This window comes from Saimiri boliviensis, chromosome 17 (assembly GCF_048565385.1).
Source record: "Saimiri boliviensis isolate mSaiBol1 chromosome 17, mSaiBol1.pri, whole genome shotgun sequence".
Lineage (NCBI taxonomy): Eukaryota > Metazoa > Chordata > Mammalia > Primates > Cebidae > Saimiri > Saimiri boliviensis.
Window position 1 is genome coordinate 19,115,339 of NC_133465.1, and position 56,959 is coordinate 19,172,297.

Below are 56,959 nucleotides of genomic sequence, written 5' to 3' on the forward strand. Positions count from 1 at the left end.
AATGCACATGATTTTTTTTTTTTTTTTTTTTGAGAGGTGGATTCTCACTCTGTTGCCCAGGCTGGAGTGCAGTGGTGCGATCTTGGCTCACTGTAACCTCTGCCTCCCGGGTTCAAGCAATTCTCCTGCCTCAGCCTCCTGAGGAGCTGGGAGTACAGCTGTGTGCCACTACACCTAGTTAATTTTTGAATTTTTAGTAGAGATGGGGTTTCACCAGTTGGTCAGGGTAGTCTCAAACTCCTGATCTTGTGATCTGCCTGCCTCAGCTTCCCAATGTGCTGGGATTACAGGCGAGAGCCACTGTGCCCAACCTATAGTTTAAACTTTAAAACAAAGATGATAACAGTCCTTTCCCAAAACAAACCTTTTTTTGTTTTTGCCTGGGGACTAGACTGCCTTTGTAAGACTAAAAAATTAGTCACAAGTCTAGAAGTTGTGGTTTAGGAGTCATTTAGCTGGAGGCTACAAGACTCTGACCCTCCCCAAATTGCTCCATGGAATTACATCACTTTTGTAAAGCATGAGACCAGTGCTTGAGAGATTTTACCCATCCTGCACTTGATGGATCAACTGGCACCACCCAGATTGATAAACTGGCTCATCTGATTTTGTGGCTCCTACCCAGGAACTGACTCAGCTCAACAAAACAGCTTCGACTCCCTATGATTTAGTCTCTGACCCAAGCAATCAGCACTCCTGACTCACTGGCCTCTCCCATCACTCACCAAATTATCCTTCCAAACTCTGATCCCCAAACACTGATGGACTATGCAAATGGAGATTGATTCAATTAATAATTCTGGTTTCTCATACAGCTGGCTCTGTGTGAATTACTCTTTCTCTATTGCAATTCCCCTGTCTCGGTAAATTGGCTCTGTCTAGGCAGCAGGCAAGGTGAACCTGTTTGGCAGTTACAGGGGCACCCCTACTTTCCTGGGGTGTTCACCACAGAGTGTGAGAGGCAGGTGTGTGGGCCTCTCTGGCAGCTGCCTGTGGTTTGGCCAAGCCCTGCCTCCCCACTTCCCCCTGGGCTCTATCCTGTCTCAATTTGCATTTAGGGGTGGCTGCTGCTCTGGAAACATTAGAATCCAGAAGAGAAGTGAAGCCGCATTCGTTTTTTTCAGGCATCATTCTAAATGTTTGTATCCAAGTTAATCCCCCTTATTCACTGTGGCATTGCCTTTCTAAGTAATTACCTCTGTGCCTGCTGCTAAAGAACTTCTCATCCAAGGGGGGCAGCGGCCCTGGGCACTGCCCTGGGCATTAAGTCCTGTGTTTGATGTGCTCTTGTGATTTTACTTTTTTAGAACAAAGTATTTACATGATGGGTTTGGGAATCTCTCTTCTTTTAGCTCCCTATCCAGTATGAAATTCAGGAAACCAGTTTGTGACAAACTGCATCTGACTGCTAAGGGACCCCCTGGGTGACCCCCAACACATTCACACCAGTGTATTAAAAATCGCCTGCATTTCTGAGATGCTGGCTGTTGTTTCAGTGCTTCACAGGAAGATAAATGGGCTTTCTGTCTTCAGATGCCTGAAGGGAGTGCTTCAGCTTAGTGGTATGCGACCTCCCTCCATTCCCAGGGCCCTCTGTGAGTCTGGGCTCCCTGGCAGGCACTGGAACCTCCCTGGATGTTCCCTCCTGCGCCAGCACCACTGCAACATACAGACCCAAGTGTAATTTATTCTGGCTTGGTGTGTACGCTTTTCATTGTGTAAAATTGCTGTTCTTTTGACAATTCAAGAGACTGTTTTGTTTACTATAACTTTGAAAACAAAAATTGTAACAAAAACGTTCCAATGATTGTGCTGTAGTTGGAGATTTTATTTCCAACATATTTACACCTTCCTTTTCCCTCTGATTTTCAGGAGCTGTTTGACTCCTCCTCCTCTCCTGATAACTTGCAGTCTTTCCTATGTCATAACAAAGCTACATTTTCTTCTGAAAACCAGTAGGTTCTCCCTTCCTAACACAGTCAGGGGAAGAGAGGGTGGTAGGAGGGAGAAGAGCAGCCAGGGCAGACCAGCCTGCATGGGGGCATCCCTGGTCCGAGTCAGTGGCCAGAGCTGCAGCCGGGCTTTGTGCCCAAGGTCTTGCCTGGGTGTCAGGAAGGCCACACACTCACCTCTCATCCTTTTCCGTGACTGGCTCGCTATTCATTGACCCTCATTCCTTCTTTTTTGAGCAGGAAGGTGTCATCTAGGACTCTGTCCTTGTGTGTGTGTGAAAGTCACCTGAGGCCCTTGACATGAAGGAATCCTTGCCAGGCTTGGATTGCAAGACCCAGGCTGTGGTATAGCGATGTGCGTTTGGTAGCAAGCTCTCTATGTGACTGGAGAGTCACAAATGGAAAGACATACTATAATCAGTGGAGAGAAAATATGCACAGCTATTCTAGTGCACCGTTCTGTGACAGATCACAAGGCCGGGGCGGACCTCTGTGATGTCCTCTCCCAGTGGCCTCCATACTTCCCCTGCCCTCAGCAGGTCACAGTTCTCCTGCTTGGCCTCATCTTTGACTCTGAAGCCTCTGAGTTCTGAATAGTTCTGCCCCCTCTTTTTTTAGATCGCTCTGTGGCAAACCTTGTGGCAAGTTATTTGACTTATTTACATGGAAACACCAAGAACACCAGAGAGTGCCCCAGGTTTCAGACTTAGTCCAGTCTCTTCACATTAAATAGAACCATTGCTGTGTTCCGCTGGGGGAAGCTTCACTCTGCCTGGGTCCTAAGACCTTCCAACCAGCAAAGCTCCCTTTCTCCAGGACAGGAACAGAAAACATTTTGTGACAGAGATGAGGTGCAATACTGAACACTGTCCGCTTTCACACCTTGACTCTCAGACCTGTACCTTCTGGCTGTGAGGGAGTCAGCACCATCTACTGGTTTCCAATGGAAAGGATAAAATTCAGCATAACTGAGTGATTGTAAGCCCAGTGGCTTCCAGGCGGTGGGTGACGTAGTGAGAACTGTTAGTTCCTTGGTCTGGGGTTACTGCTGCATGTTCCTCGCTGTGAATGAAGTGACCTGGTCAAAAGCAACACCATGTGGGCTGCTGTCATGGTGAGAGGAAGGACAGGCAAGGCAAGTCTATATCCAGGTAGGGCTCCCTGCAGTGAAGGCCGGTCTCAGCCCCCTCCACAGTGTGGCATCCTACCCACAGGCGGCCAGCTGGTCCTCCTGGGAAATAGTGCCAGCCCAGGGATCGATAGCAAGTCTCTCATCAGCAGATGGGGCGCTTGGCAGTGGTGTTGGCCTGGTCAGCCTTGGTCAGGCCACGTGCCGCATGCTGAGCCTCTCATGTCCCAAGCCTGCCTGATGGCCACTCGTCCCCAACCTAATGTGGTGGCCAGGGAAAGGAGCTGACTCCATCCACCTGGCATGCCATTTTGCCCAGCTTTGATCAAGAGCGTCCTCTGTAGGGAATCTCTTTGGTGGGAACAATGGAAATGTGGATGAAACCACCTTCCCAGTCCGAGCCGCTGAGGCACCCCCACCCTCTGGGAAGCCTGGCTGGAAGGCCCTTGGCAGTGGTACCTCCTGTAGCTGTGGCAGTGGCTAGGCTTCAGGAGGGAAATGTTGTAGTAGGCAGGGCCTCGATGCTTCCAAGTGGCATGTTGGCATAGCAGACCAGGGTGCTGACTCCAGGGTACTGACTGGAGGCTCCAGGGTACTGACTGCCCGCACTGCCGTGATGAAGTCAGGAAGAGGCAGCAGTGTTCACAGCTGTTGACTCCTGTGCCATCCACCCATATCATCACTGCACAGCTCAGCGTCTCTGGTCTGGCTTGCAAAGGATCTGTGATGTGAATCCTCGCAGCACCCAGGGCTCGCAGCACCCTGATCCCCTGCGTGGTCACCTGGGGACCAGTTGTGCCCCTCTCCACCTAGGACTTGGGTTGAAGCCAGGTCCCTCTTGGCCTGAAACTTGGGCCCTGGGGGAGAGACTCTGACCCACAGGCGGGGTCAGAGGTCCCAGGGCATGCTGCTGCTGACTGGGGCTGCGGGAACCCCATGCTCAGCCTTCCCTCCAGAGGCCTTGATGGGGCCAAGTTCCCTATGGAGTCGTATTTCCCAAGTCCTAGAAGCCAAAAACATAAAATAAAAATAAAAGGGCAGTAGAAAACAAGGTCCAGCAGCCATCTGGATCTTTGAGGCAGCTGGGTGGAGGGCCCCTGGGCTCCTTCCACGCCATGTTGTTCTTCTACCGAGGGGAGTCGCATGCAGGGGAAACCTTGTTGCTGGGGTTTCGCTTGAAGTGCCTCCCCTCTGTCATAAGCCCAGGCAGGACCTGGTGTCAGGGTCCCACTGGGCGTGCTGGGCAGGGTCTGTCTTGTAGTTCCAGGGCTGTTCATGGAAGATGTAGAAGTAACAGAGTCCCAGGAGCCGTGTTGGAAATGGTAGCGTAGGAAACACGGGTCCCCAGCAGGCAGGTCTGTGTGGAGACCTGCCCTTCTCTGCGGCATGGAGCTCCCAGATGAGTGTTTCCGTGGAATGCAAAGCCTGACCTCAAGGGGGGACAGGCAGCCCTCATCTTGAGCCTCTGGGCCCTTCAGTGGCCCAGAGTCCAGTGGGTGGCCCCAGGTCCAGGAGAAGCCTCTACAGAGCCCCCGGAGCAGTGTTGGAAATGGTAGCGCAGAAAACAAGGGTCCATGAACGGTGGTTCTGGGTGGAGCAGTGGCATGGAACTCCTGGACAGGTGTTTCCATGGAATGCAAAGCCTGACCTCGCCGGGGGACAGGCTACCCTCTTCTTGAGCCTCTGGGTCCCCCCAGAGTGTAGCCTGTGGCTCTGGGTTCTTGGGAAGCCCCCTTGTGCTGATGGGCCTCAACCCATCCTTCTGCAGAAAGCTCCTTTTTGCCATGTTTCTGAAGCGAGGGAGGGTCAGCAGAGCCCAGCGCACCTGTGGTGTCTGCGTCACCATCTGTGCCTGGATGTGCATCTGACCAGAACCCCCACTCCCAACCCAGGCTCCACGTTCCCTCCAGCTGGAGTCCTGGGTTCCTGACATGGCCTGGCCTGTTTGTCCTGCTCTGGCTGAGCGTGGGAGGGCCTTACCCTATATTTCCCTGGATTCTCAGCCTTGACATTGCTCATGGGCGTGGGCCCAGCCCTGCACTGCCAAAGGAATGCCTTTGTACACTCTTTGAGACAGCTACAGACAGAAGAACACTCTAGTGAGACAGGACACTGGGCGGCCCCAGCGAGGAAAGCTGGCGAACAGGCCTGCTGTCTATGGTGAGGATGGGTGCCACTCACCCACTGAGAGGCAGGTGGTGCCAGGTCACAGCCATGGGTGCCTGTCTCCTGGCTCTGCAGAGAGCAGTCACGGGGGCCACTCCCTCCCCATGGCACCTTCTTGCTGTTCCTGTATTTTGGTCAGTCTCTGAGCATCTTCAGCCACTTCTTAGTTTGTGTTATTTCCTGACATCTTTGCTGTGAAATGGGCCATGATGGAATTAGCGGAGCTGTCAGGCTTCTGGTAGCGGCCCGTGGATGCTGGGTCCTGGGCTTCAGGGCCCAGAAGGGACCCAACCAGAAGACCCTGATAGGAGCCAGAAAAGGGCAGTCCCCAGGGGCGGAGACCCTCTGAACTAACTGGAGTTGGCAGTCTGGACCGCTGATGCCAGGACACACCAACTTCAGGCCACAGAAGCCCTGAGTTATGGTCAGTTCCAGGCTTCAGCTCGGGACTTGGTGCAAACAGACAGTGACCTCTGGACCAGCAGTTCTTCGGTTTTGGTGAAATCCTCAGGGGACAGAGTCCAGCAGGAATGGCTGCCCCTTCCAGTGACAGCTGTGGCCCATTCACCACCTGGGCCCATGGGCCACCCCCGATGGCTCACCCACCCGATTCCCTGTCCCTGGACCAGCCTCCCACACAGCAGGCCCAGGCTCTTACTTTCACCTCCGGAACACTGACGGAGGCAGCTCTGTCTCACTGTAAGGCAACCCAGGCAGAGCTGAGAGCCTGCCCAGGCCAGGAGCCATCCCCCTCCCATAGAGGACCCCAGGGAAGGACAGCCCATCCCTATCCACCCTAAGTCTCAGCCTGGAAGAAGGCACAGGGAAGGAAGGCAATGGCTTCCTTGTGGAGCTGACTGCCCGCAAGGCACTGGGACCCTAAAGAAGAGGGCGCTCGAGGCTGACCTTGGGGGGGCACTTGGTGCCTGTGGGGTGCCTCAGGCTGCACAATGGGGCTGCCCCTCCTGGGCTGGAGGCAACACCCTCTGTGGGAGCTGAGCAAGTCCAGTCCTGAGACGGGGTGGGTGCTGCCCAGGGTGGTGGCTGAGCCCTGACTGATAGCAGTGCCTTGGGAGTGACCACATCACCCACCAGAGTCCAGGGAGCCTGGCCTGAGAGCTACTCAGGGCCCTGAGGACGCACCTGGAGCCCGTCCCACCTGACAGTCTCCATGGGCCTTGCAGGGTCTAACTTCCCAGCGTTCACCTGCCTCCCCCTGCACCCTGGCCACTGACCCTGCCTGTTCCCTGTCTTCCCCCATCCTGCCTGGCCCAGAGACTGTGAGACTGTGACCCTCTCCAGCCACCCTGGCCCTTCTGTGACCCTCTTCCTGTCAGAGCCTAAGAATGAGACCCCTAGGTCTCTCGCTGGGCTGCCCAGCTCTGCTAGGGAGTAGCCTGGGGTGACAAGGTGATCACAGGCCCTGCAGGCATGGGGCTGGCCCCACCATCTGCATCCAGCCTCAGCTAGCTCTCAGGGCAGTTGGCCTTCAGCCCTCAGCCTCCTTCCAGCGACAACAGCAGCAGCCAGGATATGGGGTGCCTGGCAGTCCTCCTGCTACTGTCAGGCGTGCTCCAACCTGGCCCCTCCATCCATCCTCTGCAGTGCTGACTGAGTCTCTGGAGGGCCACACAGAGCCTTGGGGACTGACTGATTCCCCCAGTGACAGGTCCCAGGTGACTCACCAGACACAACCTAGGAAGTAACTAAGGGACCAGATACAACCTAGGAAGTAACAAAGTTTGGCAGAGACAAAGAAATTAAGAAACAAGAGTAAGAGTGCATCGAGGTGGGCTCCCAGGGGGCCAAAGCGAGCAGGAGGATGTGAAGGCTCCGAGCACTGGAGACCCACACTATTTATTGAGTGTTTAAACAAAGAAGCATGTACTCAGGGATGGGGTGGGGTGAAAAGAAGGGAAGCATCAAGCATATGTTCTATAGCTGTGGTGGTCTGGCATTTCCTCTGAAGGTATAGAGCAGGGGTCCCCAAACTTTTTACATAGGGGGCCAGTTCACTGTCCCTCAGACCTTTGGAGGGCCGGACTATGCAAGGTGTGGCACCCTTCACAGCGCTGCTGCCTCCACTATCCTAGACAGCGGTATACAGTGTCACAAGCCCAGCACCGCCTCCAGTGCTGTCTACAGGGATGGCGGTGATCAGCCTGTGACACTGTGTATACAGCGTCCTGGACATCTGCAGCCGCGGTGGGCCTCTTCTGTGGGAAGCCCACTGCTGCATGTTTCCCCTATTATAAGACACCTTCTAAAAATAAGACAGCACCCGTCTTTTGGGGGTAAAATTAATATAAGACAGGGTCTTATAATAGAGGAAACACGGTGTGTAGTAATGTGGGGGAGACTTTTGGGCAAAGGGAGGTTATAGGGGCCATTATGTTGTTGTACATTTGGAGGAGTATGGGGGCCATTGTACTGTGTAGTAATGGTTATGGTGCTTTGCCTTTCTTCCTACTTCTGCTGTTATTTCACACTGCTTCCGGTGATGTGGGGCGCCGCAGCCGCAGACGGGATGTGCGTCATATGACGCGCTTCCGGAGCCCTGACGCATGTGTCCCGCGTCACCGGAAGAAGTACTGTAACTGAGCGATGTGCTTTGTGACACCACCACATACAGTACTCCAGGAGCACGGGATGTTCATGCATCCCACTGACCACCAATGAAAGAGGTGCCCCTTCCTGAAGTGCGGCGGGGGCTGGATAAATGGCCTCAGGGGGCCTCATGCGGCCCGTGGGCCGTAGTTTGGGGATCCCTGGTACAGAGCATGCTCTACTCTAGATACAGTTGGTAAACAGGTGGGAGAAGGCTGCGGCTAGAGCCAGCAAGTCTGACCACGTTCTGGTGCTTCAGAGAGGCCTTTCTTGCTTTGAGCAGGGAGCATGGTGTTTGGTTAACTCCCATCCTGTGCCAGAGAAGCAGGTCATGCGTCAGCCCTTTTCCCAGCAACTGTTCCCTGCCCACCCATCTGTTGTCCTCCCCAGACTGTCAGCTCCACCCTGGGCCAGCTTGGTTCAGGTGCGTCCCAGAAGTGGCAGGTCTCAGGGTTCACCCCGCCCCCTCTCCCCAGGCTCCTCCTCTCTCCATCCTGTGAGTCCTGAGGGGTTGGCTCCAGGCTGGGCTCCCCTTCCCAGACCCACTCCTGAGCCTTCAGCTGCACGCTCTGTTGCCGCCCCCCGGCCTCACCAGAGATGCCCAGGCCGAGCCCTGCCCTTCTGCTCCCCCAGCCTCCCAGGGTCACAGCCCTTGATGTCCCCATGCCCCTCCCTATAGGATGACACAGCGGGGCTTCCTGAGCCTTCGGAGACCTGCTATACAACTGTCCACAGGCCTGGCCAGGTGACCCCTAGCCCTGTGGCCACCATCCTCAGATCTCACCAGGGCAGAACCTAAGGGGACAGGGCCAGACCCTCAGGCTGCCCCCTCCTCTCCTGTTCATGTGGAGCCCTTAGTGCTGAGAGCTCAGGGGCCTGACCCAGCCCGCTCTGTCCCACCCACTCTCCCGAGCTCCCTAAATGGGTCTCGAGGCTCTGCCCTAACCCTGACCATGGCCTGGACCTGCAGGAGAGGCAGTGAGGAGCTCTGACCCTGAAGAAAATGTTGATGTGAGCCGGGGACACATGTCCCATCTCAGAGAGGCCTTTCTAAAAACAAAACCCCTCCGTGAGGTGAGACTGGTGGGTGGGGTGACAGAGGACTCACGCCGCAATCCAGAGGTGATCGATGAATTTCCAGATGTCAACACACTCATGCTTCATGTCGATGGCTCCACATCCCTGTGACCTAGAGGGGGCCAGGGAGGGGGCGCAAGGTAGGGGCTTGGGGGCACGAGGGCATGGATGGCCTGTCCAGGCCCTGTGATCTTAGGGAGCCCTGGACCCTCTGACCAGGGCACAGTGGGTGAGGTGAGGCCCCACCTCCCTCAAGGAAACAGCCTGACCTGTACCTGCTCCTACTTGTCAAAAATGTCCCTTCGCCCACACACATGCAGGGTTTCCATGACCTCATCCATCACTATCCCGCGAGACAGTCATCCAATGGTTCTGCTGTACCTGAGTGCTCCAGAAAATACCCAAACCAGTCCTGCTGTACCCCCAGACGCCCTCTGGCCTGATGAGCCCCATTCTGCCACCTCTTCCAGGTGACATGGGGCCAGACCCAGTGACCCCACTCCTGTCCCAGTCTCTGGAGTCCTTGCCTCCAACCTAAGGTGGGCTCCTTCCTGAGGACTTGAGCACAGGGCAACCTGGAAAGAGAGGCCTATTGTCCTCAAATGCTCCAAGATGGACATACACCCACACTGGCAGGGCAACTGGCCCCCACCTGGTGAGGGTGAAGGGCTCATGATGGGCTGTTCCAGGAACCTGTAGGCAGATGGGGTCAGGGACCGGACGTCTCTATAGGATCAATCTCCATGAAGATACCTAGTTTTCTGTAAGAAGCAAGACATCTGGTGTCTGCTCTGTTCGATTTCAGTTCTCTCTCATTCTGGCAAGGGAAGCCGCTTTAGGAATAATGCCAGCCAAGCCAGGAGGATGTTTGGTTTGGGAAAATATCATCTATTGAATCCAGAGCAACCTCTGTGCTCATGGAGACCCCGTCTCAGGTGGAGGGACAGCAGACTCCACAATTCCCAGCTGTCAATACAGGAGAGGGCTTCGCTTTCCCAGGTCACCAAGGAACAACAAGAGAACTCTGGGGCCTTGGTCCCAGAGAACACCCAGGGGGGCATCCCTCCCAGGAATACTTGGGGCAAAAGAAGGGCAAGGCCTCCAGAGGATCAGACAGAGAAAGGGCTGCTCGGGGAAGGTCCCTGTCCCCAAGCCCCTTTGACCATGAGGGACCGTCATCACCCTCCAGGCAGCCCTCCAGAGCTTCTTCATTTTCCACAACTGACTGAGGGCAAAGGGCTCCCTACCCCACTCCTAGCCGAAGGACCCCATGTGTCCAGTGAGTCCCACAGCAACCGTCAGTGACTGCACCTGAAGTCTGAGTTGGTGAGACCTCCTTCCAGCTTAAGGCACAAAATTGGACTGAGAACCCCACCTCCCCACCACCCGTAGGGGCTCTATTTTAGTGGCTCTTCCAGGGCCAAGATCTGCCCCACTGAAGTCCAGAACTCCAGGAAGATTTGAAATCCAGGACAGGGGGGCCGCAGAGCTCAGGGCTTGAGCCCAGCACAGCACATGGCAGGCCTGAGAGCACATCCCAGGGTCACATCTAGGTCCTCGGGCCAGTATCTGCTTCTCTGACTCTAGACAGCTCATCTGTCAAATGGGTACATTTGTGGACAGCACCCACCCCACAAAGCTGCTGTGAGGATGAAGGGAACACTATCCACCAGGTCAGTGCAGAACGGGCACCCGGTGAGTGCTCAGGGATGACCCTCCTCCGCTCCTGCCTGGAGGCCAGCACTGCCCACCCGGTGGCGACTGTCCCAGGTCGGCAGGGAGGGAACAGAGCAGGTCACGCTCATCTGAGTCTGCTGATCCAGCTGTGCCTCTCACTTAGGAAAGCCTCCTCTGTGCAGAACCACACACTGCTGTGTGTCTTGTCTCAAAGAGCTCCAGACACAGAGAGGGCAGGCGGGCAGGCGGGTGGGTACCCAGCACCAGGGACACTGTGGGGTCATGGCACCCATTACAGTGGGCCCCTGCCTGGGTCAGCAGGGCCCAGAGTCAGCGCCCTCCAGCCCCTGAAGTGTCAACATGCGTGTGTGCGGTGTGTTTGTGCAGGTGAGTGTGTGCATGTATGTGAGTGCCCTGATGCATACATGCATGTGTCACTGCTCTGGCCAGGCCTGGGCATGTGTACCCAGGTCCTTGTCACTGTCGCCACCCCTGGGACCCATAGCCAGCATCAGAACATCTATGTGTGCTCCCCACTCTCAGACCTCCCCATCTGGGCCAGTCCTGGGGATGCAGACGGGGAGGTGAGCGGCTGACAGTTGAAGGCTGGGGTTTAGGGAAGAGGGCCGCGGTGCCCCTTCCTTAGCAGGGACTCAGCTAGGGTGTAACAGGTAGGTCTGTGTGGCAGAGCTGGATCCCACACACCTCCTCACTCCTCCTCCCAGTAACCCTCTTCCTCCCCTGCTGTGGACGGAGGAAAGGAGGCTCCAAGGACAAACCCCTGCCTAAGGTCACCTAGTGGCCAGCTGGCCAGGCCCCTCTAGCCAGGCCTGCACTGACCAGGTTTGCTGTGTCTGAGCCCCAGAGTTCAACTCTTTGCAGACCAGACCCCCACCAATCAGACCCCTGAGGCGCGGCGCTCAAAGTGCCCTACCAATGGCCCCCTCAGTCCACAGACCCGTCCCTCCCTCATCAGGACCCACAGGCATTTGAGAGTCTTCTCGGGAATGGACCCCCACTCCAGGACACGGGGAGAGGCAGTTGGCCCCAGGCTCTGGTGGCTAGCTTCACACTAACCCCACAAGGTCCTCTGGGCCCATCACAAAGCGGGCAGTGATGTAGCCTGGCACACCTGGACACACTGCCTGGGCCTGTTCCTGAGCCACACAGCCAGAGGAACAGGAGGAGGTTTGTCAGGCCAGGCACCCCGCTCTGCTGGGTCTCCCAGGGTCCTTCCCACGGAGGCTGGATCTAGAGACAGAGCACAGAGGCCCCAGGGTGACCGGCCCAGAACTCTCAAGACTGGGTGGGGGACCACACGAGGGCTGTCCATAGACAGCCCGAAGACCCTCTGCTAGTTTCTTGGTTCCTCATTTCTCACCAGCCACCCTCCCCCACCAGGAATCCCCTTCGTTCGGATCCAATGAGAAGAGGAAGATGGTCACAGGATCCGTGGAGAGAAAGAAAAACAAAGATGGGTGGGGGAAGAGTTGGGAGGGCAGTGTTGTAAGGTTCCTACACTATGCGTGTTGAGAGTTGGCTGTGATCAATTGAAGGTGTATCTTGTAGACAACCCACACACACTACACACACACATACACACACACACACGTGTGCACACAGAGAAAGAGACAGGGTCTTACTCTGTCACCTGGGCTGAAGTGCAGTGGCCTAATCACAGCTCACTGCAGCCCTGACTTCTCAGGCTCAAGCGATTCTCCCACTTCAGCCTCCTGAGTAGCTGGGACTACATGTGTGGGCCCCCATGCCTGGTTGCTTTTGAAATGGTTTCTTGTAGAGAAGGGATGTTGCTAGGCCAGGAGGTCCAGGCTGGTCTGGACCTCCGGGCCCCAAGCAATCCTCCAGCCTCGGCCTCTTAGTGTTAGGATTACAGGCATGAGCCACTGCACTCAGCTTACGCGTGTTTTTAAGAGGCATAAATACTAAGGCCAGTGTTGCCATGAAGTCAGGCAGGGGATGGGAACCTGTGGCCCACAATCCAGCGGCAGCCCCCTCCTTGCGGTGAATAAAGGTTTATTGGAGCCGCAGTTCCTCCCGTGTTCATTTCTCGTCTGTGGCTGCCTTGGGGCTGCGGCGGCAGAGCTGAGGAGTTGTTGAGTAAGTGCAACAAAGACCACCGGGTCTGCCAAGCCCAAGGTGCTTACTACCAGATCCTTTGCAGAAAAATCTTGCTGAGCCCTGGGAGGCGGCCAGGGGGCAGCGGGGAGGCCAGTGGGGAGGCTGGTACAGTAATCCAGGTGAGAAATGGGAACTCAGATTAAAGAGGGTATGACAAGTGGCTGGAATCAGGATATATTTTGAGGCTAGGGCCAATGGTACATGGATAAAGTGGACAGTATTTAGAGTTTCAAATTTTCTTTCTACCAAAGATCCCTCTCTAGAAAAAAAAAGTACAAAAGATCAATTAAAAAAACTGACAAAGAAACACCACGAGATTATTTGTGCGGTTGAAGCTGGGGTTGAGCCTGGGCACCCTGTGTTTTCAGCACCCCTAACACACCGGCTATTCCAGAGGTACCCTACAGAGCCCCTTTGGTTCAGACAAGCAGATATTGAAACCACAGATCGGAAGGAATATAAATCTGTACCTTACCCACAAGCTGTAACATTCTAAGCCACATCTTTGCTGCACACTGACGTAGGGCTGCTTCACCCACAGCCAGCAAGCGTCTGCACCAGTGCCAGGGTTCATGTCTGCCTTGTTACAAAAAGGCAGCTGTGTGCATGAGGCATGGCGGTGAGAAAATGCCACCTGGTCTCATCATTGGCTGTGTGGACTGGCGGGACCAGGGACCCGATGCATGTCTTGGACAGACACTCTTTAGATGCCAGCTTGCCTGTAGAAAACAATGACTCAGAGGTGGCCTTGGGGAAGGCCTGTGTGATGGGTTGAGTTTGTCCCCCAAAATTCCCATGTTGATGTCCTAAGCCCCAGTGCTTGAGAATGTGATCTTGAAATAAATTAACAATGAAAAACAAGGTCAGTAGGGGGTGCCCAATTCAATATGACTGGTGTCCTTATGAAAAGGGGAAATTTAGACAGAGTGAAGAGACACAGGAAGGCCACCTACATGCCCAGAGAGAGGCCTGAAACAGAGCCTTCCCGCACTGCCCTGGAAAGGGACCTCTCCTGCCAACACCTTGATCTTGAACTTACAGCCTCCAGGACTGTGAGACAGTGAGTTTCTGTTGCTGAAGCTGCCCAGTCTGTGGTACTTTAAGGCAGCCCTAGCGGTCCAACACAGCCTGGTAGCCCACGGATGGTGGAAAGACAGGATGAGCGATGGAGCCCCTGGCTTCCTGTTTATACCTCCTGAAGTGCGGTGTGGGATTGTTTGGTAGGTATAGGTATGCAAGGTAATTTTGGGGGGTGCAGGGTGCATAATTTCAGTGTACATTATTATGGATTTATCTTACTGTGAAAATGCTTCTAAGAATAGTGAAAGAACTTACGGCTTACATGCTACTCAAGATACCGCTGTAAATGCTAATAAAAAGTGGATGCAAATGAAAACATTCTCTTGCTGTGGTCCAGGGAATTTCAATCTTTTTTGCAGCTTTGAGCTAGAGCTGCCCTCCCTTTCCATCCACTGCACACCCCCATAACACACACACATGTACCTACACACGTGCACAGACACACACATGCACACACACACACAAATGCATACACACACATACAAATGCATGCACACACATGTACGTACACACACGCTGTGCTTCACGCCTTCACTACGGAGGCACTGAAGGGAATGTGTGTCTGTGAGGAGATGAAGACAGCTGAAGCCTCTGGTTCCCTGGTGTTTGCACAGGCGCCCGCCCCGCAGACCATTCTTTGGTCTCCTTCTCCGTCTTAGAGAAAGAGAGAAGCAGAGCCCCAGTGGGAACCCGGCTGCTTAGGGCCCAACCCAAGGTCACAAGCTTCCTCGGGAGCCTGGTGAGATGGGGACACCACAGGTCCTCCCGGACCCAGCGGGCAGTGTTTGGTGGAGACCTGAGCCCAGGAAGGGGATAGGCGGGACGTCTCCGTTCATTAGACACAACCAAAACCCAGGGAGGAAGGGCAGCTGTCACAGGTTTTATTCTCCAGGAGGAGGGGCTCTTGGGGGCTGTGAGCAGCAGGCACCAGGACTTTATCACATGTGGTCAGGTGATGGCGACCTACAGCTGCACTGGAAACTGGGACCCAGAGCGCCCGACCTCCTGCTGTCTCTCTCTCCCTCTCTGCCTCTCTCCCTCTCTGTCTCTCTGTCTCTCTCTTTGCCTCCTCTGCGTCTCTCCGTATCTCTCTCCCTAGCTCTCTCCCCTCTCCTCACCTCTCTTTCTCTCTCTCCCTCTCTCCATCTGTCTCCCTCATCCTTTCCCTTTAAGCCCCCCATTTATGCACATGGGCCCCCCTCCTGGGCAGGCACACACACGATGCCAAGACGGCCGTCTGGGATACGCGGGCAGGCCTGCAGAACTGTGGTCCTGGCGTGGCATACCCACCCTCCAGTGCAAGTGGGGTCGGGGCCCTCAGGTGTGACCGTGCTCTCCTGGGTGGGCACCCTGCACTCGGGGAAGCAGAAGTTGCAAGTCTCCACTGGCTCGGGGGATGTGCCCACGTGGCTGCTGGCTTCCATTGCGTGATCTGCAGAGGCGAGAGTGGAGGGTGTGGGCCAGGTCTGGCCCTGCACTGGGGTAGGGGTGACAGTGTGGGCAGCTGCACTCTCCCTGGCCCAGGAACTGAGGGCAATCACCCACCAGCCTAGGATGCCCCCAGGCCAGTGTCTGTGTCCCCCAGTTGCTGACCAGAACCTGTGCTGGGGCAGGGGTGGGCAGGCAAATCTTGGCTCTCACTTCTACCCAGCCCCAAGCCTGCCATGCCACCAAGGGGATGCTCCTCCCTTGCTTAGCTCTGACGGCCCTACATCCTGAGGACCCTAGGCCCAGGCAAGCCTGAAGGCTGGCACCCCCCACCCACCCTTCCTGGGTGCCACTCTCCCAGGTATCTGCCTTCCACGATGTCTTAACCTGATCTTATCAAGCTACAGCAGGTAACAGGGATGAGCCCCAGGCCTCTCTGCCTAGAAGCAGGGGCAGTGATAGGACTGAAGGGTGGCCCGAGGCTCATCACCCAAGCAGTGAGAAGGGCGAGGACCCCAGTTCCATCCACTCACCCTGGGAAGACTTGGCCGGACTTTGACAGGGCCTTGTGTGGGGCTGGCAGCAGCAGGGATCCCCCTTCTTCTTGAAGAAGCAGGCCACCGCCACCAGGAAGCAGCAGACGACGGCACACAGGCAGAGCCCCAGCGTGCTGTAGACCAGGGCCAGCTGATCCGCACTCAGCTTCTGCCCTGGGAGAGCTGCAAGACAGCGGGAGACCCCTCTGCAGTGCCTTCTCCTCTTCCCCTCATTAGGCTCCCGCAATCCACATGCATCTGACCCACCCTGCTGCTGGCCTGTCTGGCTCCCAGAGAGGCTGGGCTCCTCTCCCGACCCTGAGGCTGCTGGGATGCTCTCTGGATCCTGGAGGAAGTTGATCCACTCCTCCATCCTGGTAGCAGCTTCCCAAGACCTCGAAGCTGGAAACATGATCTGGGCCTTCTTGTCTCCACTTGCTAAGGCTGTAACTGGGACAGCACCGGAGATGGGCTGATGGGTGAACAGATGAATGGATGGCGCTGCAGGGAGCATGTCCCGGTGCATCCTGACCTGGACCCTTCCTCCAGGGAGAAGCCTTCCTGGGTGAGGGTTTAGAGCTGTCCCTTGGTATAGTATCCATGGGGTTTGGTTCCAGGATCCCGCACAGATACCAGAATCCACAGATGCCCGAGTGCCTGATATACGATGGCCTCTTATTTGCATATAACCTATACGCATCCTCTTGTACAATTAGATTCATCTCTAGATTACTTACAATACCAAATACAATATAGATGCCATGTAAATGGGTGCTATATTGTGTTGTTTAGGGAATAAGGACAAGAAAAAATGGCTGCAGAGTCAGTATAGATGCAACTATCCATTTTCTTTCCTGAGTATTTTCCAGCCACTGTTGGTGGACTGCTGATGAGACAGGGCTTCTGTTTGGTAATAAAAATGGTCTTGGGCTGGGCGCGGTGGCTCACACCTATAATCCTAGCACTTTGGGAGGCCGAGGCGGGCAGATCACAAGGTCAGGAGATCAAGACCATCCTGGCTAACACAGTAAAACCCTGTCTCTACTAAAAATACAAAAGATTAGCCGGGCATGGTGGCAGGCACCTGTAGTCCCAGCTACTCAGGAGACTGGGGTAGGAGAATCTCTTGAACCCAGGAGGCGGAGGTTACAGTGAGCCAAGATCACACCACTGCACTCTAGCCTGGGCAACAGAGTGAGACTCTGTCTCAAAAAAAAAAAAAATAAAAAAAAAAGATCTCAGATAGTGGCTGTGGCTGCATAACCTTATGATGTGCTAAAAACCACTGGGTGTACACATCACAATGGCAAATTTGATGGTATACAAATTCGGCCTTGATCTTTTAAATGGGGTGAATTGTCCTTCAAGAGAGCAGGAGGATTAAGGGGGATGCTGTGGCGAAAGTGTCCAACACAAAGTGGGACTCATTCTTCTAGACACGTTGTCTTAAACCTGGCTCATCTGTCCTTCCACCCAGAGCCTGGAGGATGCCTAACTCCAGGGACAGGGAAAAGCTTGGTATAAGGAGAACTTCCAAGGGGGGGGCTTTTGCCTGGACTGAGTCTGTCTCTGGCATCCAAACCTGGTGGCATAAGTCCTGAGTCACAGGGCATCCAGGTGCCCTGCTGCCCAAGGCCCTCCTGGTTGGCACCTGCTGTCCTGGTCTCAGTGTAACATCACCTGTTCTACTCTCAAACCATAGTGGCCCCTCTGTGTCCATGACACTGCTGTGAACATTCACATCCACGTGTTTGAGTGGATGGATGTTTTCCGTTTTCTTGGGTGGATAGCTAGGAGAAAGAATGGCTGAGTCACATGATTGATGAGAACAAAACTTGATGTGTGTGATGAATTACTTTGTTTACCGAGAAACGATGGTAAGGAGCACCGAGCTGTCCCCAGGTGGAAAACTGCTCAGGGCCTTCTATAATAAGTAAACAATGTAAAGATGTCATGCAATAGTTAAACTAATTTTTTTTTTTTTTATAGGATCACTCCTGTATAGGGTGTCTGACAACCCATGTTGGAGGGTCTCATCCAGTTGGGTGGCAGAGGGAACAGGACTCGTTTAATGAACTTTGACTATCTCTTAGTGGAGTGGGTGTGCTTCGCTAGGGGGAAATCCACTTGTTTGGGCTGCCTGGATTCTTCAGAACTACCAGGAGGAAAGGCTAAGTGTGCTGGTCTACAGAAACTGTGGCCACTGTCCCCCTAGGGGCTCTGGCCCAGGGAGATCAGGTTCTGTCCCTGAGCCTCTGACTGTAGTTGTTGGATTTCCTTTTTCTTTTATTTTTAGAAAGAAAAAAGAATAATAAGAAAAAGAATAAAGAAGAGGAAGAAAGAGAAAGAGGAAGAGGGAGAGAGAATGGGGGTATTGCTTTGTTGCCTGGGCTAGAATGCAGTCTAAATATGGGTATGCCTATAATTGTCCTTAATAATGGAGACATGAAAGAAAATGAGGGAAGAGAATAACAAACAAGGAGGCAACCAACATTTCGTTTAAACTTCTAAGTTGATATGATGTGGTACTGATAAGAGTGTATATTTTGTGTAAAGTGGAGAGTTCTATAAATGTTAATTACGTTTACTTGTTCCAGATCTGAGTTCAAGTCCTGGATATTGTTGTTAATTTTCTGTTGCATTGATCTGTCTGATATTAATGTTGAAGTCTCCCACTATTATTATGTGGGAGTCTAAGTCTCTTTATAAGTCTTGTATGTCTGTGTATTTCTGTATTGGGTGCGTATATATTTAGGATCTTTAACTCTTCTTGTTGTTGCGTTGATCCTTTTATCATTATATAATGTCCTTCTTTGCTTCTTTTGGTCTTTGTTTCTTTAAAGACTATTTTATCAGGGGCAAAAATTGTAACTTCTGCTTTTTATTTATTTATTTTTGCTCTCAGTTTGGTTGGTAAATCTTTCTCCATCCCTTGTTTTGAGTCTTTGTGTATCCTTGAACGTGAGATGGGTCTGGATGCAGCATGCCGATGGGTTTTAGTTTTTTGTCCAAATTGCCTGTCTGTCTTTGAATTGGGGAATTTAGTCAATTTAAATTTAGAATTAATAATGATATATGTGAGTTTAATACTGCCATTTAATACTAGCTGGCTATTTTGCCCATTAGTTGATGTAAATTCTTCATTATATTGATGTTCTTTACTTTTTGGTATTTTTTAGAAAGGCTGATACTGTTTGTTCCTTTCTATGTGTAGTGGTTCTTTCAGAAACTCTTGTAAAGCAGGCCTGGTGGTGATGAATTCTCTGAGTGCTTGCTTGTTCACAAAAAACTTTATTTTTCCTTCACTTATGAAGCTTAGTTTGGCTGGATGTGAAATTCTGGGTTGAAAGTTCTTTTCTTTAAGGATGTTGAATATTGGTCCCCACTCTCTTCTGGCTTGTAGGGTTTCTGCTGAGAGATCTGCTGTAAGTCTGAGAGGCTTCCCTTTGTGGGTAACCTGACCTTTCTCTCTGGCTGCCCTTAGTATTTTTCTCCTTCATTTCAACCCTGGTGAATCTGACGATTATGTGCCTTGGAGTTGCTCTTCTTGAGGAATATCTCTGTGGTGTTCTCTGTATTAACTGGAGTTGAATATTATCCTGCCTTACTAAGTTGGGAAAATTTTCCTGAATAATATCCTGAAGTGTATTTTCCAGCTTGGATTCATTCTCTTCGTCACATTCAGGTACACCTATCAAGCGTAGATTAGGTCTTTTCACATAGTCCCATATTTCTTGGAGACTTTGCTTGTTCCTTTTTATCCTTTTTTCTCTAAACTTGTCTTCTTGTTTTATTTCATTGAGTTGGTCTTCGACCTCTGATATCCTTTCTTCTGCTTGATCAATTCGACTGTTAAAACTTGTGCATACTTCACGTAGTATTGTGTCTTTCAGCTCCATCAATTCACTTATTTTCCTCTTTAAATTTTGTATTCTTGTTGACATTTCGTCAAACCTTTTTTCAAAGTTATTAGTTTCTTTAGATTGTGTTAGAACAAGTTCTTTTAATTCACAGAAGTTTCTTATTATCCACATTTTGAAGCCTGCTACTGTAATTGGAACACACTCGTTCTCCATCAAGCCTTGTTTCGTTGCTGATGAGGAACTGGGATCCCCTGCTGAGGGAGAGGCGTTCTGATCTCGGGTATTCTCAGCCTTTTTTGACTGTTTCCTTCCCTTCGTTGTAGATTTATCCATCTGTGGTCTTTATAATTACCGTCTTTGTAATTGGGTTTCTGAGTGGACGTCCAACTTATTGATTCTCAGCGCCAAAATCTGAGCAACCCACTGCGCCGACCAAATCAGCAGCATTAAGATTGATGGTGCTTTTCTGACTCTGCACCAATAACCGACGCTCCGGCAAAACCGCCTCGCCGGTCACAAGAGTCGCACTGGCGACCCGTGGGGCTCCTCCGCTGGGAATCTCCTGGTGCGTGAGCAATAAGAATTCATGTGAAGGTGTGGCGTCCTCTCGTTCTTTGCGCTTTCACTGGGAGCTACAGTCCCGAGCTGCTGGTGATCAGCCATCTTGGATCTCTCTCCAGTTAAACTAATTCTTAAAACACAGGATACATGACCCTGCCCCCATTGCTCCCTTGCAAAGAATGCTTTCTAGTTTGTTTTTAAATAGTAGTGAACAAGCACTAGCTGCCCGTCTTGTTTATCTTTATTCTATGAAAATACATAGAACACCTGCTTGTTAAAAATAATCACTTGTTCACACTTGAATAAATTCACACGTGAATAAATACGTGGGTCAGAGTCTGCTCTGGGCTCTCAGCTGGGAATGCTGTCAGTCCCCTGAGCCCACTTTGCACTCTAAACTTGTGTCTGACTCTTAATTCCTTCAGTGCCGCCTGGGTTGGGGTCTCCATGACCATGCTGGTCTCAGTAAGTGGCACCCAAACGTGAAAATCAAACCCAGGATGAAGGGTTGCCTGAGCAATGGAGAAAGGAGAAGCTAATCTAAGCTGAAGGACACCCGAGGACGCTTGAAAAAATCTCCCAGGTAAATTAGGGTGAGCTTGGAAGCATCAGGGTAACAACGGGACAAGGTTCAAGCAAACGCAAAGCTGATCTCAGCTTGCTTTATCATTTGCTTAGAAGAGGGGGAGTTGAAGTTAGTTGTAGCCGCTTAACACAGCTTTTTAATGCAGTTGAAAGATATTGCCTCTGGTTTCCTGAGCAGGGAACTGTGAATATAGAAGAACGGGAAAAAGTGGGTACTATTCTAAAAAAGGCAAGCAAAAAACAAAACAAAAAAAATTGAAAAAGACAAAAATAAAAAAACAAAAAATCACACAAAGAAATACAAAACAAAACAAAAAAGGCATGTAAAGAAGGAGCTGAGGATATTCCTATTCCAGTGTGGTCAGTTTGGGCAATGGTGCATTCAGAATTAGAGCCATTTCAAACTGATCATGAGGAGGAAGAATCAGCGGAAGAAGGAGAATATAATTGGGATGAGGAAATTAAAGATAACCCAGTTAAGAAAAAAGAAAAAAAAAATGAGGAAAAAGGAGTCTGTCTGCCAGCCCCTCCTCAGCGTTTAACCAAAGAGTGGCTAGATCCACCTGACATTCCTCCGTTAGAGGAATCAGAGGCTGTTTCTAAAGTGAAACTTGCTGCTTCAGTGGTTGTATTTATGCCCTCCACAGCAGTAACTGGGAAACTACCCATTGGGCATATATTCCTTTCCCTCCTTTGTTGCAACCTATGACATGTTAGATCCCTCCGTGGATTGGGTCTATCTATACAGGCTGGAATACAACAGGCTTTCAGGAATGGAGATTTAGAGGCTTGGCAGTTTCCTGTTACAATACACCCCACTAAATCAACAAGGACAGTTTCAGGTAACATTTGAGCCTTTTCCATGTAAACTTTTAAAAGAATTTAAACAAGCAATGAGTCAATATGGCCCAGGATCTTCGTTTGTTATGGGACTGTTAAAAAATGTGGCCACCTCTAATAGATTAATTTCTGCTGACTGGGACACTTTAACTCGAGCTTGCCTATTTCCTTCTCAATTCTTACAGTTTAGGACCTGGTGGGCTGACAAGGCTAATATTCAAGCTAATATGAATGCCAATGCTCAGCCTCCAGTGAATATTTCTGCAGAACAGCCCACAGGAATTGGTGCATGGGCTCCTTACATGCACAGGCTGCTATGGCTGATTTGGCCATAGAGCAGGTTAGGAAGGTGTGTTTAAGAGCTTGGAAAAATATTACATCGGGAGGTAAAAGATTTCCATCTTTTAGCACAGTGAGACGAGGGCCAAAGGAGCCGTATGCAGACTTCACAGCTAGACTACAAGAAGCAGTAAGAAAGGCAATCGCAGAGATGGCAGCTCAGGACATAGTGCCATAGTTACGAGCATCTGACAACACAAATGCAGAATGTCAGGCTGCCGTATGACCTATTAAAGGAAAGCCTCATTTGATGGAGTACATTAAAGCTTGAGATGGTATTGGAGGAAATTTGCAGAAAGCTATTTTATTAGCACAAGTCATGGCAGGTTTAAAAATAAATGAAAGAGGTATGCCTTTCCCTGGAGCTTGTTTTAACTGTGGAGAAAGGGGACATATGAAAAAGGATTGCAGACAAAATCTAAAAGCAGGGCAGCCTGTTACTCTAAGTAATTTAATGGTAGCTATGATGGCGGTTATCACCACTGCAGTGAGAATTCCTGGAGTTGGGGCAGAATGAAAGGAAATTTTACATATTGGATCCTTTGTTGCAATCTATGACATGGTTAGATCCCCCCTTAGATGTATACACTAATGAGAGCTTGTGGATGCTGGAGCCAATAGATAATCTCATCCTCAAGAATATGGTACTTTGATGAATCTCTCAGCTTTGAACATCTACCTATATGCCGAGGAGAAGCTGAAGTATGTTTAAAAGCAAAAATTCAAGCATGGCTAGCCATAATACCTGGAAAAAAGTCACACTTGAGCTCAGTTACATATGATCTCTGGCTTTAGCACTTTTTATAATAATTCAGGAAATAAAAGTTACATTTTGCCCCCCAAAACCTACATGCAGACAAAATAAAGAGTGGTCCTCTAGCCGGGTGTGGTGGTTCATGCCTGTAATCCCAGCACTTTGGAGGCTGTGGTGGGCAGATCATGAGGTCAAGTGATCGAGACCATCCTGGCCAACATGGTGAAACCCCGTCTCTACTAAAAATACAAAAATTAGCTGGGCGTGGTTGCATTGCAGCTACTTGGGAGGCTGAGGCAGGAGAATTGCTTGAATCTGGGAGGCGGAGGTTGTAGTGAGCTATGATGGTGTCACTGCACTCCAGCCTGGTGCCTGGCAATAGAGCAAGACTCTGTCTAAAAAAAAAGAGTGGTCCTCTAAGTTAAAAATATTAATCTGGGAAGATTGTGTTTCGGCAGAGGCTGAGCTGCTGTACAATGATTTCCATGGAATTGTTATTGATTGGTCCCCTAAGGGGATATTTAGCATTAATTGCACCTGTCAGCCCTCTTGTTGTGACATGGAATCACTTTGGTGGCAGATAAAACATAATAACTGTTCCGAGTCAATGCACACTGAGACAAATGCCCCTATTATTTGAAGAAATGGGGGCAGGGCAGGACCATGATCAAGAATGATTTGGTCAAGATTGGGAACTGAACAAAGAGAGCTTTGGAAGATGTTTATGGCTTTAAAACCAATAAAGGTCTGGGAAGGAAAGTATAGTAGAGGATTGGGTTCTAATTCTTATCTCTTGGAGTTTTTAAGAAACAGAACTATATGGATTGGAGCTGTGTTAAACCTCCTTACCTGGCAGTGGTAGGAGAGCTACAAATTAACTTTGTTAACTCCGAAGTGGCATGTCAAAATTGTAGACTGTTTTCTTGCATTAATCCTTCTATGTTCAACTCTCATCAATCTGTATATATTGTTTGTTAGAGCCCGAGAAGGAATCTGGCTACCTGTAAATCTGTCTCATCCCTGGGAAGGGTCTCCCTCAGTGCACATTTTTACTGACATTTTACAAAAGGTTTTAAAATGAACCTGAAGATTTATTGCAACTTTAATTTTAGTTAGTATGGGTCTGATTGCAGTCACGGCCACAGCAGCTGTGGCCGGAGTAGTCTTGTACTCCTCCAGACAAACCGCTGAGTTTGTCAACAATTGGCAAAGGAACTCCACTTTGCTATGGAATTCTCAAACAAAAATAGATCAGAATCTAGCTAATCAGATTAATGGTCTTAGGCAAGCGGTCCTCTGGTTAGGGGACAGAGTAGTTAGTCTAGAATATAGAATTCTATTACATTGTGATAGGAATGCTTCTGATTATTGTATTACTCCTCATCCGTATAACGAGACAGCATAACTGGGAAAAAATAAAGTGTCACTTTGAAGGGCATGCTGGAAATTTATCTGTGGATAATTTTAAATTAAAAGAATATGTTTTTCAGGCTTCTCAAGCACATTTAACTTCAATTCCAGGAACGGAAGTGCTTGAGGGAGCTGCCGATGGATGGGCAGCCCTGCATCCAGTGACCTGGGTAAAAACACCTTGATGATCTATGGTGGCTGTTACGATTGTGTTCTTAATTTGTCTGATTTCTCTTTGTTAGTCTGCAGGTGCAGATCCCGAATCCTTCGACAAACAGCTCACTAAGATAAAGCTGTGTTTGGTTACCTAGCTTTGCAGAAAAAGAAAGAGAAACATGATGAGAACAAATCTTGATGTGTGTGATGGGTTATATTGTTTACCGAGAAACAATGGCAAGGAGCACTGAGTGGTCCCCAGGCGGAAAACTGCTCAGGGCGTTCTAGAATAAGTAAACAATATATAAATGTCAGGCGATAGTTAAACCAGTTCTTAAAACACAGGATCCATGACCCTGCCCTCAATGCTCCCTCGCAAAGCATGCTTTCTAGTTTATCTTTATTCTACGAAAAAACATAGAACACCTGCTTGTTAAAAATAATCACTTGTTCACAAAGAATAAATAAGTGGGCAGAGTCTGCTCTGGGCTCTCAGCTGGGAATACTGTGAGCCCCCTGAGCTCACTTTGCACTGTAAATTTGTGTCTGACTTAATTCCTTCAGCGCCGCCTGGGTTGGGGTCTCCACGACTGAGCTGGTCTCGGCACATGATAACTGTTTCATTTTTTGAGGACCTGCCGGACTGCTCTGCACAGCATTCACACTCCTTTTTGCAGATGACAAAACTGAGTCTCTACAATACTGTTCCCAGTCTCAGACCTGCACCCAGTAGCCAGCGTGACCAACTCCCAGGCTGGTGCTCCAAGCCAGCAGGCTGCACAGGGCCCCAGGGCTGGCACTGTTCCTCTTCCTCACACATGCTCTTAGATTCAGGAATCTCATAAAGTGACAGAGCTGCCGGGACTCTTAGGGGCCATAAGTGTCACTCTGACATTTATGGCGGGGGAGATGGGAACTCAGTGTGAGCTAGTGTCATTCCAGCAGCCCGTAGCTGACCTTCATGTCTGGTGTCCAGAGCTCAGAGAGGCCTACAGGAGGAAAGCAAAGTCCCCAGGACCTGCAAACTTGTTGCCACACATTCCGAATCAAATGCAAACAGTGCCCTGGAGGCATCAGCAGGGAGACACTGGCAGCCCTCAGAGCACAGACAATGCCTGGCTATAAGATGTTACTAGGTGGAAATGAACAGCATTGATTCAAGGAGGAAGACCAAACATTCATGCAAATTTCAATGTTTCAGCATGAGATTCTGAAATCCGAGTGTTCAGAGACCATGCAAGTGTTCAGAGACCATGCCCAGAGTGCAGTCACCTGATGCCATGCCCTTGTGGACTCTCTGGGCTGGGCTTCATTCTATCCAGGAGAGTGCCGTTGGAGTGAGGCTTTGCCGCTCTGGGCATCTGCCTCAAGAAGGCCTGACAGCCTTGCTGTTTGCTCACTTGGAAGCCCCGAGCCACCACTGGAGAAGTCCAGCTGGAGAGGCCCCATGGAGAGGGGCAGGCCCTGAGATCAGCTGGAGGAGAAGCAAGGCCCGAACATCCCAGCATCAGAGCTGAGCCTCCAATGGCTCTATCCCAGCACCATCTGCAGGAGACATCCCAAGCAAGAGCACCAGAAGACTCGCCCAGCTGAGCCCCACCTCCCCACAGAGCCAGGCAAAGTCACAACATGAAGATAAGGATCTGGAAATGAGATCCCCCCTGGATTAAGGTGGGTCCCAGAGCTAGTAGCAAGTGTCCTTCTACAAGAAGAGAAGGGAGGAGACACAGGCACCGGAGAGAAGCCACATGAAGACAGAGGCAGAGACGGCAGTGATGCAGCCATGAGCCCAGGAGGCCTCGGGCAGCTGCCAGAAGCTGGAGGAGGCGGGGAAGAACCCTCCCCTGGAGCTTTCAGAGAGAGCGGGGTCCTGCTGGCTTGGATCTGACTTCTGGCCTCCAGACCAGGAGACAGAGGATCAGTTTATGTTTTTTTTTTTAGACAGAGTCTTACTCTGGCTGGCTGGAATGTAGTGGCATGATCCTGGCTCACTGCAACTTTTGCCTCCCGGGTTCAAGCGATTCTCCTGTCTCAGCCTCCCGAGTAGCTTGGACTACAGGTGCATGCCACCATGCCCAGCTAATTTTTGTATTTTTAGTAGAGATGGGGTTTCACCATACTGGCCAGGCTGGTCTCAAACTCCTGACCTCGTGATCCATACACCTTGGCCTCTCAAAGTGCTGGGATTATAGATGTGAGCCACCGCGCCTGGCCAGTTTGTGTTGTTTTAAGCATCCAGCATGTGCACACTGTCACAGCAGCCCCGGGAAGCAAATACAGCCTATCCGAGGATAGCACCCACCCAGCCAGGTCTTCAGTCCTGGGCAGGGCTCTGCACACTTGGCAAACTCCAAGTCACTAAGGCTCCACAAGAGCCCTGTGACATCAGAACCATCATGATCATTATAGGCGGGGACAGCAAGACACAAGTAGCCCAGATGCGCCTAGATTAATTCTGATGTCGCAGAACGTTCAATATTTAGATCTCAGCACCAGCGGTTTTTCCTAACCTTACGCGCTTTGTTGCATTCCAGAACCTTATTCCCAGAAGGGGTCAAGGGCACCCCCAGTGTCTGCAGCACACAGAGGCTGAGCAGCTCCATGGCCATCACCACGCCCTCCAGTTCCAATCTCATGCCAATGTGCTGTCCCTCTGTCCCCCTTCCAAGTCCTTGTCATCTCTGGTTCCCCTTATTGCCAGAAATCACCTCTCGCAGGGCCCCTGCTGCCATCATCACCATCCAGGGGCAACAGGGCACTCCCCATAGCCTTGCTCTGACCTGGGCTCCTCCCGTGGCTGCCCCTGCCCCCAGCAGGACATTGGCCTCCCAGCCTGGCACATGGGGCCCACTGTCACCTGCTATCTGGTCCCTCCTGGTGCCATTTCCAGCCACCCCTGAATGCTTGCTCTTCCCAACTCAATCTGCAGCCCCCACGTGGGGGACAGTTTCCTGCCCTTGGTGCTCCTCCTCCTCCTCTGCCAGACAGATGAGCATCCCACCCGCTGGGGAAGGCTCCCTGGGCCACCTGCTCCCCTCCGGGAGAGGCAGACCTCCCTGCACCTGCCCCGGGGCCCAGGCAGGGAGCGCCTCACGTCAGCCTGGAGTCATCGCAACAGAACCCACGCCAATCTCCTCTGCTGCTCACATCTCGAGCTGTTTTCAGTCCAGCTTGCGAGCCTGCCCTCCCCTCCCCACGAAGCCCCATGTGCGAGCAGCAGGGCTTTCCATGTCCTCTTGGTGAGCACGGGGAAGCTATCAGCCTCTACCTTCAAAGCAGATCTGGGGTGGGATCCCTCCTGCTTCTATGGAGTGACCACCACACTCCCGTAGGCTGGGAGACCCGGAGGAGGGATTTAGCCCAGCCTCCAGCACAGAGCCCCTCACAGCCTTCCCTGCCACTAGCAGCACCTGTACATGCTGCTGCCTCTGCCTGGAACCCTGTTCCCACTGTGTGGCTTCAACATGGTCGCTTTTTGAATGAGCAATTCCAGCGCACAGAGCACATGCTCCCCCAAAATGTATTCTCCCAAATCATCCTCACAGTGACTCTGTGAAGGTGAACAACCTCAGCCTCACGGAACCGAGGCACAGAGAGGGTCGGTAGCTCGCTCCAGACCACACAGCGTTTGAGGGACATAACTAGGGCTCTGGCTACACACTCCACACCCCTGCCCCAGCCTGCACTAAAGCTCCTCCTCGGGGAAGCCCTCCCTGTCTCTGTCTCCCCTGAGGCTGGGTTACATGGCCCCCGTGCACTAAGAGGAATGTGTCATCTGCCTGGCCTGTCCACTGCCTGACCTTTCGCAGGACAGTGAGCTCCACGGGTCTGAGACAGGACCTGTCTTGTTCGCTCCCCTCCCCATGCACAGCAAGCCTGCCACAGTCCTGGGTCCCACTAATGAGTGGCAGTTCTGAATGGGATGCAGGAGAAACCTAGAGTTGGGGTGAGGTGGGGTCTGGCAGGGCTGGAGAGGGGGCAGCAGAATTCAGGGAGACCACGAAGCGGGCAGAGGACAGGTCAGCCCTTCCACTGTGTGCAGCTGGACAACTTGGTTACATGGTGTCCTCTGCTCTCTGTCCTCAAATAGGTCCACCTCTGGGTCCCTCCCCTGGCCATGTGGCTCTGTACTTCCTGTTTGCAGTTCACAGCAAGCTCCCCTCCTGCCTTACCAGCCCACGCAGGCATCAGAGGACAGAGTAAAACAGACCTTAGCCCTGGGCCCCTGGAGAGGTGCAGGGCAGGGCAGTGCACAGCGACAGTCACGGAGCCACTGAAAGCTGCACGAAGGCAGAGGTGTGGCAGCCGAGGCGGGGTGAGGCGTGGTAATGCCGACCCCAGTTGCACCAACACGTTCTCACATGGCCTCCAATGCTCACAGCCTGGGGCTCCATCCCTGGAGCCAAGATGAGGCTCCGAGGTTCTGCCCAGTGCCCTCTGGGAAGGAGGCTTGGCTGGTGGTCACACCTTGTCCCACGGGTGATAGTGCACCCCACAAGGAGCAATAGTCCTGTGGACGCTACTCTGGGTCATTTTGCTGTTGCAGAGGGGGCAAACTTTGGAATCCCCGGACTGTGCTCAAATCCCAGCTCAGCCATGCACTCGCTGTGTGACTCTCAGCAAGTCACTCCAAATTTGAGACTGCCTCTCCGTCTGTGAGGTGGGTAGGAACGACCCGAAGGAGCATCTATTGTAAGGGAGGTGGGCAAGCTTCCAGTTTGGCGGGAAGTTTCAAATGCCTCACTGGATGTAGGGAAAGCATGAGGGTGGCCAGACCCCAGGGCGGCAGGCACAGCCACTCACCTCTGTGGCTGAGCTCGTCAGCTCCTCTGGGTCCACACCCCCTCCATGTGAATCTGCGCTTCCACTCAGGAGAGACTGTGTTAGATTAAAAACAGCCTTGGAATTCACCATGGCTACAAATTCCCACCCCCTCCATGCTTGCTCGGCCACCAAGAGGTGGCGTCTGTTTCCCCTCCCCTGAGTGCTCTGGCACGGTGACTGGAAAGAGATGCAGTGGAGGTGATGAAATGCAAGTTCCCAGCCTGGGCGGGAGAGGCTGCGTGCTCCTGTATCGTCATGAGACAGACACACCTGGACAGCCCACTGGTCCCAGGAGGATGAGAGGCACATGGAGCAGAGCCAACTGGGTAAAGCTGAGCCCAGCCAAACCCCCGACTCAGGAGGAAGCACCCCCTCTGCCGCATTTGGGGATGGCTTGTTACGCAGCAGCAGCTAACTGGCTGTGGAGCAGGAGATGCCAGGCTAAGCAGGGACAGTGAGGTGCTGGGCAACCTCATCATCAGGCACATAGGCTCTGTCCTTGGGATCTGGGTCCTGAGGCCTGGCCTCATGGAAACAATGTTATCACAGGAAAGTCACTACAAAGGAAAGGAACCCATCAGCCCCCTGAGAAGAGCAGGCCTGCTGTTTCTCCTGGACTGACCGAGAGCAGGGGAAATGCCATCGCTAGTGTTTATGGATTCACACGGCATCTCTCTCCAGTCCTTTCTGATGGCACAGAGCAGGGCAGGTGCACCACGAGCTGTTTGCTGGGAGGATTAATTAGATCCTCTCTGATGCCTGACACTTAGCAGATGCCCAGCTCAACAGGAAACTTCTTCCCATGTCTGAAGTGGCCATCTCCAGCCATAAGTTTTTCATTTTCTTTATGTTTTATCCTTTTTAATTTTTATTTTTTTGAGACATGGTCTCACTCTGTCCTCAGGCTGGAGTACAGTGGCACGATCTCCGCTCACTGCAACCTCCACCTCTTGAGTTCAAACAATTTTCCTGCCTTAGCCTCCCAAGTAGCTGGGACTACAGGTGCGCACCACCATGTCTGGCTAACTTTTGTATTTTTGGTACAGGCCTCCCAAAGTGCTGGGATTACAGGTGTGAGCCACTGCGCCAGGTCTTTTCTTTTTACAATATATTTTTTTTTTCCTCTGGCAATGTCTAATGAACCACATAAACTTTTTAGTAATACCTTTGCCTTCTCATTCTTAGGAAGCCTCCCCTCTCTTGACTCTAAGTGAAATCTGATGGATTCACAGCCAGATTCCACCAGGTGCACAAAGAAGAGCTGGTACCAATTCTACTGAAACTATTCCAAAAAATCAAGGAGTAGGGACTCCTCTTTAACTCATTCTGCAAAGCCAGCTTCACTCTGGTACCAAAACCTGGCAAAGACACAACAACAAAAAAGAAAACTACAGGCCAACATTCCTGAGGAACATACATGCAAGATGGATTCGAGATTTAAATGAAGACCCTAAACTATGAGAATCCTAGAGAAATCCTAGAAAATACCATTCTGGATATTGATCCTGGGAAAGAACTTGTGACTAAATCCTCAAGGGCAACTGCAACAAAGACAAAAATTGACAAGTGGGGCCTGATTAAACTAAAGAACTTTTGCACCACAAAACAAACTATCAACAGTGTAAACAGGCAACCTACAGAATGAGAGAAAATACGCACCCAGGGAAGGTCTAATATCCTTAACATATGAGAAGTTAAACAATTCAAAAGGCAAAAACCAAATAACCACTTTAAAATGTGGGCAGAAGACATGAACAGACACTTTTCAAAACAAGACATGCAAGCAGCCACCAAACATGAGAAAATGCTCAGCATCGCTGATCATCAGAGAAACGCAAATTAAAACCACAGCGAGGGACCGTCTCACACCAGTAAGAATGGCTGTTGCTGGTGAGGCTACAGAGAAAAGGGAATGCTTATACACTGTTGGTGGAACGTAAATTAGTTCAACCACTGTAGAAAGCAGTTTGGAGACTCCCCAGAGGATTTAAAACAGAGTTACCATTCAGCACAGCAATCCCATTACTGGGTATGTATCCCAAGGGAAAAAATAAACCCAAAAAAACCCACACATGTATGTTCATCACAGCACTAATCACAATAGCAAAGACATGGAATCAACCTAGGTGCCTATCAATGGTGGAATGGATAAAGAAAATGTGGCACATATACACCATAGAATACTATTCAGCCATACAAAGAAAAAGAATCATGTTCTTTGCAGCAACACAGATGCAGCTGGAGGCCATTATCCAAAGTGGATTACCGCAGGAACAGAAAATACCAAATGTTCTCACTTCTCAGTGGAATGCTGACCATTGCATACAGATGGACATCAAGATAGGAACAACAGACACTGGGGCCTACTAGAGCTGGGAGGAAGAGAGCGGACAGGGGCTGAAAACTACCTATCGGGTACTATCCCACTACCTGACAAGACCATTTGTACACCAAACATACCCATGTAACAAACCTACATGTGCACTCCCAGATCTAACATAAAAGTTGAAATTATAAATAAAATAAGAATAGAAATAAATGGAGTCTGCAGCATTGGTGGAAGGCAAGCAGTGGCTGTTTTCAGGTGCTCACACAGGCGGGTCTGCTGCTTGCTTGTGCCTGTGCTTTGAGAACTCACACAGCCTCAGCAGCCTCCAGTACAAGGTTCTTCCTCACATGGCAGGTCCTTTCTCCTGCTTTCTTCTTGCCCACAGACTTCTGGAAATGTTGCCTACATTTTTTTTTAATCCTGGGATGACCTCCCTGGCTTCTGGCCATTTGCTTGAACTCTGGCCTTCATGCATTGTGGACTCTCCTGTTCTAGGGCTGGCGTCAGACTTCCCATTCTTTCTGACCCTGTGTGGCACCATGCAGGTTTGCCTCAGATAGCTTACCTGGACTTGCTTCTGAGCCTCTGTGCTCTGATCCTTGGTCCGAATTGTTTTCAAGTTCTCCATTCCTCTGTCTCCTGAGCTCTGGTGGGAGGTTCACTGGGCTCCTGAGCTTGTTCTCACAGAAGTATGCACATTGCTTAGGGTGCTGTCCACAGATGGAGGCACAGCTGACACAACGCCTCAGGAGATGGTCATAGAACCTGTCTTGCTCCTTGCGGCAGCTGAGTAACCCTGGAAGACAGAAATGTGTGATACTCCTGGGTAACACAGACCAGCAGGAGCTCTAGGTTTGGCTACAAAGGACATCAAAGTTAAAAAAAACAACATGGTAAAATTCCAGAAAGCAATCCCAGAGTAAGCCAAGTACTTTTACAAGATACAAATGAAAGACTATGCATTGTCCTCTAAGTACTATTTTAGCTGCATTGCATTTTGATGTGTGCTATTTTTCCTCTAGTTCAAAATGTACTTATTTTTCATTATTACTTCTTCTTTGACGTATGGATTGTTTACAAGTGCATTTTTTAGTTTCCAAACATAGGAAGAATTTCAGTTATCATTTAAAATTGAGATCTAGATTACATTGTTACATAAGACCTTTACTTGCATTTTTCAAGGCTTATCAAGGAGAAATATATTTCAAATTAGCATAAGGAATGAAGGGGAAAAACCAGAATCCTCTTTGGCAAGTTGGAGGAGGGAGCTGGAAGGAAAGTAGAAAAGTTCACATGAATAATATTTCTTCTCTCTGAAGACTAAGTGAGAATTACAGCAGCTTATACAGGTGTCAGTGCCAAGGTGCAGAAGCCAAAGAAACTAAAGCCCAATCACACTTGCCTTAAGAGAGCACAGTGGACCCAACTTTGAAAGTGTAAAGAAATCTGTTTGGAACAATCAATTATCTAAAGCCTCGGAATATTTCTTAAAATTTTTTTTTTTTTTTTTTTTTTTTTAAAGGGAGTTTCATTCTTGTCACCTAGGCTGGAGTGCAGTGGTGTGATCTGGGCTCACTGCAACCTCTGCCTCCCAGGTTTAAGCAATTCTCCTGTCTCAGCCTCTTGAACAGCTGGGATTACAGGTGCCCACCATGAGACCCGGCTAATTTTTGTATTTTTATTAGAGGTGGGGTTTTGTCATGTTGGCCAGGGTGGTCGCAAACTTCTGACCTCAGGTGATCCATCTGCCATGGCCTTTCAAAGTGCTGGGATTACAGGCATGACTACTGTGCCTGGCCTAGCCTCAGAATATTTCTACATGAAAGTTTTTACATGAAAATGGCGTTTTCTTTGTCTTTAGAATAAGGTATTTATGTGAAAACGTGGCTCACACAGATATGTGAAGGACACATTTCACAGGCAGGATGGTGGATAAGAACCCAAATTTCAGAACCAAATTTCCGTTGGGGCCATCTCGGCTGTACCACTTGCAGACAGTGTGGTTTTAGCCTATCCATGACTCAGTTTCCTCACATCCAGTATATGGAAAATAACTGCACTGACTTCTTAGGGTTGTTGGCAGAGTTGCAGTGCCTGGCACATACTAAATGCTCACTTAATGGAAGGCTTGAGTAGAATATTCATTTGAGCCTCTTCACAAAGCAAATACACACCCATCCTTGTGCCTTTGACAGAGTAAAGGAAGGCCCTAAAAGATCACGGAACTGGGGACTTGGGGCGAACTCAGATGGCTCACATGGAGCCAGTGATCTCCCCTGCTCTGGCCCTGCCCTGGCCCATCCCCAGGGCTCCACTGAACAGCACAGAAACTGACACCTCCATTCTGTGTCACACAGGGTTGGCCCAGCAGTGGTGTCCTTGGGGCTTTCTGTGACCTCCTCCCCTGTTGGAGGTGGCGCTTTTGCAGGTGGTGCCTGAGCGCCCCAGACCAGGCCCTCCCTGCCTGACCTCACACCCTGCCCCGGCCCCACCCAGGACCTGGTCCTCTACTCTGCGTTTCCCACCTCTGCGCCTCTGCTCATGTTGCCCTCTCTTCTAGGCACCTTCCCCTCATCTGATTTCTGCATTCTGTGGCCTCTTAACAAACTGCCTCTGATGGCGCTTCCTCCAAGGACATCTCCCTGCTCCCCAGCCCATCAGCTAAAGGTGGCCTCTCCTGACTGTGGCCTTCTACCTTGACACACAGTCATTTCTCCCATTAGGTGACACTGTCCTTGAAGGGCACGCCAGATTCCTGTTTCCGTGGGGCTGGAGCACTCCATCTATGTGTGTGGGATGAATGAATGAATGTTCTAATTTGTTAATCGATAGTGGTTCAGGCCATGATTTAAGAGTCAGAGTCCTGGGTTCAAACCAAGATGCCACTGTGACATCTCCACTTCTCCATTGTGTGTTCTTGGGTAAGTTACTCGGCCTCTCTGAGTTCCCCTCAACAAGTATTCATGAAGGACTTACTATGTGTCAGGTACTCACCTGTTTTCAGTGTCTCAAACATGCCACATTCTTTCCTGCCCCAGGTCCTTTGCACATGCTATTCTCACTGCCTGGAATACATTCCCTCTATCATCTTTTCTCGGCTCCCTCCTACCTAATCTTCAGATCTCAGCCCAAATGTCAGAGATCTCCTCTGACCATCCAGTAGAAGTAGGTCCTCCCTTGTCACTGTCTGTTGTTTCTTTTGAAACTTTTTATTACAGAACTTATCACACATGTACATAAGGAGGACAGCACAGTGATGCCCTCTGCACTGGTCATCAGCTTCACAAATTGTTTAAATTCTGCCTTATACTTTTCTAAACATTTTTTGGGGGGCTTGTATATTTTAAAGCACAGCTGAGATGTCATATAATTTTTTTTTGAGACAGAGTCTCACGCTGTTGCCAGGCTGGAGTACAGTGGTGCGATCTCAGCTCACCGCAACCTCCGCCTCCCGAGTTCAAGTGATTCTCCTGCCTCAGCCTCCCGAGTAGCTGGGATCACAGGCATGCACTACCACACTCGGCTAATTTTGTATTTTTAGTAGAGACAGGGTTTTTCCATGTTGGTCAGGCTGATCTGGAACTCCCGACCTCAGGTAATTGTGTGAACCTCAGGAGGTTGTGTGACCAGAGCAGAAAGGTAGAGAGATAACAGATGGCACACTGTACACCTTCTCCTGTCACCCTTTCCTCAGCCACCTGACTATGGGGCCAGAGAGTGCTCTGCAGGGAAAGGACGGGGGTGATCCCACCGTCTCCTGGGCTCAGGCCCCAGAAATCACTGCAGAAGGCTGCACAGGTGCGCTGGCTCTGTCAGCTGCAAATGGCTTTGCAGGAAATGCAGGTGCCCAGCAAGGGATCCCAGTACTGCTCTTCAGGGCAGGATCTCATAGCCGGCCCTGTCCACAGGCCCTGTGGAGCTGAGATACCAGCAGTATGAGCACAGCTGATAGGCGGCCACAGCTTGGCCTCTTGCTCCTGATGAAAACCCAGACGGCCTCTCCTGCCCACAATCCCATAGACGTCCTTTCTGTCTCAGAAGCAGAGAGGGCAGACAAAGCTGGCTTCCAACCCCTACTGCACTTACTGGGGGCCTGGGGCAGCCGCCTCCCCTCTCCAGCCTCAGTTTCCCCATCTGCACATGGTTGTTTTCAGGCCCCCTGCTCTCTCACATCAGCAGTGCCCTGCTGGCCTGGCTCCCTGCCCTCTTTAACATGCCATGCCTCTCCCTGGCTCAGTCTTTGCACATGCTGTTCCCTTGCGTGACGTGCCCTTCTCCCCAGCGCCTCCCCCTCAGCTGCGTATTCCTTCTCAGCCGGAGACCTCTGTCTACATCTGATCTCTCAGGGAAGCGTTTCTGACTCGCCCCCTAGACTAGGACGCAGCCCTTTTTCCACACACTCGCACTGCCCTTCACTTGTCATCATGGTCACTTTCCTTCCACGTGTGTGGTGATTTGATGCTGGCTCCAGCACTAACTGTGAGCACCATCTGGCAGGGACGGTGCCTAATTTTTTTGTTCATTGCTGAGTCCTCAGAACCTAGATAGTACATAGGACACAGTAGGCGCTCATGAAATAAATGAATTTTTAAAAGCAGACCAAGTCAGGGTCTAGCGCACAGCAAGAACCAAGACATGTAAATTTCCTTCCGATTTTCATTCTTTCTTTTTTTTTTTTTACTGAAGTATAAAACGACCACAACAGTGTGTGTAAGGTGCACAAAAAACTGAAGAATACAGCTTGGTGGAATTTAATGTATGTATGCATCTGTGTCCTTACAGCCCACAATGAGATGTAGAAAGTTTCCTGTTCCCCTGAAGACTCCCTGGGGTTTCCTCCCACCCAATGCCCACTCCTAGAGGTGGCTACTGTTCTGTTGTTAGCCCCGTAGGTTAATATTGCCCCTTCTGGAACCTCCATGTCTGGTTTTGTCTCTCCACGTGGTGCCTGAGACTCATCCATGTGGGTGTTCTGTGTGTGTCTGGTTTTGTGTTACTGTGAGTTTTCCACTATGTGCATGCATTACTTCTGTTTTTCTGATTTCATGACCTTCGCTTCCACCAATAACTTCTCCTTAAAAATGTTTAAAAGCATTTTGCAAGGCATGTGTTTATTCTTTAATGAAAGCAAGCTGAGGGAAGACCAGAGGTGGCTGGGCACCATGGCCCACACCTGTAATCCCAGCACCTTGGGAGGTTGAGGTGGGAGGATTCCTTGAGGCCAGGAGTTCAAGACCAGCCTGAGAAACATAGTGAGCCCCTGTCTCTACAAAAAGATTTAAAAATTAGCTAGGTGCTATAGTCGCAGCTATTCAGAAGGCTGAGACAGGGAGATCACTTGAACCTGGGAGTTCAAGGCTGAGATGAGCTATGACCACATCACTGCATTCCAGCTTGGATAACAGAGTGAGATCCACTCTCTAAAAAAGAAAAAGAAAAAAGATCAGCGCCCCCCGTCCTGCCTCATTTAACACGACAGCTTAAACACAGGGGTTTATCATCCTTCCCTCCTGAAACCATGCTAAGCTAACAGTCAAGGGCAATTGTCTTCAGAGATAAAGGGAATGGCAGAGGTTTCTACAGCAGGGAACGCATGTATCTAACGTTCTGGGAGTTGGAAGGACTGGAGTGCCTGACTGCCTTTAAGGATCTCATCATCGATGCTTACAGGGGAAGGAAGTTGTTCTGAGTCACAGAACTCAAGGCAGTCTCCAGAATTGGAGGCACCGAGTCTCTCTGACAGCAGGGGCTGGGCGGGAGGCAGGAAGCTCTGAAAGGATTGGTTGGAAACTTACAAAAAGAGGGTGTGACCCCAGCACATCCCCATTCCAAGGCTGAGGCCAGCCACCCACTCAGGCGTGAGTGGGGTCTTCTTGGACATAGCTGACGGTAGAAACGTGGTCTTTCCTGGCAACATGGGAATTGTGAGAATCTTCTTCCTGGACACTCAGTCTCCCCTCTCATTATCCACCCCAGTTTCTATCTAAAGAGTGCAGCAACCAGGTTTTTAAAGATGCCTCCCTCCCTACCCTGCAACTGGCAGGAAATCAGAAGTCTCTGCTCTGGGAAAACAGACCCAAAGAAAAGAGCCAGAGGCACTGACAGCGGGAGAGTCTCTCAGGAAAATATCCAAGTTCCTGCCTGATCCCACTGGGGCAAAGCTTCTACATCAACCAGCCCATTTGATGGGCTCCAGGCAGCGGTCAGTGCCTGTCTGACTTCTGAACTAACAGCCAAAGATCACCTGATATGGGAGCACCGCCTCTAGCATGAAAGTAAACTCAAACCAAACAGAAGACAAACACCTGGAGCCTACGAAGACATACAGGAACCCGAAGAACATTTTACAACAGCAGCAGCAGCAGCAGCTGAGACCCCCAGAAATATGAGAGGATTGTGTATCTATGGAACAAAACGGTGGACTATTTGTAAAGGACATTCATAGGACAAATGAGAATAGTTAGAATTATAATTTATAGCCAGAATAAAAACATTAGTAGAAGGGCTGGAAGATGTAATCGAATAAATTGTCTGGAAAATAGGAGACAGAAAATATACAATTATGGAATCATTTCAGGAGCTCCGAAGGATGACTAATGATTTGAGGGACATTGGTTCCAGATTGGAAGAGTCAATCAAGCATCAGTGCAGTTCGGTCACAGAAACCAGGAAACATTATCATGCAGTTTCGGAGCACCAGTGATTATGAGCTGATTCTAAAACCTTCTTGAGAACAAGCAGGTTACCCATAAAACTCCGTTAGTTATGAAGTCAGGACATCTCGAAAGCAATCCTGGGATGTGAGGAGTGGCATGGAGGAAGGCAGTGGAGCAGCAAGCTCTGGGAATCTGTGCCTCCTGCTCAACAATCATGGAGCTGGCAGCCACTGCCTGAAGTCACTATTTGGGAGCTCTGGAGTTATCCAGAGGAGAGTTTGATGGTAAATTTTAGGAATTTCAGCCTATGACATGGCAGTGGCTACTATTCCACAGCAGTGCCACAGGCTGGAGCCAGGATGAGTAAGAAGGACCCTTGTCCTCCAGATACTGGGGCTGTGGGTTCTGATTGCTGACGGCTGCCTGTGACCACTGAGGGGTCAGCATAGATGACATTGTTTCAACCCCCAAGGGCTCAAGTGGCTTCCAGGGGATTTTAAGAGACAGTATCCTTCTCTGGCCTGGGAGCCAAGCACTTAAGGAAATCCTTGTCAGGTCACTGGTTGATTGCAGAGATAAAAGAACAGAAACATCAGTGACTACACGCAACAAGAAATACGTGCTGTGCAAAAAAATTAAAGTTGGGGGAAAAAATAAAGCTTAAAACTAAAACTTTGGAAAAGTCACAAACAGGTGGCTTCTGCCCTTAACAGGCAAGGTTCAGCATCCTTGAGGAGTGGTAAGGTTAGATTTCCAGTCACCACAATACAACCCCTCAAAATGTCCAGGTCTCAAAAACATCACAAAGCATACAAAGCAGCAGCAGCTTTGCCACATTTACAGGAAATACAGACTATGGCAGAAACCATTTCCAGGGAAGTCTACATATCGGAATTACTAGTCAAAGGTGTTAAATCAAGATTTATCTTAAATACGTTAATGAGCTTAAGGAAACCACAGACAAAGAACTGGATGAATCAGGAAAATGTTGTATGAAGACAACGAGCACGTGGTAAAGAGACAGAAGGGGTAGAAAAGGAACCAAACTTGGAAGCGACCAAAACGTCCTTCAGTGGGTAAATGTACAAATAAAGTGCGGTATACTCAAACAAGAGACTGTCATTCAATGCTGAAAAATGAGCTTTCAAGGCATGAAAAGACATGGAGTAGCCTTAAATGCATGCCACTAAGTGAGAGAAAGAAAAGCAAAACAGTCTTTGGTTGACTGCAGAGATAAAAGGAGTTGATAAAAGTGGATTTCAACTCCATGACATTCTGGAAAATTCAAAAACTATGGCGACAGTAAAATGATCGGTGATTCCCATGGGGTGGAGGATGGGAGGGATGCGTAGGTGGAGCACAGGATTTTTAAGGCAGTGAAGCCATTCTGTCATATACTCCAGTGGTGGCCACGTCTGTGTACATTTGTTCAAACCCAGGTACAATATGAGTGTGAACCCTAATGTAAACTTTAAATGGACTTTAAATGGTAACGATGTGTCAGTGCAGGTTCACTGATTGTAACAAATACACCATCTGGTTTAGGATGTTGTTAGTCAAGGAGGTTGTTGCAGAGGTGTGTGGACAGGGGCGTGTAGGAACTGTCTGTACTTCTGCTAAATTTTTCTGTGAGCCTAAGAATGGTCTAAAAGTAGTATCTCTCTCTCTCTCTCTCTCTCTCTCTCTCTCTCTCTCAAAGAACCATACAGAAGTTCTTGAATGGAAAAGTCCAAAAAGCGAAATACAAACCTTAACGGAAGGGGTTTACCAGCAAATTTAAACAAGCAGAAGAAGGGATGGATGAACTTAAAGACAAGACAATTAAAATAATTGTCCATGTCGCAAAAATGAAAAAAGATTGAGGAAAATTGAATAGAGCCAAATGTACTAACATTGCTCACAAAAGTCACAGAAGGAGAAGAGACTAAATGGAAGAAAAGGTATTTGAAGGAATAAGGGCTCCAAACTTCCCAAATCTGAGAAAACACGTGAATATACTCATTTGGGAATCTCAATACATTGGATTCAGGAAAACCTCAAAGAACTCACATCAACACACATTACAGAAAATCGAGAAAACCCAAAGACAGAAAGAATGGTGAAAGCAGCAAGAGAGAAGCAATTTCTCGTGCACAAAAGCGCCTCAATATGGTAACAGCTGATTTCTCCTAAGAAATGGTGGCAGACAGAAGGTAGTGGAATGATATATTCAAAATCCTAAAAGAAAAAAATAAACTGTCAACCAGGAATTGCAGATACTTTTAAATAACCTTTCAATAATGAGGGCAAACTTAAGACATTTCCAGGTAAACAAAATCTGAGGCGTGCATTATCAGCAGACTTGCCCTACAGGAAATGCCCAAGGGAGTCTTTCACGCTGACATGACTCTAGTCAGTACCTTGAAGCCATAGGAAAAATAAAAAACAATGGTAGAGATAACTAAGAAAGTAAATATAAAAGCCAGAATTATTTTACTTTCTTCGTGGTTTGGAACTCCTATTTTTTTCCTAAGTGATTTATTAGGCAATGAGTAAAACAGGGATTATAAACCTATGTTAGTGGTCAGAGTGTGCAAAGAGGCAACAAGTGACAATAACAATAGAAAGGAAAAGTCAGGGACATACAGGAACAAAGCTCTCATGTCCTACTGAAACTAAGCTGGTATTATTCAAACTAGGGTGTCATAAGTTTAAGGTATTAATTATAATCCCCAAGAAAATAACTAAAATTATGCAGAAAAAGAAAGGAAAGGGGACTCAAAGTGGCTCACTACAAAAAAAAATCAACAAAACACAAAACTGGAGTAACTGGAGAAAGAAAAAAACATATGACATACAGAAAACAAATATATAAATGGCTGAAGTAAATCTTTATCAAAAATCATATTAAATGTAAATGACCTAAGCTCTGCTAGTTAAAAAAAATTGGGAGACCGGATATAAAAACCCACAGGCTTCATGTATATTCTGCGTATAAGAGACTTGCTTTAGATAAAAAAATACAAAGAGCTTGAAAGCAAAAGGATGGAAAAAGGTATTTCATGCAAATAGTAACCAAAAGGGAGTTGGGGCAGCTGTATCATTGTCAGACAAAATAGACTTTAAATCACAAAAAGGTTACAAAAGACAAAGGCGGACAATATATATTAATAAAGGAGATACAGCATGAACATGTAACAATTATAACTGTACACACACCTGGGGCTGGGTGCGGTGGCTCACGCCTGTAATCCAAGCACTTTGGAGGCCAAGGCAGGTGGATCACCTGAGGTCGGGAGTTCAAGACCAGCCTGATCAACATGGTGAAACCCTGTCTTTAAAAAAAAAGAAAGAAAGAAAAAAAGAAAGAAAGAAAGAAAGAATTGTGGGCCAGGCGAGGAGGCTCACACCTGTAATCCCAGCACTTTGGGAGGCCGAGGCAGGTGGATCACGAGGTCAAGAGATTGAGACCATCCTGGTCAACATGGTGAAACCCCATCTCTACTAAAAATACAAAAAATTAGCTGGGCATGGTGGCACGTGCCTGTAATCCCAGCTACTCAGGAGGCTAAGGCAGGAGAATTGCCTGAACCCAGGAGGCGGAGGTTGCGGTGAGCCGAGATTGCGCCATTGCACTCCAGCCTGGGTAACAAGAGCGAAACTCCTTCTCAAAATAAATAAATAAAAAAAATAAAAAATAAAAAAATAAATGTATACACACCTAATGACAGGGCCCCAAAGGATATGAAAAGAATTGACAGAACTGACTGGCGAAATAGATAGTCTTACATGAATGTGAGGATATTTCAGTACCTCACTTTCAATAATAAGACGGAACAACCAGGCAGGTAAATAAGAAAATAGAGGACTTATGTAACAGACATGTAGACAACACTCAAGGCAACAATAGTGGAATACACATTCTTTTCAAGTGCACATGGAACTTTCTCCAGGATAGATTATCAGTCATAAAATAAGGCTAAAATTTTAAATATTTTAATTTTTAAAAATTAAAATTATTCAAAATTTCTTTTCTGATCATAATGCTATAAAACTACACATCAATAACAGAAGGGAAACTGGAAAATTCACAAACGTAGAAATTAAACAACACACTCCTTAACAACTTTGGTTGTTAAGAAGAAATGACAAGGGAAATTATAAAATATTTTGAGACAAATGAGGAAAATACAACATAACAAAAGTTATGAAATACAACAAAAGCAATGCAAAGAGGGAGATATATGTAAATGCATACACTGAAAAAGAAGAATCATACCTGATCATAACTAAATCATAACCTATTATACACCTTGAAGAAATAAAAATAGAAGAGCAAACCAAATCCAAAAATAACAGAAGGGAAGAAATAATGAAGACTAGAGCAGAGATCAATAACACAGAGAATGAAAAAATAATAGAGAAAATCACCAAAACCAAAAGCTGGCTGTTTGAAAAGATCAACAAAATTGACAAACCTTTAGGTGGACTGACCATGAAAAAGAGAGATGACTCGTATTACTAAAATCAGAAATGACATTGAGAACATTATTACTTATTTTACAGAAATAAAAAGGATTATAAAATAATACTATCAACAGTGGTACACCAATAAATTGGATAACCTAGGTAAAATGGACATATTCTTAGAAACACACAATCTACCAAAACTGACAAATGAAGAAATAGAAAATTTTAGTACTCCTATAACTTGTGAGGAGACAGAGTCAGTAATCAGAAGCCTATCAGTGACAAGCTGAGGACAAGACTGCTTTACTAGTGAATTCTACCAAAACATTTAAAAAAGAATGAACACTAATTCTTCTGAAACTCTTCCCAAAATCAAAGAGGAAGGAAAACTTCCTAACTCATTCATGAAGTCAGCATTACACTAATATCAAATCACAATAAGGATGTCACAAGGAAAGAAAATTACACACCAAGACGCCATATGTATACAAATTGAACCCAATGGCACCTTAAAGGTTTACTCACCATAACCAAGTGGGATTTATTTTCGGAGTGCAATGGTAGTTCAACAGACATTTTATCAACCAGTAAAATGTACCACACTAAATGAACGAATACTAAAACTAAATGATCATCTCAATTGATGCAGAAAAAGCACTTTACTAAATCCAACTTTTTTTTTTAAATGATAAAAACACTCAAGAAACTAGTTCCCTATCATGATAAAGGCCATATTTGAGAATCCCACGACTAACAATATTCTCAATGGTGAAAGTGAAATCTTTCCCCTAAGATCAGGAACAAGACCAGGATGCACATATTTGCCACTTCTCTTCCACATAGCACTGGGAGTACTAGCCAGAGCACTTAGGCAAGAAAAAGAAATAAAAGTATCCACAGTGGAAAGGAGAGCATAAGATTATCTCTGTTCACAGATAACATCTTATATGTAGAAATCTTATATGTAGAAAACACTAACAATTCCATTAAATGGGGAAAAGGACAGTCTCTTCAACAAATGATGCTGGGAAAACTGGATATTCACATGCAAAAGAATGAAGTTGAACCCTTACCGAACACCATAGGCAAAAACTCAAAATGGACCCAGGGCTAACACTATAATACTGTTAGAAGAAAAGATAGAGGGAAATCTTCATGTGCTAAATTTGGCAATGATACCTTAGACATGACACCAAAGGCATAGGCAATGAAAGGAAAAAATTAGATAAATAGGACTTCAACAAAATTTAAAACTTTTGTGCACCAAAGGACACTACTGAGAGACTGAAAAAACAACTCACAGAATGGGAGAAAATATATGCAAATCATATATCTGATAAGGGATTAATATCCAGAATATATAAAGAACCCCTAAAACTCAACAACAGAAAAACCAAACAACTCAAGTCAAAACTGAGCAAAAGGCTTGAATCAGCATTTCTTCAAGTAAAGCATTCGAGTGGTCAATAAGCACATGAAAAAATGCTCAGTCTCATCAGTCATTAGGGAAATGCAAATCAAAATGACAATGAGATATCATTTCACACCCATTAGGATGGTTATCATAAAAAATGGAAAATGACCAATGTTGGAGATGTGAAGAGCGGACGTGGAGACACTGCTCATGGGAATAGGTAACAGTGCGACAGCTGTGGAAAAGCCTGGCAGTTCCTCAAAAAGTCAAACATAAAACTGACACATGACCCAGTCATTCCACGCCTAAGTAAACATCCAGAAGAGCTGAAACACTGATGCAAACAGATACTTTTGCCTCAACACTCAGAGCAAAATACTCACAACAGCCAAAGGTGGAAACGGCCCAATTGTTTATCGCACATGAACGAATAAACAAAATGTGTTATAGGTACACAGCAGACGCTACGATGTTATTAAAATGCATGGAATACTTATACATGCTACAATGTGGATAAACTCTGAAGATACTAGGCTAAGTGAAATAAGACAGTCATATAGAGACGAATATTGTACAATTCTGCTTACATGAGAGAAGTAGAGGAGGCAAATTCATAGAGTTAGAGAGTAGAATAGAGGCTAGCCCAGGCAGGAGTTACTGATTAATGCATACAGAATTTCTGTCTGGGTCTACAAAAAGAGTTTTGGGTATAGATAGTTGTGGTTGTGCGTGTACATAATGCCACTTAATTGAACACAGCATAATGATTAAAATGGTAAAAGTTCCATTATATGTATCTTCCACCAGCAAAATGTGGAAGTAGAAAGCGGAAAGGAAGCAGAAAATGAAGGAGTGCCTTAAAGTTTATGATCGATAGAAAGTGATTTTCAGTCTAGAACATTGTTATCCATCAAGTATAAGGGAGAATAAAGACTTTCTCGGACATGAATGGCCTTGGAAGCTACTGGGGGACGTGTTCCATCGAATCTGGAAAGTGAACAAAGAAAACCAGGGCTGGTGAAGAACAGGGCTCCTCTCACAGCAGAGAAGGGAAGGTGGACGCTCCTGGCCCGACGGTGAAGGACGTCCCCAGTGACAGCTACTTGGAGGTCTAGACGGTACCCTACCCCAGCTAAGACGGAAGAGAGGGGAATGCCACCAGTGAAAACAGAAGCGTTGGATAAGTGAGAATGTCTGACTGACTGACAAGGTGGCTCTCTCTCAGAGCTGGAGATGAATTACGTGCATAGAAAACAGAGGAGTTCTCAACTCCAGGGAAACAAAAGATGTCACTAAGAAAAGAAAGGTAGGCTAGGTGTGGTGGTTCATGCCTGTAATCCAAGCACTTTGAGATACTGAGGCAGGTGGATCATTTGAGGTCAGGAGTTCGAGATCAGCCTGGCCAACATGGTGAAACACTGTCTTCACTGAAAATACAAAAATTAGCTGGGTGTGGTGGTGCATGCCTGTAATCTCAGCTACTTGAGAGGCTGAGACAGGAGAATTGCTTGAAACCAGGAGACAGAGGTTGCAGTGAGCCAGCATCTTGCCACTGCACTCTGGCTTGGGCCACAGCGTGATAGTCTGTCTCAAACAAACAAACAAACAAACAAAAAAAAAAAAAAAAAAAGAAAAGAAAAGAAAGGTAATCACAGGACATGTACAGCTCAGCTGTGGGGAATGTTTACGGTATCTTAAATAAGTGAGTCATCCGAATCCATGGGGTGGAGAGGTGGAATTATTCCTTCTGTAAAACAGTTTACTCACTGTGGGAGCCATGAGACCATTGTCACAGAACAAAGGCAAAACAGGCTTTCTAGGAGAGAGGAAGAAGACAGAATAGAACAAGGCTGCAGAGGAGTTGACATTCTGGGACAGAGCTGACAGCCAGCAGGTGTCTATCTTGACTCTGAGCACTCCTCCTTCACTGGGGTCCTGGGGAGGGGAGGCTGCGTGCATTCAGACAGTGACATCAGAGTTAAGCTCTCACCTTAGAAAGTGAGAAATCAATCCAGAGCATCTAAAATGGACAAGCCAAGGACCAGCAGGGGGAATGGATCAGGTTACGAGCCTCTTTGGAGAAGACCTGGGGAAAGCCACAGGGCAGCCCTGCTTGGGAACCCTGGACTGCGTGCGTCACAGGGCCGGTGCACCTCTCTGTGCAACTCTGGGCACGACTTCCCCTCTTCGAGACCCAGCGTCCTCCCCGGTAAACGAGGAAGCTGTTGCTTACGCGCAGGGTCACTGAGAGCAGCCTACGCATGGCAGGTGCCTAGCGTGGTACTGAGCACATTAGTAAAGGCTTAACACCCTGAGCTGCTGCCGTGATTAATACTGGCACTTCCTGCGATACAGAGTGCTGTGCTGGACAAGGCCTACACCTGAATGGAGAAAAAAAATTTTTTAGGAGCCAATTCCTGTTGTCTTGAGCCAACTCTATCTTTTCCTCCTTGGTGAGGAGGGGTCTTTTCAGGAGTAAAGGAGCAGGGCTGCGGGGAGAGGTCAACTTCTCATTCTTGCCCTTTGCAGTCACACCAAGGAAACCTGCAGATGTGGCTGGAAGAGGAGGAACAGTAGCTTGGTAATAGGAAGAATTTCTCATTCAATCCTTCAAGCAAACACTGAGTGCAAACTTGGGCTGGGCACTGATCTGAGCTCACCAGTGGGGTGAGGGCAGGAGAAGATTCCAGTGTGTAGAGACAGGGGTGTGTCCAGATGAGGCTGCCCCTGACACCTGAGGGACGTGCATGGGAATGGAATGTGACCTTACAACCTGGCTTCTGCTAATCAGGAAGGAGGAGGAGGAGGAACTGGAGGAGGAAAAGAAGGATGCGGAGGAGGAGGAGGCAGAAGAGGAGAAGAAGGGTAAAAGAGGAAGACAGATGAGGAAGACAGGAAAGAGAAGGGAGGAGAAAGGAGGAGGAGGAGGAGGGAAAGATGGCTTCTGGTTTCTGTGAGCCGTGTATGCTTTTTCCCCAGGCTATTTTGGAATACTGAAAATGGTTCTAATACCTCCCTGCCTGCTCCCACTTCCACTCAGAATGAAACTTCAGAGATTTTCAGGGCTGAGAGTCAACCAAACCCATCTGGTTCTTTTTTTTTTTTTTTTTTTTTTTTCTAGATGGAGTCTCTCTTTGTCACCCAGGCTGGAGTGCAGTGGTGCGATCTTGACTCACTGCAACCTCTGCCTCCCAGGTTCAAGCGATTCTCCTGCCTCAGCCTCCCAAGTAGCTGTGACTACAGGTGTGGGCCACCACACCAGGCTAATTTTTGTGTTTTTACTAGAGACAGGGTTTGGCCATGTTGGCCAGGCTGGTCTCAAACTCCTGACCTCATGTGATCTGCCCACCTTGGCCTCCCAAAGTGCTGGGATTACAGATGTCAGCCACCGCGCCCAGCCTCCCATGCTGGTGCTAAAGGAAGAAGAACTTAGTTAGGTCCTGGGAGAACTGGTCAAGTTACCTTCTCAGTTTTTGTTTGTGAAATACCCATCATAATTTTTACCCGCTGTCAGCTCATGTTGAAAATAGATTCACCATGCTTCAGTGACCCGAGTGTGCAGGAGTGAAGTGCCCATGGTGGGGAAAGCATGGCTGAGTCATCTTGGGAAGGACTTGGGCTGTGCACAACCTCAGTTTTCCAGACCTGTAAAATGGGGATTCTAGACGTTCTTTTGTAGATCTTCTCAAGGGTATGTACACGACAAGCATGTAACGGCCCAAGACATGGCTGCTGCTACTGGTGGTTATTATTGTGATATAAATAGTATGAAATATAATGGGCTAATAGTTATTTTATAATAATATAAAATAATTTTAACATTAGTGATAATTAAATTTCCTTTTGTAGAGACAGGGTCTTGCTCTGTCTCTACAAAATTACAGTGGTGCAATCATAGCTCAGTGCAGCCTTGAATTCCCGGGTTCAAGCGATTCTCCCCACTCAGCCTCCCAAATAACTAAGACAACAGGTCGAAGCCCCTGTGCCCAGCCAATGATAATCATTAATAGTGATAGTAGCATAAAATTAGTGCTCTGCAGGGGTTGGGGGGAACTACCCTCAGAACCTGAACTCCTAGTACCCACTGTCTGGTGACATTTCTTGTTGGTAATGTGACATTTCAGGGTGTAGCCATTCTGCCTCCTCCTACTGTCTCATTCATCTCTGCATCCAGTGCCTTCCATAATAGCAGGCACACAGCAGGTGCTGAATAAATGCTTTTCAGTGACTGGATTCCTTGTATATAGTTGTCCTCAGTAAAGACTCGTGAAAGGAAAAGCAAGCCGCATTCTTGCACTGTGCTGATGGACAGTTAGACAGGGATCATATTGAGTTTCATGAGCAGCTCCTTCCCTGCCTGCATTTCCATCCAGGGAGGACGCAGGGAGAGGTGCCCTGGTGAGGAAAGGGGAAAGTCCTGGCTCTTGCTCTCAACACTGGAGAAAGGATTCTTGGCACAAAGTGACTGGGCCAGAAATGAGCATGGGAAGCAATTTCCCTCAGATCAAAAAGCAACCCAATAACATACTTAAATGTGAAAGAAATGAAAATACGTACATTTAATAGAGAAGAAACCATTTGATAATTTTTACATCATCAAAGTGTGAAAGGCCTTTCTAACTATGACCCAAAATCCATAAAAGAAAAGATGCATAACATAGAATCCACAAAACAACAAGCAAACAAATAAAAGTTTTTTTGTGGCTGGACGTGGTGGCACATGCCTGTAATCCCAGCACTTTAAGAGGCTGAGGCAGGTGGATCGCCTGAGGTCAGGAGTTCGAGACTAGCCTAACCAATATGGTGAAATCTCATCTCTACTAAACATACAAAAATCAGCCTGACATCCTGGCGTGTGCCTGTAGTCCCAGCTACTCAGGAGGCTGAGGCAGGAGAATCGCTTGAACCTGGGATGGGGAAGTTGCAGTGAGCTGAGATAGCACCACTGCACTCCAGCCTAGGCAGCAGATAGAGACTATGTCTCAAAAAAAAAAAAAAACAAAAAAAAAAAACAAAAAAAAAACCAAGAACAACAATAAAAAAAAAAAACCCAAAACTTCTTTAGGACAACAAATATCCAAGTCCAAAGGCATACGAAAAACAGGCACGAAAACTTTGCAACTCCCATCTAAAGAATAAACAGAAAAATAAACGGGCAAAGGGCAGGAATAGACACAGTTCACAGACAGGGAAATACAACATAAGGATGCTTGATCTCATTCAAAAGAGACAGGCACATTCAAACTACACTGATACCATCTTCACCCTGAGATTGTTAAAACTCCAGAACTTTAATAATACCTTCTATTGGCAGAGCCGTGTGGCATTCTTATTCATTATGGAAGGAGAGCAAATAGAAATAACCCCTGTGCAGGGTAATTTGGCAACATTTGTCAAAATTACCAATAGATTTACCCACTGACCCAGTGATTAAACTTTGAAATGTATCCTGAAGTGTGAAATGATAAATTTATTGCAGCAACATTTTAAAAAATTTTCTTTTTTCCTTCTTTCTTTCCTTTTTTTTTTTTTTTTGAGATGGAGTCTCTCTCTGTTGCCCAGGCTGGAGTGCAGTGGTACAATATCGGCTCACTGGAACTGCTGCCACTTGGGTTGAAGCGATTCTCCTGCATCAGGCTCCTGAGTAGCTGGGATTACAGGCACCTGCCATCATGCCTGACTAATTTTTGTATTTTTAGTAGAGAAGGGGTTTCACCGAGCTGGCCAGGCTGGTCTTGAACTCCTGACCTCAGGTGATCTGCCTGTCTCAGCCTCCCAATGTGCTGGGATTACAGGCATGAGCCACTGTGCCTGGCCAATTGCAGAAACATTTGTAATAGCAGAATAAAAGTAACCCAACAACCATCAGCAGGGAATTGACTAAGTTACAGTACATTTATATACTAGATTATTATGTAGCTATCAACAAAAGGAATGAGGAAGCTCTCTGCATGTTGCTATGGAAAGAACAGCAAGACATATTAACTAAAAAACAAAAATAAAAACAAAATAGCATGGCTCATGGGCTCTGTTTTCGTTTTGAAGGTTATTTTCCAAAAAAAGGGGAAGTTCTAATCTATATTTGTAAATGGTCATATATGCATAAAGAAATCCTGTTAGAAAATAAGAAACTAGTAACACTATTTTAAAGAAAATATTTAAGAAGAAATTTAATAAAAGAAGTGCAAGACACACATGAAAACTAAAAAACATTGTTGAAGGAAATGAAAGATTTAAATAAATGGGAAGACAGCCCATGCTCATGCTGAAGGAAAAAAAAGAAAACATAGCTGGAAGACTCAGGGGTTTCCTACGTCAAAACTTATTGCAAGGCCATGCTAATTCAGACAGGGTGGTACTGGCATCAGGATGGACATAGATCAGTAAAATATAATTAAGACTCCAAAAATAAAGCCCAGCAGTTATAATCAATGGATTTCCAACAAGGGCAGCTGACGATGCAATGGGAGGAAGAATAATCTTTTCAACAAATGGTGCTGGGTCAACTGGCTATTCACATACAGAAGAATGAATTTGGACCCCCATCTCACAGCACACACAGACATTAACTCAAAGTCGATCCCAGACTCACATGTAAGAGCTGAAACCATAGCACTCATAGAGGAAAATACAGAAGTAAATCTTCATGATTTGGGGACAGGCAATGACAGCAAATGTGCATGTGACAGAAGATTGATCAAAATTGGACTTAAAATGAAAAACTTTTGTGTTCCAAAGAACATCATGAAGAAAGTAAAAAAAAAAAAAAAAAAAAAAAATCCACAAACTTTGAGAAAATTGCTACAAATCTTAAACCTGATAAGAAGCTTGTATCCAGAATATACAAAGAATGCTTAGAATAATGAAAAAAGACAAATAATCCAATTTTTACATGGCCTAAAGATTTTCAAGAGGCATCTTCCTGAAAAAAGACATAAATGGCCAACAAGCACATGAGAAGATGCTGAACATCATTTGTCATTAGGGAAATGCAAATCCAGCCACACTGAGATACCACCTCACACCCCCTGAGATGACAGAATGAGAAAGACAGTCAATGAAAAGTGTCATTGAGGATGTGGAGAAATTGGAACCCTCGTGCGTAAAATGAATTATAAAATAGTGCAGCCACTTTGGAAAGCAGTTTGGCACTTCCTTACAATGTTAAACATAAAATTTATCATATGACTCAGCAGTTCCACTTAGAGGTATCCATCTACTCAAGAGAAATGAAAACACATCCATCCAAAACTTGAACTCAAAAGTTCACGGAAGCATTATTAATAATTATGGCCCAAAAGTAGAAACAACCCAAATGTCCATCCACTGCTGATTGGATAAATCACATGTGATAAATCCATAAAACGGAATGTTTTTGGCTGGGTGCAGTGGCTCATGCCTGTAATCCCAGCACTTTGGGAGGCCCAGGCAGGCAGATCACCTGAGGTTGGGAGTTCAAGACCAGCCTGACCAATATGGAGAAACCCTGTCTCTGCTGAAAATACAAAATTAGCCGGGCAAGGGGGTGCATGCCTGTAATCCTAGCTACTCCGGAGGCTGAGGGAGGAGAATCACTTGAATCCAGGAGGCAGAGGTTGTGGTTAGCCAAGATCAAGCTATTGCACTCCAGCCTGGGCATCAAAAGTGAGACTCTGTCTCACAAAAAAAAAAAAAAGGAATATTATTTAGCTACAAAAATGAAGGAAGTACTGACACATGCTACAGCATGGATGAAAACATTATGCCAACTGGAAGAAGAAGCCAGTCACAATACACCATATGTGACTCAATTTATGGAAAATGTCCAAAATAGGCAAATCTAGAGGGACAGAGTAGATTAGCGGTGGCCTGGGGCTGGGGAGGACCGAAGACTGACAGGATTTCTTTTGGGGTTATCAAAATGTCCTAAAACTAGCTTATGGTGATGGTCACACAACTCTGCTGTGCAAATATACCAAATACACTTTACACAGGTGAATTTCATGGCATGTAACTTATATCCAAATAAAGCTGCTTATTCTAGGGGAGGCAGGAACTGGGCAGAAGGAGGACGAGGAGGAAAAAAGACTTTCTGTTATGTATCTTTCAATCCTTTCCGGGTTTCAAACCATCTGACTATACTATCTATTCAAAAGCAGATCTAAAATCAAAGGATCAAACAAAATTAAAGACAGACCCCCGATTCTCCCTCCCCACTTTTGGGTAGGGGAGCAGAGAGGGAGAAAGCCACCACCCACTGCATATCACTGTGAAGAGCTGGCTGAGTGGACGGTGGGCAGCAGGCTCTATGTGACCAGGTGACCAGGGCAGCCTTGGAGAGGTTCCAAGACCCACTCATTTCCTGGAAGCCACCAAAGCCACTGGACCCAATGGAGAGACAGTGCCCGACTGACCAGATGGCCTGAAGGCCTGTCCCTGCCCCTTCCTCTACCACCATGTGGACCTACATAAAATCCCAGAACCAACATCAAGTGTCAAAGGAGGGCAGAAAAACCCCAAGACTGACACCAGCCAGGCAGAATAGAAACTTGAGAGAGAAGTTCTGTTGACAGAAAGGGAAGAAACAGAACTCCTCTCTGACACTAGCTCTGTGGGCTGGGCTCACATCCCGGGCTGCTGCAGACTCAGATGTAGGATAGAGACTCACCCCCTGCACCGCGAGACCAGAGAGCAGCCAAGGAGGGTGATTCTCAGAGCCCTCTGCTTGTATCTCCTCACGTGCTTGGTGGGTTAACAGGCGTTGCACCAAGAGAGATCTCTGTGGTCAAATTAGCTTGAAAAATGCTGGGTAGGAGAGATATCCAAGATGGCTGATCACTAGCAGCTCAGGATTGTAGCTCCCAGTGAAAGCGCAAAGAACGAGAGGACGCCATACCTTCACATGAATTCTTGTTGCTCACGCACCAGGAGATTCCCAGCGGAGGAGCCCCACGGGTCGCCAGCGCGACTCTTGTGACCTGCGAGGCGGTTTTGCCGGCGCCTCGGAGCGTCGGTTCTTGGTGCAGAGTCAGAAAAGCACCATCAATCTTAACGCCGCTGATTTAGTCGGTGCAGTGGGTTGCTCAGATTTCGGCGCTGAGAATCAATAAGTCGGATGTCCACTCAGAAAACCAATTACAAAGACGGTAAATACAAAGCCCACAGATGGATAAATTTATAACGAAGGGAAGAAAACAGCCAAAAAAGGCTGAGAATACCCAAGATCAGAACGCCTCTCCCTCAACGGGGGATCACAGTTCCTCATCAGCAACGGAACAAGGCTTGATGGAGAACGAGTGTGTTCCAATTACAGAAGCAGGCTTCAAAATGTGGATAATGAGAAACTTCTGTGAATTAAAAGAACTTGTTTTAAACCAATCCAAAGAAACTAAGAACTTTAAAAAAGATTTGACGAAATGTTAAAAAGAATACACAATTTAGAGAGGAATATAAGTGAATTGATGGAGCTGAAAAACACAATACGAGAACTTCGTGAAGTATGCACAAGTTTTAACAGCCGAATTGATCAAGCAGAAGAAAGGATATCAGAGGTCGAAGACCAACTCAATGAAATAAAACAAGAAGACAAGATTAGAGAAAAAAGGATAAAAAGGAACAAGCAAAGTCTCCAAGAAATATGGGACTATGTGAAAAGACCTAATCTACGCTTGATAGGTGTACCTGAAAATGAGGAAGAGAATGAATCCAAGCTGGAAAATATGCTTCAGGACATTATTCAGGAAAATTTTCCCAACCTAGTAAGGCAGGATAATATTCAACTCCAGGTAATACAGAGAACACCACAGAGATATTCCTCAAGAAGAGCAACTCCAAGGCACATAATCGTCAGATTCACCAGGGTTGAAATGAAGGAGAAAATACTAAGGGCAGCCAAAGAGAAAGGTCAGGTTACCCACAAAGGGAAGCCTATCAGACTTACAGCAGATCTCTCAGCAGAAACCCTACAAGCCAGAAGAGAGTGGGGACCAATATTCAACATCCTTAAAGAAAAGAACTTTCAACCCAGAATTTCACATCCAGCCAAACTAAGCTTCACAAGTGAAGGAAAAATAAAGTTTTTTGTGAATAAGCAAGCACTCAGAGATTTCATCACCACCAGGCCTGCTTTACAAGAGATTCTAAAAAAACCACGAAACATAGAAAGGAACAAACAGTATCAGCCTTTCTTAAAAAAATACCAAAAAGAGCATCAATATAATGAAGAATTTACATCAACTAATGGGCAAAATAGCCAGCTAATATTAACTGGCAGTATTAAACTCACATATATTATTATTGATTCTAAATTTAAATTGACTAAATCCCCCATCCAAAGACAAACAGGCAATTTGAATAAAAAACTAAAACCAATCAGTATGCTGCATCCAGACCCATCTCACATTCAAGGATACACAAAGATTTAAAACAAGAGATGGAGAAGGATTTACCAACCAAACAGAGAGCTAAAATAAATAAATAAAAAGCAGAAGTTAAAATTAAGCAACAAAAATCAAAAGAAGCAAAGAAGGACATTATATAATGATAAAAGGATCAATGCAACAACAAGAAGAGCTAAAGATCCTAAATATATACGCATCCAATACAGGAATACGTAGATCAGTACCACATCATATCAACTTAGAAGTTTAAACGAAATGTTCGTTGGCTCCTTGTTTGTTATTCTCTTCCCTCATTTTCTTTTATATCTCAATTATTAAGGACAATTATAGGCATACCCATATTTAGATTGCATTCTAGCCCGGGCAATAAAGCAATACCCCCATTCTCTCTCCCTCTTTCTCTTTCTCTTTCTTCCTCTTCTTTATTCTTTTTCTTATAAAAAATAAAAAATAAAAAAAAGAAAAAAAAAGAAAAATGCTGGGTTAAAGAAAGTCAAAGCATTTCTTTTGTTGTTAACTGCAGGCCTTCTCAGAGCCTTTCCTCGTGACTCTGCAAGAGGGGGTCTGGCAGGTTCATCAAAGCACTTTTGTGTTTTTGAGGGATATCTAATAGCAAAGACAGCCTTCTCCATTTTACAGCTGTGGAGAAGTGGCTCAACCAACGTCCCAGAGTGGGTCACTGAACAACCGGCCAGGGCTGATTCGGCAGCACCAGGCAGCCTCTGCCAGCGCCAGGTCACAATTCTGGCTGGGTCCCCACTTGTGGTCCCAGAGCACTGGGCAATTTCAGGCTATGTTGAGGCGTCCTCTGGTCACTGCCTTGTCTAACTCTCTCAGAAACTTTACGTATTTGAGCCCCTGACTGAGGATTCTGGGGACGTGGTCACTGGACACAAAAGACGATCAGAGAACAGATTCGCTCCCTGCCTGGGGTGTGGGACAGAGCAGCAGGGAGAGGCTGTGACTCCAGGCTTTGCCCCGGGTCCACCCAGCCTTGGGTTCTGTCTGCATGGTGAGGACCTAGGGCCCTTTCATAAAACCTTAGAAACCCATCCTGATCAATTGCTACAGGGGCTGGGTGTGGTGGCTCACACCTGTAATCCCAGCACTTCGGGAGGCCGAGGTGGGTAGATCACCTGAGGTCAGGAGTTTGAGACCAGCCTGGCCAACATGATGAAACCCCATGTCTACTAAAAATACAAAAAATTAGCCAAGCATGGAGGGCGCCTGTAATTCCAGCTACTTGGGAGGCTGAGGCAGGAGAATGGCTTGAACCCTGGAGGTGGAGGTTGCAGCAAGCCAAGATCGCACCACTGGCAATAGAGGGAGACTCTGTCTCAAAAACAAAAAACAAACAAACAAAAAACTATAGGATAAATAGTCTAGTTTCTTCAACAGATAAATAACCGAGAAAAAAAGTGGATGGAAACTGTTACAGATTAAAACGTAGCCAAAAGTCTAACGTGGGCCAGGCTGGGATCCTGATTTGAACAAATCAACAGACAGACATTGATGAGGCAGCCAGGACAGTTTGAACCCTGGCGGGCTGTGCGATGATGTTCAGCAGGGGTGATGGTATAATGCTTAGTTTTTGGTTTTGTTGTTAGAGTTTGTGTTCTTAAGGAATAAATCCTGCTGTCTCTACAACTCGAACAATGTGATACTTGAAATTAGCATTAAAACGGTCCAGAGGGGATGCAAGGGGAAAATGGGGGCTCTGGGGGGGCATGGCGACAAAGGGAATTTCTGCCCGTGTGGCCAACCCTGCAGCCCAGGTGGCTTCTCTCCCGGAAGGCAAGCCCCACACCCCAGAGGCATTCAGACTCGGGACTCTCCATGTTCAGGTGCTTGGGAGGCCGGGACTGCCCCAGTGTGTGGATCTGCTGGGGGCCCTGTACCCACTGGACACTGCCAACCTCCACCAGCACTCAAGCCCAACCCTCCTCACACCTCCCACCTGCCCTCCTGCCCTCCTGCCCTCCTGCCAGGCTACTCACACCGCTCCTCCAGGTCCGCCCGGCTCCGGCCCCCTCGCCTGCTCCGGCCCAGGCCACTCATTACTCAGGATGCTTATTATTAGTCTTAGATTTGATTAGTGCCTGGGCTGCACTTCCTGGGTTTTCCCCTCAGCCTGCTGGATGTAAATCAGCCACACCCACTCCCGCCCCTGTGCCCGTGCACTGGGTCTCAGGAGCCCAGGTGGGTGGCGGTGGCTCAGGGTCCTGGCATCCCAGTGGGTGCATGCAGAGCAGTGGAAAGCCTGCCTGGCTTTGGGATGAGGTATTGACTACAGAATGGCCCAGGCTCTTCTAGATCTGACCCTGGCCACCCCTTGGGCCTGATCTCCTGCCCCGCTGGCACACACCCTGGGCCAGGCCAGCTCTCCAGCCTCCCAGCATCACTGAGGAGGCCCTTCCCTTTTCCTGGACATACTGATTCTATTCATTGCCTGGTCAGCTCCTCCTGATCCTCTTCAAGGCTCTGTCGCGCTGTCACTTCCTACGGAGAGCTGTCCCTGATCCAGCCCGTCAGGTGGTGTTCATTTTCTGTGTCTCCTTGGCCCTGTCCAACACCTAGCAGAGCGCTGGAGAGGCTGAACCCCAGAGCCA

General features: G+C 48.0%; 1 protein-coding gene across 1 annotated transcript; it reads right to left on the reverse strand.

Annotated features, from left to right (window-relative positions):
• Nucleotides 1–526: 526 nt before the first annotated feature.
• Nucleotides 527–56,442, reverse strand: TNFRSF13B (TNF receptor superfamily member 13B). The gene is made up of 4 exons (XM_003929313.3): nucleotides 56,348–56,442; nucleotides 32,018–32,248; nucleotides 15,789–15,974; nucleotides 527–15,259 (listed from the first exon to the last, which is right to left on the reverse strand). Exons 1-4 carry the CDS (start codon nucleotides 56,406–56,408, stop codon nucleotides 15,009–15,011), a joined length of 729 nt encoding a protein of 242 aa, XP_003929362.2. The 5' UTR covers nucleotides 56,409–56,442; the 3' UTR covers nucleotides 527–15,008.
• Nucleotides 56,443–56,959: the final 517 nt, after the last annotated feature.

Coding starts and splice junctions, on each gene's coding strand:
- TNFRSF13B (XM_003929313.3), bottom strand. CDS start 56,408: ATGAGTGGCCTGGGCCGGAGCAGGCGAGGGGGCCGGAGCCGGGCGGAC. Junction 15,975..32,017: donor AGGCTCAGAAGCAAGTCCAG/GTAAGCTATCTG, acceptor GCTGTCTTGCAG/CTCTCCCAGGGCAGAAGCTG. Junction 15,260..15,788: donor TCCGGCCAAGTCTTCCCAGG/GTGAGTGGATGG, acceptor TCGCCTCTGCAG/ATCACGCAATGGAAGCCAGC.